This window comes from Antechinus flavipes, chromosome 1 (assembly GCF_016432865.1).
Source record: "Antechinus flavipes isolate AdamAnt ecotype Samford, QLD, Australia chromosome 1, AdamAnt_v2, whole genome shotgun sequence".
NCBI classification, from domain to species: Eukaryota; Metazoa; Chordata; class Mammalia; order Dasyuromorphia; family Dasyuridae; genus Antechinus; species Antechinus flavipes.
This window is the reverse complement of record NC_067398.1, coordinates 158485683-158557771: the sequence shown is the minus strand read 5'-3', so window position 1 is coordinate 158557771 and position 72089 is coordinate 158485683. Positions and strand designations below refer to the sequence as shown.

Below are 72089 nucleotides of genomic sequence, written 5' to 3'. Positions count from 1 at the left end.
TTCTTGTCCTTTCTTTCATTTGAAGGAGTTCATTTTCAAGTAGGCTCTAAAATCCTTTGGTTTCCTCAAAAAAGTCTTCTATTCATTTTCCTTTTTTGAAATATAAATTCAATGGAAGAATCCCCAAATCTCTAGTTACCCTCCAGATGAGCCTCAGAGATGTAGAGATGTCTTTATTATATATATAGATAGATAGATAGATAGATAGATAGATAGATATAGATATATATAGATATATAGATATATCTCTATATCTTTAAAGATATAGAGATATATCTATATCTACATATATAGATATATAAAATGTCAGCAAATATGAATAAGCTGAGGAAGGTATACCATACCCCAGAGATAAGAAGCTCTGATAGAGGATCCTTCAAGAGGCAGATAAAGGAAGATGTCCTGCCTTGTCCAAGAGATACATTCTCTAAACATTATTTTGATGAAACTGTTCAACTAGTCTATTTTTGTGTTATTATCTTATCTTTTCTTCTTTTTTTAGAAACTTTTTCCAGGAAGCATGTAATGTCCCTGAGCCTGAAGATAAGTTTAATATTGATGAATATACAGACATGGTCACAGTCAGCAAACCCATCATATACATATCAATAGAAGAAATCATCAACACTCATTCTGTAAGTAGAAAGGGAGTAAGTTGGCATGAAAAATGAACAGAGCCATCAATGTGTATTTTCAGCTATCGTTAGGGGCTTTTTGCTTTGTTTTGGGGGAGAGTAGATATTAGAGGAAAAGTGAACATTGTAGAGAAGTTTTGTGTTCATGCATACATAAGTTCATGTTTATTTTTATTTCCTGAATTTCTTGAACACAAACCTACCTGTTCTTATGTCTTTATACCATTTCAATTCCTAAATAAGCAACTCACTACTTATTTATTTATCTATTTATTTATTTGTTTGTTTTTTTATTGTTCAATTAATTAATTAAAAGTCAGTGACTAGTTTTTTATACTTCCTGATTAAGAGATCAAATTATGAATCTATATCTTAAAGGAGAAACTCACTCCTTGCTTCATTACTATACTCTTTTCCACCTACTACAAGGAACATGATCCACTTTTTAACCCATCCTGACCTCTCTTCCCTTGGAAATCCTCTCTAGACTTTGACAGATAAGAACTTTCCTTCATTCAGGATGTGGGGAGCTGAGACAACATTTTAACCCTGTTACTAACAGCCTACAGGAGATCTTCTCTTTATCAAGGGAAATACCTTTTGCTTATACATATGACTTCTAGACTACATCTGTCTGCATCATATAAGTCATTATCAACAAATTCTTCTAAAGAATTGTAATGGAAGGCATAACTAGTTTCCCATTTATATACTTTTAAAGACAGAAGAAAATGACCCCTATCATGAGTGGGGTTTTTTTTCCTAATGTTGAGGGATATTAAATTTTTCTAAAAGATAAAATAGAATAATCTTTATTTGCTAAATAGTTTTGGTTCCTAAAGAGAACCTGCACCTAAATTTCTTTCTGGGATTCTTAATGAGATTAACCTTAATATTAAAAATCAAGTATAGCATAGATAACTAAAAATATCATTGTGTTCAATTGTAGTCTCATCTTGCCATCAGTGAGGTTTGAGTGACAGTTATTAGAAAGAAAAACAATTTTTTCTTTGCTTCATAAACTTTTTTTTTTTTATCTTTACTTTATAACCTTTTTTTTTAGTGAATCAAAACTTGTGGGTTAGGAGATAAACCACATTCTGACCCTGGGTTCCTCTATCTTCCAAAGATACATAAGAAAATTAACTGATACTCTCATTGCTCTCTTAAAGTATTGGTCAGTAGCAGACTACCTTCTGCTCCTTACCCCGACAAGCCATATATATTTATATCCAATAAATTGGGAGTCCTCTGGAGGCCCTAATGTTTTTTTAATTGTCCCTTTCATTTTTGTTCATTGCCACAGCTGTTTGTCATCAACAGAAAAAGTGAGCACAAATGAAATAAAGGGGATTTGTTCCTTTTCTAAAAGTTTCACTAAAAACCTAGAAAATACGTATAGTAGTATAAAATTTCTGAAAAGAAAAATTTATAGACAAGCAGTGGACTAATTTATGCAGGGCGGGGTTCTGTCTACTCTTTTGACAATACTTTGTTTATTTTACTGGGACCATTTCAACACAATAGCTACATGATGGTAAGGGAAATAGCTATAAATCCAATTTAACAATAATTTAGAAACACCTGCTATATACCAGGTACTGTCATGCAGGGCAGGATTCTATCTACTCTTTTGACAATACTTTGTTTATTTTACTGGGACCATTTCAACACAATGGCTACATGATGATAAGGGAAATAGCTATAAATCCAATTTAACAATAATTTATAAATACCTGCTATATACCAGGCACTGTGTTTGGTACTGAGAATACAAAAACAAATAAGTACTTGTCCCCAGGGAAATTGCATTCTATCCTAGAAAAATGCCAGAAGGAAAAAAGGAAAGGAAGGGAAGAAAAGAGAAGGGAAAGGTAGGAAGGCAGAAGGAAAGGAAGAAAGAAAAGTAGGAAAAAGGGAGGAGAGAGGAAGTAAGGAAAGAAGAAAGGAGGGAGGGAAGAACTTACTAAGAGCTCACTATGTGCCAGGCACTGTGCTGAGCCCTTTGCAAATATTATCTCATTTGATGCTCATAATAATCCTGTATGGTAGATGCTATTACCTTCATTTCATAGTTAAAGAAAGTAAAACAGACAGTAATTGACTTACCCAGGAGCACCTGGCTAGGTAGAATCTGCATCTTGGGCTCAGGTCTTCCTGACATATACCACTTAATTGCTTAACAAATGATAGCAGGAGGGTGTAGGAGGAGAGGCAGATTAAGTTAAATTTCTAAAAGGAGGTTATCAACTAAGCAAGCTTGGAAAAAAAAGTGAGATTTTTGACTGAGTTGTGGAGAGAAAGTATGTTTCAGGAATGGGAAATGAATTGTGTGAATTCATAAAAGCAGAAGATGGGTATGTTGAGTTATAGGAATAGTTAGTAGTCCAATATAACTGGAAAATAGTATTGCAAAGGGTGGAGAGGGAAAATAAAGGGAAATGAAGATGTAGTGGCTCGAACTCAATTCTAGTAGACTTTGAATGCCAGGCTAAAGGTTTGCATATGCTCCTATAAGTAATAGAAATACTGCAGGTTTTTAAGAAAGAGAGTTAGCACAGATACTACCAGTGCTCCTTCTAATTCTTGAAATTTGGTGATTGTTCAAATAAGAGATACCCTTTCATAATAATGAATTATATAAAATAATATGTATAATATAACAACATGTAATACATGTAATAATTTCATAATAGAATAATACCTTTTCATAATAAAAAAATTGTGAATATTATGCAATTATACAGTAAATATATTATTAAGCATTGTTCCAGGCATTAACACTTCAGCAGAATAGGGATAGAACATAAAATCTTCACTGCATGTGTGTTTAAAAGCATTCTAAAGACAAGTAATTCCTTCCTTCCAGAATGGAACAAGGTGCTATTTTAGGAAAAAATATCCAAGTCTAGTCAAGTTTTAATTCTTAATTTAAGGAGGATTTAAAATGTATGGATGGGTGTAGGTATATATGTGTCGATAGATAAACTGAAAAGAATCTGTAAATTGTTTCTGTGGAATATTATTCACATTATTTCTTAATAAGCCAAATCATGTAAGAAAGCCTACAAATATACATACTTACATTGTGATTCATTGGCTCAATTCATGTTACCATCTGCCCTTTGAGAGGTTAGTTTGTCTTTAAAATAGAATCCTCTGCTTCTGAACAATTGGAAAATGAGTGGATCCCATCAGTTGGGGAATGGTGGAATAAATTATGGTATGTGAAAGTAATGGAATATTGTTGTTCTATAAGAAATGATGAACAGGTTGATTTCAGAAAAGCATGGATGAACTGATGCTGAATGAAGGAAGCAGAACCAGGAAAGCATGGTATATAGCAACAGAAATATTGTGTGATGATCAAGTGTTATAGACTTAGCTCTTCTCTGCAATTCAGTGATCCAAAGCAATTCCAACAAACTTGGCTATCTATATCCAGAGAGAGAACTGTGGAGACTAAATGCAAACTGAAGCATACTATTTTCACTTTTTTTCCTTGTTTTTTTTCTTTCTTTCTTGTGGTTTTTCCTTTTGTTCTTATTTTTTCTCTCCCAACATGACTCATGGAAATATGTAAAAATTTAATGTATATGCATAATTTTTTTTAAATTAAAAACCAAAATAGATACTCCCCAAAAGACTTTCCAAACACTTTCTACCCTGTTTGTCAAACTACATGTTTTAGCTATTACTCTAATATTCTAATACCCTATAGAGTCTATCTTTATGGGATAAAAATTCTGTAGTTTAAGAAATGGTTTTGTTATCCTATCTATCTATCCAACTCTCTATCTATCTATCCATCCATCCATCTATCTATCTATTATCCACTTTAGGGGATAGAATCAATCAATTAGCTAGCATTATTAAGCATCTACTATATGCCAGATATTGTACCAGCCACTGACTCTTGAGCACAGCAGAGATAAAATATAAAATTCTCATGACAAATGTTTACATGCATCCTAAAGGCAAATAGTTCCTCTTAAAATGCAACAGACAACTGTTAAAGAAGCATTCAGTCTAATCAATTCTTAAATCATAGCAGAAACCAAAGCTGCATTGCCAGCAGGAATTGTTTTGGGTCCCTTGCCAGTGTACGACTTCCTTGGTAACTCAGCAGCATATCATTCAATTCTCACCATGTTATGTACCTCTTGTATGCAAAGTACCAGGAGAGTTGGCAGTATTATTTCCTTTTCTTAAATACCATGTTTTTAAAATTGATTTTAGACCCTCTTCTTGATGGAGAAACACTTAATTCATTTACATTTACCTAAATCCATAAAGTTAAAAAAAAAAAGGGTTAGGGGAGGAAATCATCTGTTCTGCAAGACTGGTAGCAAGGCTAGATCAGGAAACTTTGAAGTACTTCAATAAGGTCTGATAGCAACACCATGCATTCCTATACCCTGCTATTATAATTGCTGCACCCATGTGAGCTAAGATAATGAGGAAAAAGAGTCTCTTTCCACTGCCATTTCTTGAATGCCAGTTCCACATTCAAGTTCTCAGATACATTTAACAGAAGCAACATGTCCAAAAAAACAAACAAACAAAAAAAGAAAGAAACAAGGAAAAGGACTAAAAATTGGGTAATAGGTTAAGAAATAAAATCATGTGACTTTTGTTTTTATGTCTTTTTTTAAAATATTAAGCTATTATTAGAACACCAAGATGCAATTGCTCCTGAAAAAGATGACCAACTGAATGAGTTGCTAGAGGGTCTAGGAGAAGTCCCTGATGTGGAATCTTTTCTTGGTAAGATTTTTTTTTTTTTAACTTATCATGAAGAAATGAATGGATGAACCAAAGAAGTATTATGAAGTAATAGATGTTAAGCATTGGGTATACAAATAGAAAATCAAGGTAGTACCTACTCTCAAAGACTTCCCATCCCAATGCAGAGAGAAAGCATATGCAAGGTTTCAATTAAAAATCAGAGGCAAAGGTCCCAAGGTTCTTAAGGCTCAATAGCAAAGTAGATACTAATATCTCTTCCTTAATATCATTTCCACTGATAAAATCATATCAATTTGTGATGTTGAAATATTTGACACTGGGCTGTAAGGTTTTTTTTGTACTTTTTTTTTTTTTTTTTTGCTGAGGTAATTGGGGTTAAGTGCCTGGGGTCACACAGTTAGGAAATGTTAAGTGTCAGAGATCAAATTTGAACTCGGGTCCTCCTGACTTCAGGACTGGTGCTCTATCCACTGCGCTACTTAGCTGTAAATTTTTCTCTTCCAAATGCTTTTAACGTCTTGGACTGCCTTCATCAGGGTGGAAGAGAGGTGGTGCTCAAGGTAGGAGTGATGTTTTGACCTGGTATATGTTATCTCCCTTTTTTTCCCTCAAAGTGCTAACTTTGGCTAGACTGACTTGCACGCCTTATCAGATTATAATAGTCATCTTCTGTTTGTCACCTAGTAATTCTCACACACAAAACACACACACGCACGCAATTTTTTTTTTTAATTTTCAACCATTAAGAACAAAATTTTAAAGATATTTTCAGAGGCATTATAGTGTTGTTTTTTTTAAAGTGATTTTGTTGTTGTTGTTTTATTTTTAAATAATAATCCAAATAGATAAATACCCTAGGAAACTGAACATCATTTTCAGATAGACATATGAGAAAATGGTTTGTTTAAACACTTTCTTAGTAATTGGATAAGAGTTTTATATTTTTGAGAAATCCTTTTTCATATACATTTCAGTAATCGTGCTATTGTAATAAGTAAGTGAGCTAGAAAAATAAATCTTTGTTTTTCCTACAGGGGAAGGAGCAGTTGATCCCAATGACCCTAACAAGGAAAATACACTAAATCAGCTTTTGAAGACTGAAATTTCACTTTCACTGACTAGCAAGTATGATTTAAAAGGAGAAGATATAGATCTCAAAGGTCTCATGATAACGTAAGTATTTTGTATTTGCAATATTTATAATTTCTCTTATGACAAGTAAATTTTAAGTTGTGAAACTCATGACTAAATTTCCAGGGGAAAAAACAAACATATTTCATAAATCTGAGACTTTAAAAATACATTGTCTTCATACATCAGTTGCTTAGTCAAACATAGAGTCCCATAGGACTAACAATTTAAAAAAACTTTTTTTTGTCTTTAATATTTCTCATAACTTTACCTATTTCCTATAAGGAGTAGAATTGATTGCTTTGGCCCATGAGAATCATTTCATGATCACAGGAAAATCCATCTTTGGGAATAAGATTGGTGAGAAAGTTGTTTGAACATAAATTTAATCTTCTATGTAAATTGATACTATTGACAGTCAGATAGATTATAAGATGTCATCATCATCTTTACACCAGTGCAGCTTAAATTGTTTGTACTTTTCTATTTAAATAATCTTGTGGGATACATTTAACTTGAAATATTTAAGTTGAGAAACAGTTCCCCAACCAACAGTGCTTCTATATACATATTAAACATTACTTTAGATCTCTAAATCTTTAATTATATGGTTGTCAAATAAATTATAGTTATGTCTTGCCATTCATCTGCTTCAGATTGGAATCATCCTAGTCGGTTCACTAATTTATATTTTTAAGTTAAATTATTCTTATTGTTTCTAATATGAGCAAGACACCTTCTTTTAATTTTTCACAAAGTTCTTTTGATTCACTAGATAGATATATATCATGGATTGAAACTTCACAAAGAGCTCAGAAAACTTCTTTCAGATACACTTTTTACAGTACTCCTTGAGTGATCTGAGAGTAGGATGACAAAAAAAATTAAAATAAAAACTCTTCTCTCACGATGTTTAGGTGTTTGTATCTTAAGTGGTGAGTGAAGGCCTAACTTTTATTTGGTATTTCATAATTTCAGAGTTTTACTTTATGAGACCCTATTCCTACCATTAATTGTGTAACAGAATTGAGTAGCAAAGTGAGCATGGGACATAAGATTTCCCACTGTATGTATGCTTAAGTTCATTATAAAGGCAAAATTCCTCCTTCTCTCCTCAGAATGCAAAAGGGAACTGTTTTGATATTCACTTAATCACCTTTTTAGGGCATCACATTTTCTCATCTATGAATATTAAATTGTTAGAGTCTCCATGATTACTTTAAACTAAATCCTATGATCCTAAACTCATTTAATGGGAGCTGTTGTTTTCCAAAGAAAGCATGATCTCAAGAGAACAATGGTCACAATAACATGAATGAAAACAATACTAAAATAATAAAAAATGATATCTAGTATTCATATAATACTTTAAGGTTTACAAAACATTTTATAAATTTTATCTCATTTTATCTTCACTACACCCCTAAGAAGTAGGGACTATTATTATCCCCATTTTGCAGATGAGGAAACTTGGGTAAAGAGAGGTTAAAATGATTTAGGGTCATCATCAGCCTGGATTTGAAGCTGAGTTTTCCTGCCTCCATATCTAAGGCTTTATCTACTGTGTCACCTAGATGCCTGGACAACTAAACCACTAATAATTATAATAACCAGTCTTGGTCTTGAAGAAAAGATGGTAAAATTTATTTTCTTCCTCTTGGTAGAGGAGGCAGGAAATTACAGGAGCTGAGTTGCTTATATACATATACACATACATACACGTGTACATGCATACTATCAGATGGGAACTGTCCATCAGTTTTGCTGATCTGTTTTCCATGGTTACCAGGGAAGGTACAATGGAGGGAGGTATGTATATCAACAAATACCTTTTTAAAAGATATCAATGAAATGACAAATACCTCTCTAATAGATCTCTGCTGTGCTTGAGCATTAGAAGTATAAAACCATCACAGGCTTAATGTTACAGTGTTACTTATTTTAACACTGTAACATTAAGCCTGTGATGGTTTTATACTTCTAATTTATACTTCTAAGTTGACTGTTCAACTTGTCAGAGTTTGGTGTGATTGTCATTAGTTTACTCTAATGGATCAGTCATCTTACTGATGTGGATGTTGCTGCCATCTTTGCCAGCCCTGACTGGATAATTCTTGTCCCTTTCCTTCCATAAGTTCTACAAAGGGGTCCATTCTCCATGATATCCTTCATGTCTTTCTCTTGACAACACAAGGATATCTCCAGTATTAGGTCTCACTCTTGTCACATCTTCCTTTTTAGTCATGTTTCATTGATGATATCTTTTTCCTTTATTGTTCCCCGAGTCAAATTTTTTTCTGGGGTGTCTGACCTGTGACATAATAGCACAGGAAAATTCCCTCAACTGATATGGGCCAGGACATGCTCTGTGATTTTACAATCTTACAGAGAGTATATATTTAAACAGAATATATAAAAGATAGGAATCCAGTCCAGTTCTCCCCTTTCTCCACATCTATCCATTATACCACATTGCATCTCATCTCCAAGTTATGGGGCTCATTTTTAATTTTCAGAGACAATGATGTGTTTCATAATTTAGCAGCCATTAAACTGCTGTAGCAAAAAATGAAAATTATTTTCAAATTGTTGTTGTTCAGTCATGTCCAATTCCCACGTGGATTCCTCTTGGCAAAGACATTAAAGTGACTTGTCATTTTCTTCTCTAGCTCATTTTACAGATGAGGAAACTGAAACAAAGAGGGTTAATTGATTTACCCTGGGTCACACGGCTATTAAGTGTCTGAGGATATTGAACTCTCTCTTAAAATATGGTCTTTAAACAATTAAATATATTACTCATCACTGTATTGCTAGACCAGCTCAATCATTTAATACTAAACTTAATGTAAGTTGTGATTTTTAAAAAATATATTCTACTAATGATCTTTACTTCTTTATAAGTTATTTACCTCCCTCCTCCCGATGTATTCTCTCCCAAAACCTTGTTTAAAAATACTTCTCTAATCTAGCAGAAAATTCCATCATCCTGTCTATCCTGATCTCAAAATCACTTCCTCTCTTCCCACTGTCAAGCAATACAACATCCAGGCTGTTGAGCAGTTTAGGTCTGTCCCGCTGCAAAACAGCTGCTCCAAACCTTGTGAGAGCAATACTCATATGAGTGAAAAGAACAAAAGAAGTTTGTGGTTGTGAGTCATCCTTGGTTGTCTGAATGTTCCCAGTAAATCATCCTGTTTTAAGCATTTTTCCCTTGTCCCACTCACAGAACAGATTTATGCAATCTACTCAACTAACACAGTCCCATGTTTTTTTTTTTTTTTTTTTTTTTTTGGTGGGGGGGAGTACTTCTGCTTGGACAGAACACATTAATACAAATTTACCCAGATTAAAGCAATGGCTGAGGGTCCATCTTCATATCTCCATAACTGTAACATCTAGGCTTCTAACTACATCCAAACATTCCCATAGTGACCTTCATTCAACAAATACTGATTGAACACTTACTATGCACAAAGTACTGCTGCTTTCTGCCTTCTTGGAACATGGAGTTCCATAAAAGAGTTTAGTAAAAATGGCAGACATTTATTATGAATCTATTGTTTGCAAAGTGCTTAAAAAAATACTTGATGGCTCAAATAAATAGTAGTATATGAAGTCAAGTGAAGGAGTTTTTTCTACCAAGGGGAGTATGGTCAGAAATGTGTAAAAAAAGAAAGGGAGAGATCAAGAAATTAAGGAGGATGAGGACTGGGGAAAGACACATGATGCATGGAAATTAGAAAGATTTTTGTGGCATTCCTGAGAGCAGTTTCAGTGGAATGGTAAATATTGGAACTGAATCGCAAAGGAATGAGAGGTGATGGAGAAATAAAAGTACTGAAATTATTTAATTGTATTATCATGTAATCCATATGTCCCCTTCTTTTTTGTATAATGTCTAAAGCACCACCCCATCTATATTATTAACTCTCATCAGGACAAGAATGGCATTATCTTTGTACCTACTACAGTGTTATATAAAAAGTTAGCACTCAAAAATCATTTTATAAAATATCATGCCAGACTTAGCTCCAAAGAAGAAATATGAAAATATACTTCCCTCCATACTTTCCCCCCACTTAGTAGTATTTTATTTTTTCTAATTACATGTAAAGATAATTTTTAACAATCTGTTAGAATTCTGTAAGAGATTTTCATTTCTGTGAGATTTTGAGTATGAAATTTTGCTCCCTCCCTCTTTCTCCTGTCTTTTCCCCAAGACAATTAACAATCTGTTATAGATTATACATGTACAGTCATGCTAAACATATTTTCACATTATAATCATTTTGTGGAAGAACCAAAAGAAAAGGGGGAAAGCACAAGAAAGAAAAAATAAAAAAGTGAAAACAGTATGTTTTAATCTGCATTCAAACTCCATAGTTCTTTCTCTGAATATGGATAGCATTTTCCATTGAGTCTATTGGAATTATCTTGGATCATTGTTTTGCTAAGGAAGAGCTAAGTGTATCATAATTGATCATCACATAATCTTGCTGTTATTTGGTACAGCATTTTCTTGGATCGGCTCGCTTCACTCAGCATCAGTTCATGTAAGTCTTTATAGGTTTTTCTGAAATCTGCCTGTTCATTATTTCTTATAGCACAATAGTATACCATTACATTCATACACCACAATTTTTCATCCATTCTGCAGTTGATGGGCATCCCCTCAATTTCTAGTTCTTTGCCACTCCAAAGAGAACTGTTATAAACATTCTGCTATATTTACTTTCCTCCAGTCTTTACTGGGATAAGGGACAGAGTGTAGAACATAGCATATGTTGTTTGATTCAATTGTCTTAGCAAAAAGATTGATTTTCTAGTACCAACATAGCTGACTTATCAGCTAGATGGTCAGCTGGTAATTAATTCTTTAGACACTTGTAACTTCTAAAACAAAAAAATATTAAAATAGTCTTTGATTTCCTTTCCATTCCTGTACTGATGGTGGAAGAGTGTGCTAAAAAAAAAAAAAAAAACCCAAAACAACAACAAAAAACAACTCTTAAACTGATTGTTGATACTTTATAAGATCCTTGTTAATTGAGGGGGGGAAATTGCTATAGGGACCAGATTGTTATAAATCTTGTTGTTCTCACTCTAAATGAAACCAAAAGAAATTGCACCTAAATGGAAAAACAGCTTACAAGTTTTCCTTTGAGCGTTAAATGGGCTGGCAAGCGTTAGTCCTTACATGCTCAAGAAAATGTAATTTAATGGGAGACTTCGACTATCTCTCATTATACTAATCATATTGAACATATGCCAAAAAAGACCATTAAAATATGGTATCTTAGATACCAGCACTTCTTATAGAAGTTAAGGTAGAAGAATTCTATAAAGATTCTAAGATCCTTCAAATCAAATAAGCATTTACTTTAAGACTTCCGTATGCTAATGGATTTAGGCAAGGATAGTGCAAAAAAAAAAAGTTGGAAAATTTAGCTCCAGATAAGAAATCAAAAAAGGCTTATAGCTAATAAAAACTTCAAATCTCTATTATATTGAATAGTAAGAGAGTTAAAGATCCTAAAAATGGGCAGCAGCAAAAATAGCATTAAAAATAAAATTGATTAAATTTGAATATGCAGGAAACAAGTTGCTACTGATGTGGAAATTTTTTCTGAATCGACTGTCTTCATACAGACCAACCAACAAAAAGCAACTGCAATCATTGCTCCAAAAAATTTAAGTTGTAGGTCACTCTAAAGTCATTGTGTGTTAATGAGTAGACTGACACATGTTGCCAGTAAGGAAATTCATGTGACAAGTAGAAAGGAGAGAGTTCACTTTCCTCCTCTTTGCATAATGAAAGGCTATGGGGCAGCAGCCACATGACTTTAGAACATGAAGGACTGGGCCTGGAATCAGGAAATTTTTTTTTATTGGATTTTTCAAATTCATTCTTGCTAGCTGTGTGATTCTGGGTATATCACTTAGCTCTAATTGCCTCAGTTTCTTCATCTGTAAAATAAGCTAGAGAAGGAAGTAGCAAACCATTCTAATGTCTTTGCCAAAAAAAATCTCAAGTGCTATTACAAACAACTGAGCAGCAACAACAAATGTGTTGTGGTGATGTGGACCATTGCTTATACAGTTAGACTCAGTTAGCTATTGGTTAATTTTACTGATCTGTGTCTCTCTTCCCACCTACCTCCTTCCCCATTTATTCATTGTTATAAAAGAGAAGAAGGAATGTATTGAGAAATGATGGCAAATTCTGGAGAGTAATTTGGAACTATGCCCAAAGAGCTATAAAACTGTATGTATCCTTTGACCCAGCGGTGCCATTACTGGGTCTGTATCTCAAAGAAATTATAAAAGAGGGAAAAGAAATGTGCATAGTAGCTCTTTTTGTGGTGACAAAGATTTGGAAAATCATTAGATATGCCCATCTATTGGCAAATGTCTATAAAAATTATGGTATATGAATCTAATGTAATATTGTTCTATTAAAAAATCATGAACAGGCTGATTTCAGAAAAGTCTGGAAAAATTTACATGAACTGATGTTGACTGAAGCAAGCAGCAACAGCAGGATTGTGCAACAATCAACTACAAAAGACTTGGTTCTTCTCAGCAGTTCAGTAATCCAACTTAATCCCAGCAAATTTTGGATGCAAAATACAGAGAGAGAACTGGAAATTAAATGTAGTTCAACACATGCTATTTTTCACCTTTTTTCCTTCTGTTTTTTTTTTTCTCATGGTTTTTCCCTTTTATTCTGATTTTTCTCTTCCAATATGATTCATATGGAAATATGTAAAAAAAATTAATGTACATAACATAAAAAGTTGTTTACATGCAACTGGGAAAAATAAAAATATTTTTTAAAAGGGGGCTGTCACAAAGAGTTGGACACAACTAAAATAAATTAGTTTTAATAAATTTTTTTAAGACGTGAAGGTGAAATAGGTCATTGGGAAGGTGTAAGATTAAAAAAGGAAATGGTTCAGTATTGCAGCAAGGGGTAGAAAAATAGCCACGGGACAACCTTACATGTTCTATTGACATCCAAAGCACTTTAAAGTCTCTGGAAGAGGCCTTTAGCATACTGGATGAACCTCCATAGAAGATTTATTGGGGTGGATAAAATAGACCAGAATAGTACAGGATAAAAAGATATGGATGGGTTATAAAAACAATGGTGTAATATGGCTAATTTGCTAGATAGACTTGAGCCTAGATCTAAATTCAAATCCTCAAATCTCTTAAAATAATTATTAATGTCAGGTCTTTTTCTGGCCATGACTACCATCATTCTCAAGATCTCTATACCATTTGTCTATAATGATGACATTATGGATCTTTTGAAGTACATAATTAATGGGTTTCTTTTACTAGAAGATAGAGACTATATCTAGTATAGTAATCTGAGCACACACGTTTAATAAATGTTTGTTAAATTGGAACTGCCTTTCTTTTTCTCTGCTGGAAAAAAATCATAATCTAAAACAATTCCTTAACTTTAAGGTACAAACTGGATAGTGAAGAAGCATCCTAAATGGCTGTCCAAAAAGCAGTTTCCACAGATATCCAGGCAGCCTCCCACATGGTTGTAATTAGATTGTTGCCTACATTTGTCTCTTAGTGGATTATGTACTAAACATTCCCAGACATTTTCCCAGTCTCTTCTGTATTTCAGGATCTTGGAACCAGATGAAGTTCTTCTCTTCTGGGTGGGGAAAGCACTAAATTTTTCATCTTTCTTGGTATTAAGACTTGATTTATAATCTGAAATTTTAAAAAATCTAATTTGATCTCATATGATTTCTCAGTTCTCAGAAATAAAAGTGGTTGAATTTCTTATATGTTGAGCCTCTGATATATGTAATTACCTCTATTCTTCTAAGTATGATAAACCTTTATGATAAATGGGCATTCTATTTTAAAATCTAAATACTTTAAAAATCTTTTAAAAATTAGGTTTTATATTTGTTTTTATGTCTTGGGCACTCCTGCTATCATTTGTAAAGAAATTCATCATATAGTGATAAAATTGCATGTGTGTCTATATGAATGCATTTGAAGAATTAAAACAACAAAGAGAAACTATAAAAACATAGATATAAGATTAAATCCATTTTTAGATTAAGGAATCAAAAAGAAACTTCTATTAAGGAAACTTTTTTCATATTAGGGAGTCCATTTTCAATAATTATGTTTCCAAATGGTTTAAAGTGAGTCCTGTACATGGAATGTACTGATGACAATCCGTACTTGCTTGTCCTTTATGTTAACAGTTCTTCATTTCTTTGACCACTGCATCTAATCCCTGATTAAGTAGGGATTACCAACTGACAGTGTGCAGAACGCATCAGGCAAGCCTATGAGATAATTTCGAAGAATCTGGGAAGAAGGATTGCTAGAGGAAGTCTCCTGGCTCTTAGCTAGCTGACCAGCTTGTTTTTCTTTTTCTTTTTTCTCCTTTTTATATTGAAAAGGGTAACCCTTTTTTGTTGTTATTGTTGTTAACATTTATTGTTTGAAATTTTGAGTTCCAAATCCTTTCCCTCTCTTCTGTCCTTTCCCCATAAAATGAAGAACCAAGTAATATGATATCAGTTATACATGTGAAGTAATGAAAAACCTATTTCTAGGTCAGCCATGTTAGGATAGGGGAAAGGAAGAAAAAATAAAATCAAAAAAGTATGCTTTTCTGAGTTCATCAGTTTTCTCTCTGGAGATACAGAACATTTTTCATCGTGGTCCTTTGGAATTGTCTTGATCTTAGTCTTAGTCTTTCACAGTGGATCATCGTTATAGTTATTGTGTATAGTGTTCTCCAGGTTCTGCTGACTTCACTTTGCATCAGTTAATATAAGTCTTCTAGGTTTTTCTGAAAGCATCCTGCTCATCATTTCTTATACAATAATATTCAATCATAATCATATACCACAAGTTGTTCATTCATTCTGCAGTTGATGGGCATCCACTTAATTTCCAAATCTTTGTCACCACAAAAAGAACTATTACAAATATTTTTGTCCATGTGGGTCCTTTTCCCTTTTCTTTGATGTCTTTGAAATATATATCTAACAGTGAATCAAAGAGTATTTACAGTCTTATAATCTTTCAGGCATAGTTTCAAACTGTTTCAGAAAAGTTGGATTATTTCATAATTCTACCAACAGTGCATTAATGTCCCTTTTTCCCCCACATTAATGTGGAATCTATATTCCACATTAAGATTTGTGAGGCAACTGGGTGGTTCAGTGGCTAGAGCACCAGCCCTGAAGTCAGGAGAACTTGAGTTCAAATCTAACCTCAGACACTCAATACTTCCTAGCTGTGTGACCTTGGGCAAGTCACTTAACCCCAATTGTCTCAGGGAAAAAAAAGATTACACAGATCATAATTTCACAACTAAGATTTGATCACATTTTCTCTGATGTCAAATATGTGTTTTTCTCCTGCCTTAGAAGATTCCCCTTTCTTTATACATATACATGTATAGCAAATCAGCTATAGCATTAGAAAGACCTGATTTCGAGATCTGCTTCTGCTATGTAGCTGTGTGATCCTGGACAAGTCATTTTACTTTTCAGTAACTAGGGCAACTACATATGAGTTACAGATGAGTTGCCTTTCTGTCTTGATAGAGGAGTTTTCACACTGAAAGTTCTGTCTGCCCCTCTCCCAACCCAGTGTACTTATCCTTGCTAAGCAAGAATTTTTTTAAAAAAAGGTTTTTTTTAAGAAATCTCTCTGCCTGGATATATTGGTCAAATTAATTGTTAATTCATCAGATCAACTAATAATTAATGACTGACAATTATTATCACAATTATGCCCGATCCAGGGCATACCTTGGGATTAAAAAAAATGAACTGGGTATATTTCATTGTATTGTTCTTAACAAAAATATTAATTTTAGTAAGAAAAAAATTGTACCATTTATAAGATTAAAAATGTCTAACTACTGTTTTTATGTTATCCTTTTTTAATTTCTCATGTGCTTTTTATATTGAACACTATATTTGCATAGCAGTACATAATATAATTTATAAATTAACTTATGCTATATATAAAATTTTGTTTGTGTATACATATTTTACTATATATAAATATACTAAATGAATGCCAAAAAAAAAATTTTTTTTACTAGTAGGGTTATGTGAACAAAAGTTTTGAAACCATTTCTGTAGACTCCTTAGCAAATCTTTGGTAACCTTAATTTGAATACTGACTAGAGTTAGGAAGCCAATCACACATCAATACATTGCCTCTAATTTTCTTTTCTTAAAAGCTGAAAAAATGTTGGCATATAGTGGATATTAAATGAATGGTTGTTGATTTGACTTGGTTACAAATTCCCAAGGTCTTGCTTAGCTTGAAGGCACATTGGTTTTTTGACTAGTCTTATTCCTGATACCACCTGTACTTCTCACTGAAGCTTCCATGCTTCAAACAATTCCAATACCTGCTCAGCCTGCATTGGCCCACAAGTCTGAATCCTAAATGTGTGATTTTTCCCATTACAAAGAGTCTTTAAATACTCATACATATACACGCATACAGCGCCAGGTGGTACAGTTAAAGTGCTGGGTCTGGAGTCAAGAAGACTCATCTTCCTGAGCTCAAAACTGGCCTCAGACACTTATGAGTTTTATGATCCTCGCCAAGTCACTTAATTCTGTTTAACTCAGTTTCCCAATCTGCAAAATGAGCTGGAGAAAGAAAAGGCAAACCACTTTAATATCTTTGCCAAGAAAATCCCAGATGGGATCACAAAGAGTCACACAACTGAAACAATTGGGTAACATATACACATTATATAACTATATCTATCTTATCTAAATAGATAGATAGATATAAATGGATATGCAATGTGGATACAATGCAAAAATATACAAATATGTGGACTACCTGCCATCTAGGGGAAATAGTGAGGGGAAGGAGGGGATAATTTGGAGTGGAAGGCTTTGCAAGGGTCAATGCTGAAAAATAATCCATGCATATGTTTTGAAAATAAAAAGCTTTAGTAAAATAAAAAAAGGAAAAAATATACAAATACATGTGCTTATATGTGTAAACATATACATACATAAATGTGTATGTATTTACTCAGGATCTCACACTTTGGTCATCTGTCCATTAAGGTTTTTTCCCAGTTCTGAATCCTATAAACTGAAGGCTGCTATATCCTATGGAAAAAGACACATACATACTCAATCATATATGTGTGTGTCTGGGTATGTGTTTTATGCCTATAATTGATCTCGGTCCTAAAAATAGAGATAGCTTTTTAAATATCATAAAAAAGAAAATCAATGTTCCTCTTATTTGTGTACACAAAACAGATATATGTATGTATAACTGAACTTATTTCTTATGCCCATCCACAGAAAAAGAAATCAAAATAAAAAAGGAAGAAAAAGCATTTTTTAAAATGGCCTTGGACTGGCAAGTTTTCTCAAACTTTAAGGAGCCTTAAAACAGCATTGAATCTGTATTTTTCCTCTGAATCTAACTTTTATTTTGTCTCTCATTTTACAAAGAACCAAAAAGCTGGTCCTTGATGTAATCCGAATACAAAAAGGTACCTCACTGGCAGAAATCCTACAGACTCCAGCAACTCCAGAACAGGTACTTTGTTTTTGGATGTGTGGATAATAGTAGTCAATAAAGTACCTGGAAAGCTACAGTAAGGCATGGAAGGTTTTTTGGAGATTGCACTATCTTGTGCTCTTATCTAGTATGGTGGTGGTGACAATGATAATAATAATATTCATAATAATAGCAACTAGCATTTAATTGTTGTTTTAAAGTTTTCAAGGCGCTTTACATTTGCAGATCTAATTTGAGATTTGCAGCAACCTTCAGAGCTGGGGATCATGATTATCCTCATTTTACAGATGAAGAAACTGAGGGAGTTATATCCATAAAGTCATATTTTGGTCAACCTAACAATAAGGTTCTTTTCAGTTCTGAATCAACTGAAGGCTCCATACATACCATAAAGCAACTAGCACTTTTTGAATAATTTTAACACAATCATGGAAACAAAGCATTAGAATTATACTAAATATATTTGAAATGCCTTAAAATCATCATTTTGAGCTGTGGATTTGATTACACACTGGTTAATATTTTCTGATTGGCAGAATCCCAGATGAAGCAATTTTTTCCTTCTGTTGCATTTTTAATGACTGAAGAATCATTCTATAAAGTCAAAATCTCTTCTGTTGACTTTAGAGTGTTTTTCCAAGCCCATTGAGTCCAGAGTGTATTACTTATTTTAAATGGAAGTACAGTGTCATTTTTTATGGAATTTTTTAAACATCAGCTTGAAATGCTTTTGATAAAATTTGTACTTTATCTAAGTTATAATTTAAAATGTCCACAAATTGTTTTAGCTATAAAGAATAATGCAATAATAATTACTAAAATTAAATGGAAAATGTTTACTTTCTCACATGGAGAATAATTGTTCCCTATTTCCTTAATTGAGCCTTCACTAATCCTTTCCTTCTCACCAAAATAATATTTTTGCAAAGATTTTTGTGGTAAGGGAACCAAAATTTTGAGTTAATTGTTTATTCCTTAAATCATATAAACAAAATATATTATGAGCAGATAGCTGCATTATTTTACTATGAAATTTTTTTTCTTTTATTGTACATTTTTGTAACTTTATTTACTATTTTGTTGCCTTCAACCTAAATGTTTGCTGGTAAACTAGCAAATGGTTTTTCTCATACCTGGTGTCTAGTCAACTGTATACTTAATAATGATCCACAATCAGTTAATTACATATAACCCACCAGTAACATCCACAATTCATTGAAGGGTATAATTCATTGAGGAGGCAGAACAGCTGTTCTTAGCTTTATTAAAGACTTTGCTCATGCAAATAACAGGAAATGTTTGTCATCATCCTTTTGGGAGTTTTTTTGGTTTGTTTTTTATTTTTAGAAATCTCAGACTCTGATTTCTCAGCTTTTGTCCATGGTATTATCAGGGTTGAATAAAGAAATCTCTTCTTCCACTTAGATCACTCATGACTGGCCCACCACTCCTGATCACCCTGACAAAATGCCAACCTGTGCTGGGTTTCAGCCTTTATTTTGGCACTTTCTTTCTAGTGTGCCATAACCATTTTTTATTCAATATCCATAGATTCAAAACTCAGAGGAATCATAGACATTTTTTCCAATCTCTTCATTTTATATATGAAGAAATTGAGATTCAAAGAGGTAATAGGAGGATGCAAGTAATTGGGTACAGAGCTAAGCTCTGAGCCCATTTCTTCCTATTCTAAATCTAGCACATTTTCTATAAAGTCACACCACTTCGAATTTTACTTCAGTTTCAACTTGTCTTTTCTGAAAAGGAAAGCCATGTATTTGAGAGTAAGAAAACATATTCATTGTTAAAAATAGTTTTAGCTTTGGTAGTAGGGGTAGCCATTTAAAACTTTTTCTAAGTGATCTTTGTAAAAAGGGGCTTTCTTGGTATGCATCTATATCTTATATGCAATGTGTAGATATTTAAAGATATAAATTTATTACTTTGTAAATGCCTGTTTCAAATGAATACATTTATTTTCCTAGATTTGGATTGGGGTGGGGGTGGGGGGGATAGGGTTCTGTCCAAAGAAGCACTTTTTGGATTTTTCTTTCATAGTCCTTATTAATTTAAAAGCCTATTGCTCACCTTTCAATCCTTTCTTTTCTCCTTCCCTTGCTCTCTTCCTTCTTTCTCCTTTATCCCTTCTTTCCTTAACTCCTTCTGACTTCTCTCTATATCTCCCTTCCTCTATCTCTGTTTCTCTTTTTGGCTATCTTTTTCTGTATCTGTCTCTTTTGTGCACTCTCTCACTCTCTCTTTCTCCATCTGTGTCTCTTTCTATGTGTCTATCTGTCTTTCTCTTTCCCCTGTCTCATATTTACATTTTTGGGATAGAGACAAGACAAAAAGGAAGATTTAAAAAAAAAACAAAAAACTAAAGTCTTTCTTTATGCTTCCCAGGAACTTGCACATTCCTTAGAGATGGAAAATAGGGCAATTTTGGATTCCAAGACCCCTGAAGAAATGAAAAACAACCAGTCCATGCTTGAGGATGGCCAATTACCCTTAGAACAAAAGAAGAGGAAAATTCAGAGGAATCTTCGGATACTAGAACAGAGTGGACTTGTATCATCAGAAAATAAATACCAAGAAGTTATCAATGAGATTGCTAAGGTTTTTGGCAATGATATTCTTTTCTATTTATTCAACAAAAATTGATTGAGCGCCTACTATATACAAGTTGTTGGACTAATTGACTATGTAGTATACCAAGATGTATAAGACACACTCCATGATTTCCAGAGGAGTTTAAAATTGGTAGCAATTTGATATAGATATTGATAACATCTGACATAGGCAAGACTACAGATGCCCTCCCCAAAATTAGGAAAAAAAGAAATATTGTACAAATTTATAGAAAAGCTAACAGCCACCCCCATTAAAAAGTACTCGTGAGTTTTGGGTAATAAACAAGAAATCAATAGTACTTTATAGAATTTGAAAGTTATCATGACATTTAAGGTACTCTTAAATGTGACATCAAAATGCTAATGTTACATGAACTTCTACGAATATTTCTTTGTCTAATTCTTTGCAGTTGAACTGCAAATTCTCTTGTGAATCTTGCTGACAAAAAGTCTTCAACTGTGGGGTAGGACTAAAGAACAAAGCAATATAGGAAGTGACTATGTGGTCTGCATGTCAGAGATAAGAGAAAGTGTTCATTGTGTAGGAAAGACCATTTATCCTTTCATTCCCCCCTTTATAAATTTACCTGTTTCCAAGAAGGTAAAATGAGTTAGTTGAAAAAGTAGAAATATATTCACATTTTTTCACTTAAAGAAAAAAAATTAATGCTTAGCTTTATCTTGCTTTGAAAATCTCTAGTTTTAAATTTGCTTCCTTTTAGCTTCAGGGATGACTTGTGGTCTTCATTACTGTGGAGAAGTGATAAGGAGTTTTTTTTAGGAAGGTAGGGGGAGTCAATTTTTTCCTTAAAGCTATTAGTATTCGACTTTTCCCCTAAGTGGATCCTGTTATGAAGGAATCTCAGGTAGAAAAAATACCTTCAACCTTAAGTGTTAGAAGGTTTTGTGGGAAGACTTAAAAATTGGTCTAGACACATTGGTGTTAAACTTTAAGCCCAGCTGTAAGCCACCATAACATTCCTGAACCTCCCTAAACTAATTGGGAAATGCTTAACTAAATAAAAATACTATGCAACATAGATGATGTTAACATGTACTTTTCAAAGTCAATATTTGGCCTGGAGGAGTTTGACATCACTGTATCTAGGGGAAATAGACAAGGATAAACCTCTTTCTAAAAGAGAATACATCCAAATCTTGCCCATTCCATTGCAAGGAATGAAGATTGGTTTAATCTTGCCCATTAGATTGCAAGAAATGAAGGTTTCCAAAAATCACAATAGCATTTCAGGTTTGAGATAATAGCTTTTTTCACATTCCAGGACTTGTCCTAATTTAAATCCTGTAATCAGCATTGAGATAAGGATTTTCTTCCTGTGAAATCTCTTAGGAGAAATGAACTTTGTCAGATCAAAATATGAAATTGTTCTTATTTCCTCAAATGAATAAAATGATCATCAGTGGACCCCACCCAGCAGTTCAAATGCATCTATCCAAAATGTAATGAATGTTCAAGAGTATGGAAAAATTACATATCCCCTGCCAAAGAGTCCTTCCTTGCAGCAGTCAAGTTAAAAAAATAATTTTTGATGTAAACCATTTGTGAGATTATTCTATAATTCTTAACACTGGTTGAAATTAATCTTAGAAAGTGTCTTGTAAAGAACAACTTCCTATTCTTATATAAGATAAAAAGACTTCATAATTTTTTTGCAGGGGAGAAATTGATATAATGACTTTTACTAGAAATTTGCAGATTTCTCACACACACATACACATACACTTTAAGTAAGAAAAGTTAGTTATGAAATTATTTCAATCCCAAATTATCAGTACTTTGAAGCAAATTTCAAAATGGCATTTCTACATTAATCCTATATAATGGATTTATATTTATCCTCAGGATATTCGGAATCAAAGACTCTATCGTGAAAATCGGAGAGCTGAGTTGGTGAAACTCCAACAGACCCTGAATGCACTTAATTCTAAGTCAGCATTTTTCGAAGATCAAATTAACTATTATGACACCTACATAAAGACTTGTTTAGACAACTTAACAAGAAAGTAAGTACAAATCATGTCTTTTGCAAATTTTCTTTTATTCATGAGGAGAACCAGAGATGCCTGTGCTTTGAGTCTATTTAAATGGAACATTTTAAAAAATGAACCATCATCATACATTCTGTCACCATTTACAGTATAAGCTAAAAAAGCACAAATGCATTTTGAAATGTTATATTCTGTATCAGCTTTAAAAGTTTGATATTTAAACTTTATAAATTCCTATTCACTTGTATTAATTTGAATATGAATTCATGGAGAGATTATAAGAATATTGGAATTCTACATTCATTGAGTAGAGGATTACTATCAGAATTGTGTACTTAACATTTTTGTTATGAAGATATACAGTTCTACTAGGTGTAATCATATTGCATGTATAGCACATTCATATCTCTATTTTTTGTTGTTGTTCAGTCATTTCAATTATGTTTGACTCATTGTGACTCCTTGGTCACAATAGGGTCAGTATCCTTGGCAAAGAAACTGGAGTGGTTTGCCATTTCCTTCTCTAGGTTCATTTTACAGATGAGGAAAACTGAGGCAAACAGGATTGAATGACTTACTTAGAGTCACACAATTAGTAAGTGTCTGAGGTTGGATTTGAATCCAAGAAGATGAGTTTTCCTAACTCCAGATCTGGCACTGTGCACCTAACTAGCCTATTAAGCTACTTCAAATAAATCATATTTTTAAAAATTCATAAGTTTAGAAATATTTTAACAAAAATTTCACTATTCTGGTAATAGATAAATTATAAGTTTATTGATAATAATATTAATATTAGCATGAACATGTGTTTAATAATCATAATAGCTACTATTTTGTTGGTCTTCATAACAACCTTGTGGGGTAGATGTTCTTATTATCCCTGTTTTACAAGTGAGGTAACTGAGGCAAACACAGATGTTAAATGATTTTCCTAGAATCACATAACTAGTGAATGCAGGTCTTCCTGATTACAAGTCAAACCTATATTCTATCCATAGCACCATTCCTTGTTTCCTATAGACTGTAGTGAGTGTTGGTGGAGACACCAAACATATAAAAGAAAAAAAAAAAAGAACACCAATTAAATTTTATTCATTTATTTGTTTGTTTTTGATGGAGCAATTGGGTATAAGTGACTTGCCCAGGGACACACAGCCAGAAAGTGTTTAGTGTCTGAGGCCAGATTTGAATTTAGGTCCTCCAGATTTCAGGGCTGGTGCTCTATCCACTATACCAACTAGCTGCCCCAATTAAAATATTTTAAAATACACAAAAGAAAACAAAACCATTCAGAATGAGGATGCAAATAAGATAAATTTGTGACTGTTGTATTAACATTATTTCAAAATATTGAATGCATGACAGAATTTCATGGTTTATTCTTTATTGTTCTCAATAAACTGAAATGTTGGTGATGAAATTCATAATTTTTTAAAATGTTATTGAGTTGAAAATTTTTCTATTGTATTGGAGGAAAATATATTTTGAATGTAACAAAGGCAGGGAATGAATGCATTTGATACATTATATATTTCAGGTTAGACTGCCATTAGTAAAATCTATTAGGTAAAATGATAAACGTCTTTCTCTCTTATCAGAAACACAAGGAGGTCATTTAAATTTCGTGGAAAAGAAGAAGCAAGTACATACAAGAAGGCAAAACCAGTGAGATACACAGCATCCCGACTTCATGATAAGGGGGTCTTACTAGAGATTGAAGACCTTCAGACCAATCAGTGAGTCCAGTTAGTCCTTAAGTACTTTCATAAAGACCCGTTAAAAGCATCTTTTGCATTTGCGGAGAAATTTCATGAGTTCATGACTCCTTGTGGCCTACTAGGCTATAATCAAAATTTCTTCGCTTAGCATTCAGTGGCTTTCACAATCTGGCCCAGCCTAATTTCTTTTGCCTTTTTATCTCTACCTGCTTATTTTGTAAAATTATCCACTCCTGCTAAACTGATCTAACAACTAGTATGCCTGGGCTTTTTCTTCTTTATTTCACACTTAGAATTGCTTTTTTTATCTTCCTCTCTGCTGGTCCAAATCCCTCTCAGCCTTCAAGGCTCAGCTCAGATTCCACTTCTCCTAGAGATGTGCCTCTTATAAATCCTGTGTTCCTTGGTTTCAGTGACCTTCAATTGCCACTTCTCATATCCTATGTTTTGAGTGGGTTGGTTAGCAAGTCATTTGTATGTCTTACTCCTCCAACTAGATGAGAAGCTTCTTGAAAACAAGGACTCTTGCTTAAACTTCTTTGGATCTCCCAAAGCCATTTGCATAATTATATATATATATGTTATCTTTATAACTTCTTGTTAGTATTTATTGGTTGACTTCCTTCAACAGAGCTTTCACTTGGGTTCTATCAATATATTCATTGTCCCCTTGAAGAAGTGGAACATTCTGTTGCTTTGACTTTCCTTGTGGCAGTCTACATACTTAATTTATACTGCTCATCTATACCTATTTGTACTTCATCTGTTTCTTTTTTTTTTCATAGCTTTTTATTGGCAGAACATATGCATGGGTAATTTTTTACAACGCTATCCCTTGCACTCACTTCTGTTCCGACTTTTCCCTTCCCTGCCTACTTCATCTGTTTCAAACTCACTTGCCCTGCAAGGGTTGCCACAATTTATTTCCCAGCTATTCCTCTTTTCCTTCCTCATCCCCTTACATTTATTTTATGTGAGGATAAAATTTGTAAAGAAATAAATTAAATATATTATATATGTATATGTACATTTATATATAATTGAGTATAAAATAAGTGATTTATAAATAAATGAATAAATTTTGATTTATGGAATAAAACAAGCATTTCTAAAAAATAGTATAATAAAAAAAAAGATGGTTGCACATGAAACTTCAAATCTAGAAAAGGCTATCATTAGACACAAATATCCACTTATCTCTCTTTAGAACTTTCTCAGTGCTACCTTCATATACTGTACCTATGTGTTAGTTTATAGTTCACCCAAATGGGATTCATGTTGTCTCATGTCATTTAAGGCTTGTGATCTGTAATACTATTTATTATGAATGCTTTTCTCTCAAGGTTTAAGCATGTTATGTTTGACATCATACCCACTGAAGAACTGGGTCACTTTGAAGTTAGAGCAAAATTCCGAGGTGTTGAGATGGAAAAGGTTCACCTTGATATTCAGGTAAGACATTATTTCCTTTGCCTGGCTGGAGCTTAAGTGTGATGTCCTTGAAAGAACATTAGAGTTGAAATCATGGGATAGAGGTCCAAATCTCAGATTTTCTACTTATTATCTACATCATGTCACTTTAGTCAAAACACTGTCAGATTTTGGAGGGAAAAGGAGAGTTGAAGAGTTTTGAGTAAGAAGAACATATAGTTGGACTGGTACCCAGACTATTACTAAATACATAAGAATTTAGATAATAACAAAAATTATAGTGTTCAGGATTAATGCTTAAATACATTCCATTGTACTAGCCTTATCTTATACAATTTTTAGCTTTATTTACTTATAATAATTCATTTGTGAAGCCTCCTATTCTTAATTTGTTTGTAGTCACACCTAGACTAATAACACTTGGATAAAATTCTGGCAAACATGGGGGGAAAAAAAGAAACCTGTATAGTAGAGCCTTTGTGGTTAGTGCCTTGGGGGTAGGGGGAGTGGTGGCTTAATGAAGGATAGATAGTCATGTGATTTCCAAGGATTATGCTCCTAGATACTGAATTCAGCTGCAGGTGAATAACATGTGTCTAGGAAACAGTCTTGTTTTTCTCTCAGTGAGGTCACAGTAACTTTAATGACATTTCCTTTAAAATCACACAGTGTTGCAATATAAACCAAGCTTGCTTTGCCAATTTGTGATAGGATTAACTATTCCCATTGTCCCATTTTGCTAAACCTGGACCCCAGAAGTTCATTGCATACAGATATTTGCATATAAACATGAATGGATCAATATAAAAAAAGCCATCAGTGATAAATCATTTTTTAATTTGTAAATATATGGTAAACTCTACTGAATAGTCGTATTGATAATGAATTGCTGAGAAAAGGGGGGTTGATTTGAAGAATAGAAAGGCATATTAAAGGGAGCTGAACTAGATGTCAGGAAACACCACTTAAGAGTCTCAGTCCTACAACTGACTAGCAATATGATATTGAATGTCCTTGGCAGTAAAATAATGGGATCATATTCAATAATTTCCAAAGTTCCCTCTAGCTGGAGGTAAATATGAGTATGAAAGAGAGAGAGAGAGAGTGATTCTCTTTCTGATCTTGTTTTGAGGCAAAAATAAGAAGATAGAAATGAGAAAATTGCTTAGGTATCAAAGGAAAATTTCTTTCAGCACTTAAATTAAATGGTTCCTTCTTAACTATTCATCTTAGCCCTTTCTAAGCCCCAACTTAAAGTACACAACAGGGCATGTCACTCAGAAAACTGTTGTATTCACATTAGCTAGAAAGCTGCACCTGGATTAAATGCCTCAGTCACCTTAGAGGGCAAATAAGAAAGGTTAACTTTTCCTAAGAATCAGTCAATCAGTGTTTATTAAGCTAGGAACTAGGGATTTAAAATTAAAAATGAAATTCTTCCTCTCTTCAAATTACTTAGACTAAGGGAGAGTAAAGTTTACTTTATTCAGAACAAATATATACCAAACCAAGAGTTTTTTGTTGTTCATTAATTCATGTCCAACTCGTTTTGAACCTATGGAGTCCTTCATCATCTCCCAAAGTCTGTCCAAGCTCATGTTCGTTGTTTCCATAACACTATCTCTCCATTTTATCCTCTGTCATTGCCTTTACTTTTTGCCTTCAATGTTTCCCAACATCAAGGTCTTTTCCAGTGAGTCCCTTCTTTTCATTATTTGGCCTGGTCTTGTTTTAACTGAGCTCTCCGTTTTTGACTGAAAAGTATATAATACACCTGATTTTGATATTGACCTGATTTTGATATTGGCCATCTGGAGATATCCATGTATACACTCACCTTTTGGTTTATTGAAAAATTGTTTGCTATGAACAGCAAATTATCTTGATAAAACTTATCAGTCTCCACCCAGTGTCAGTTTGTGTTCTAGGAACAAACTTCCCTTTTATCCAATTATCTTTTGATTTCCTACTTTAGCATTCCAATCCCCTTTGATGACTGTGATTTTTTTTTTTTTTTGGTTTTATTTCTAAAAGATGTTGTAGGTCTTCTTAGAATTGACCAAATTTGGCCTCTTCAGCATCAGTGATTGGAGCATAGACTTGTAATATTGTGGTGCTGAATGGCTTGCCTTGGTTTCAAACAGATAGCATTCTGGTTTTTTTGAGATTGTACCCTAATACTGTTTTTCTCACCCTTTTATTGACTATGAAGGCTACTTATTTCTTCTAAGGGGCTCTTGCCCACATCAGTATATGTAGTGATCTCATCAATAAATTCCTTCATTCCTGTTCATTTAAATTAGCCGACACTCAATATGTTGATATTTAATTTTCCACTTTCTGTTTGACCATATTCAGCTTACCTTGCTTCACAGACCTCATATTCCAGATTCCAATGCAATATTGATTTTGACAGCATCAAACTTTCCTTTCATCAGCAGACACATCTGCAGCTCAGCTTCCTTTGAGTTTTATCCAGCCTCTTCATAAGTTCCATAACTACTTGTAGCTGTCCTCTGCTTTTAGTATGTTGCACATTTTCCAACCAGAAGTATCCAATTTTTGGTGCCATATCTTTTATCATTTTAATATTACCCATGAGACTTTTCTTGGCAAAGGTACTAGAGAGGTTGCCATTTCCTTCTCCAGTGAAACACCTTTTGTCAGAACTCTGCATCTTGGGTAACCCTCCACATTACAGCTCATAATTTTCTTGAGCTATGGAAGCCCCTTCATTATGATAAGGCAATGATCAAGGAGGAGAAATCAAGAATTTATCAGATCCAAATGAGAATCTCATAAATCAATGTATATGTGTGTGCGTATAGACGTCATACCACCAAAGAATGTTAAAACCTTGCTCTTTCCTTTAACCTGACTAAAATGGCTTATTTCTTTTTTTTTTTTAAAGAATGTATTTTATTAATCTGATTTTTTTTATGAAGGCCTTTTTTTCTTCTTTCATTAACTTGTTGAAATTTTATTTTTTTTTTTGTGAAAAAATCATCACACACAAACATTTTAATGTTAGAGGCTTATATAAGAAAATGAATTTCTGTAATGTACTATTTGTTTTTTTAAGAAGGATAAATATAGAAAGACAGATACCAGGTTTAGCAAAACAGTAACTAAAGTGATTTCTTTTTTTGTTTTCCTAGCCTATATAGCCATTTGAGAAGTGATTATAGAGTTAAATGTAAAAATATATTAGTTGCTTATAGAATTAATATATTTGAAGATTCTGAAATTAGAAGCATATCTAAGTAGTTTAGGATTAGAATTGTACATGCTTGAGAAGTCATTCTCCCTACCTCCATTAGAACAAACTGCAGCTTTTATAAGCAACTTTGAGGACTATAGGAGACAAGGCAGTAGGTTCATGATTAAAAGTCCTTCTGAGGACTAAGAACTAAGATTTCAAAAGTGAGAGAATGGTGAATGAAACATTGTCATCATTCCAAAGTAATTCAAAAATGAGCTTCTCTAAAGAAATTAATAGCAAAAGCCTAGTCAAACAAAAGTTCAATCTCTTAAATATTATTTTATTATTAGCCTTGATTATTAAGCTACATATTAAAAACAAGCTAGAAATATATATACTATCTCAAAATCATGTACATCATCATCATTGTGCATCATCTTGTACATTAATGTACATCATCATCATTGGCAAAAATAATTGAAAATGACACTCATGTCATAATGGCAAACAGTCACAATCAAACAACCAAACAATTGGTTGAATAGCAAACCTGAAGCTTTTTGTGGGTGTTTTTTTGTTTTATTTTGTTTTTTTTTTGGAGGGGGGGAGTTGTTTTTGGCAGTTTGGACTTGTATATAAGGAAAAGTATAAAAGGTAAAAAGTGTTATAATTCCTAATGATTCCATCATTTGGAGTTTGTCCTGAATGTGATATCAGAAGTGAAAAAAGAAAGAGCTATGTGTTTAAAGATTTTCGTAACAATCTTATTTGTAATTGATCCCTGCTTTCCTTTTCTGCCCTTCCCCCCCATAAAACTGGAGTAATCTAAATGTCCAATATTAGGAAAATTGCTAAATAAATTGGGTAGCACAAATGTAAATTGTATTCCATAATCCCATTAACTTTGACAAATGTGGGAGATATAAAGAAATTAAGGAAGTGCTTAATAAAATAATGCAAGGAAAAAAAGCAGGAATATAAAAATAGAATTATTGACTGACTATATCCTGACAACAAATATCTGAAGATACTAATAAACAGGCAAGGAAATCTTAAGATTCTTAAATGGGAGCAGCTGAAAATTTTTGATGAAAATCCATTAAAAATCATTTAAATATAGATAATTGTCAGGGAAGCTTAGTTGCTTATATCTATTAGCATTAAAACATTAATAAAATATTTGACTTGAAAGAAATAAGGTTAAGAAAATTTCTTTCATAAGTCAAGTCTATTAGCATCATAATGGCCAAATGAGTTTAGTTTATCCATACACCCATTTTTTTGTGTTTAGAAAATGTCTAAAATAACAAAATTGTAATTTAATTCTGTTCCTTCTGATTACAGGATTTGCTTCAGATGCAGTATGATGGAGTAGCTGTAATGAAAATGTTTGATAGGGCTAAAGTGAATGTAAACCTTCTTATATTCCTGCTGAACAAGAAATTCTATGTATAATAAAATGCTTCCAGATATAACATGGACTCTACATCAAATGGATTGGGAAATGCATTTGTTCAGAATTTTTGTTTTAAAATATGATTGCAGTCGCTGCTCATGGAAATGTGTTTGATTTTTTCAAAGACCAAAACTGTTCAGAAGAATGTACCCATGTGCCTTTTTGATGATCTGCTATTACAGTAGAATGCTACACAACATGAATCAATGTAAACCCTTCCAGATCATACAGTGGTGTAGGGCTTCTGATTTGAAACCTTCTTGTTTCACAACATTTTCAAGTACTATGTTTCATTTTAAAGTAGTTGAAAAAATGTCAAAAGCTATTTTCCTATGAGGATTTTTTAAATGTTTCATTTGCATACTAGAATTCTTCATAGATTTTTTTTTAATCTATGAAGAAATGAAAACCTAATTATTTGTAAGGAATCACTTAGACAAATAAACTTAGTACTAAATCCTGCCTTCTGGGAGGTGTCAATTATAAAGTGAACTTTTGTGCAATTCAAATAAAGTTTTTATAGGTGATTACAATACAATAACATTTTCTGTATAAAAGTATATATTTTATGTGATTTATTCCTACTAAATAAAGTGCACTACTGCCTCATGGTCAAAAACTTTCTACTCAAGGCCTTTAATTTAAGTGGCAAAGAAGCAATGTGGATAGCAATCAGTAGGGCTTTTCCCTCTAGTTTATTTGAACACTTAAATTGTGCCTCTTGATTTCTTTTTTTTAAATGCAATAAAATCAGTATCTAAATGGTTTAAAATGTATTCCTCAGAGATTGTTTTATGTAAAATAAATGTTACTTAATTACATTATTTGTTTCTGTCATTTTAACAACATTCTGACTATTGCAAGAAAAAGTTTTTTTAGGGAAGCTTACCCGGAAAAGACATCTCTAACAAATCATAGTAGCCCAATTTCATTTATCTGCTTTGTGGTTTATTTGCAGCCAATTTAAATTCTTAGCCTAGGTTCCATTGACAGCTTATGTGCATATAAATAACCTTTCTTCAACTCTTGCTGGTATTATTGTTTTATAGGAACAGAAATTAATTGTTATGTCCACTTATCCAAACCCATGTAAGGTAACTAGGCTGCTGAGGAGAAAATATAACACAGTCCAAGTTGAAGTTCATTTGCATAATTAAGAGATGACTATGTTTAGTTGCATGACTAGGTGGTCAAGTGGAGAGAGTGCTGGTCCTAGATTCAGGAAAAGCCCCACGTTCAAATTTAGCCTAAACACTATCTGTCTCTGTTTCCTCATCTGTAAAATGAGTATAACACTACCTCACAGTGTTGTTGTAAGGATAAAATGAGAGAAAATTAATAAAGAGCTTTTCAAACTTTAGAAGCATTATTAAATACTAGCTATGATAAACTAGTCCATGTATTCAAAGGAGTAATGGAACTTAGTTTTAAGTTTGCTGTTTCATTAAATCTTATGTGGGCTTTAGTTTAATACTAAAAGCACTTAAAGGAATTTCATCACTTTTCAATATAATTACAAAATATTGACTAAATTGTTATTGCTTATCATAGACAGTCACACAAAGCATAAACTCAGAAATCTAGTGGCAAACAATTTAGGAAAAATCAAATTCTAAAACAATTAGGAAGAAAGCTATAGTGAGATATCAGTACTAAATCAAGAAATTTGCCTGTAGGAATACACAGGACCTTTGAATATGACTGTAAAATATAGTGCTTTATCACCCCCACCGCTACCCCCAAGAAAGAGAACCTAAACAATCAAAATGAATGGATAGGTGGCACAGTGGATAAAACATTGGACTTGGAATCTGGAAGTCTACTCTCTCTTGCATTCAGATTTGGCCTCAGACTCTGACTACTTGTGTGAGCTTGGGCGAGTCACTTAACCCTTGTTTGCCTCAGTTTCCTCATCTATAAAATGAGCTAGAGAGAGAAATAGCAAAACACACAGTATTTTTTGCCAAAAAGCAGCAACAAAAAAAAACTACAAATGGGATTAAAAGAATCAAACATGACTGAAACAACTGAACAACAAAAAATTTTTAATGTTCCTAGATGGTTCAATACAGTAAAAATGAATATACTTTCAAGATTAATTTATTTCCTGCAATACCAAAACATAATAAAGTGGTTATCTATACAAGTGATTTCACTGATCTCTTTATTATATTATTTTTCTTTTTCGAGGCAATTGGGGTTAAGTAACTTGCCCAAAGTCACACAGCTAGGAAGTGTTAAGTGTATGAAACTGAATTTGAACTTGGGTCCTCCTGATTCCAGAGCCAGTGCCCCCAACTTTGCTTATCTTTGCTTCAGTTTCCTGATCTTTAACAGCTCTATATCTACAATCCTAAAAAACTATATATATTTGCTCAAAGGGAAAGCTGTGATAGCATTAAGTAGTCCTGTTTTCAATGTCTTATTCACTATTATTCTTTTAAAAAATAAATTTTCATTGATTTATTTTCATGTATCTATATTTTACACTTTATTCCTCCAACTGCCTTTCAGAAAACTGTTCCTCATAATAAAGTAAAAAAGAAAGGAAAAATGGGTTTAAAAATTTGATCATCGTATCAAAAAAGTATATTGTTTTCCATATTCTACACCCATGGTCCCCAACTTCAGTGTGGTTATTCTCTAACAGAGCTCAGTAAGAAAAATGTATATAAGGGGCAGCTGGTTGATATAGTGGACAGAGCACCAGCCTTGAAGTCAGGAGGAGCTGAATTCAAATCTAGCTCAGATACTTAACATTTCCTGGCTGTGTAACCCTGGGCAAGTCACTTAATTCCAAATGCCTTAGCAAAAAGAAAAGAAAAATGCATATAAACAGGCAAGTTTCACCTTGAAAGTGAACACCTGCTTGTTTAGCCAACACTGACATTGGAAATCAGTGGGTTGCCTATTAGCTGAGTATTTGGGGATAAAGCTGAGTGAGTCATAGATCCTCAGACTGCTGTAAGGGGCTCATTGTCTCTAGATTTGCTTAGAAGGTCTCAGGTAAAACCTTCCTAGCCAAGTTTTGCCCTCCAAACATTCTTTCCTAGGTAAGAATAAACTGTAAAGTGTCCTTTGACTTGTTGCTTGTTGAGTCGTTTTAATAAACTGATGTGTAGAGCAAGAAAAGGAATTTTCTTAGGGAGACTTATTCGGAAAAGAAATAATAGAGACCAGTTGATTTTCTACTTGACTATTTATTTGAAGCAAATTTTAGTTCCTATACTGGCCTCTTTTGATAGGTTATATATCTCTGAATGACCTTCCATCTCTTTCTGGAATTATTGTGTTTTACAAGAATAGAAACTAATTTTAATGTTAGGCAAAATCAACCAAATTGGGATAGTAAAAGTACTGGAGAAGGAAAAAATTCTATATTCTAAAGTCAGTTAATATTAAAAGAAAAAAGTACAAATTAGGATTTGAAGAATTTTTATGTATATTTTACCCTCTGTGTGCTATGAAATGGAGTTTCACAGGATTATAATGATTGGATACCCTGTAAATTCTTATTAACAAATAAACAAACCCTCATCTAACAAGGAAATCTTTTTATTACCAGAACTGGGTTTTGCAGTAGATAAAACCAGGCATTTGAAGTCAGGAAAATCTAAATGGGAATCTTGTCTCAGATACTTCCTGTCTATGAATCCCTAGATAATTAATCTCTCAGCCTCAGTTTCCTTACCTGTAAAACAATAATGATAAAGGTACCTACACTGTGAAATTGCAAGGATCAAATAAGATAAAATGAAGCATTCTGCAAACCTTAAAGCACTATATAAATGTTAGCTATTATGGGTTCCTAATTGAATCCCCCTCCCACTCTTTTGAGAAGCTATTTCAAACCTCCATGTCCCATCACACCTGCCCCTCTTCCCACTCTCACTTTATTAAATAAGTTGAAGTCATTATCTATGAGCTCTCTCCTTGCCTCTTCAAAATCCCTTAACATTTCTCACTCCTCTTGAAATTGATAGGTGCTACCAAAAAAAAAAAAAAAAGAGAGAGAGAGAGAGAGAGAGAGAGAGAAATGAGAAAGACTTGATTGAAATCCAGCACCAGCCATTTCTTAACCCTGTGATCTACAAAAAGTCATTTAATTTGTTTCCTTTACAACCAGGACGAAAACAATACTTCTACTTAGAGCTCCATGAGTGCCTGGTATGGGGTAGGCAATATATGTATATTTATTCCCTTAACTCTCACAATAGGTGACTAATAAAAATCACCTTCCTTTCCCTTCCTTTTTCTCTCTCTCAATAATAGTCACTTCCTATCTCCTTACCAAGGTCAATCCTTCTATTGCACTCTTGCTCCCCTAACATCTCTTCAATCATATTCCAATCCAAATCATCTCAAATCTTCATCCTCTACCCATGTACTAGTTCCTTCCCTACTGCCCTCAAATATGTCTCCTCATTCTTAAATATATTAAATCCTATCCTCCCCTCAAGCTATCATTTATTTTCTACAACTTCCTGACATGACAGGATTCTCTTCTGTCCCTTCAGAGCTTTTTCCTTCATTTTTCAAGTCCAGGTCAACATGTCTTCTTTAGTACCTTCTATGTATCAGGCACCAAGCTAAACACTGAGGTTGCAAAAAAGACAAAAATGGTTCCTGACTTCAAGGAGCTCACAACCTAAAGAGGAAGACATCTCATACTAACAGAATATATGCAGAGTAAACGGGGGACAATCTGAGAGAAAGGACTAAAATTAAGAACTTGAAAAAATATCTTGTAGAAGGTGAAATTTTAGCTGACTTGAAAGAAACCATGAGGTCCAGGTGAGGAGAAAGGAGCTCAGATATGGGGGAACAATCAGTGAAAATGAAGACTCCTATTTGAAAAACAGCAAAGGGGTCAATGTTACAAGATCATAAAACATATGGATGGGGGGAGTAAAGTGTAAAAAGAAAGTTAAGACAGAGATAGATTATGAAAAACTTTAAAATGCCCTAAGTTTTTGATTTCTGGGGGCAGCATCAAAGTAATTCAGATGTTTTTGAAGGAATTTGCTCATCAAAAACTTGGCCAGTGGAAAGAATGTCTTGAGCTTCTTTACCCTCTCTTAGAAGGAAGATCATTCTATACTTGAATTCAACCATCAATTTAATTGGGAGGCAGAAATGCTAATATTGCATTACCTTTGCTGGCTATTGCAGAATTCTCCCTACTCTCTCTACTTACTAGAAATGAGTTTTTCAGTCTTTCATCTTTCTTACTAATAATGGAACAGGTATGGGCCTTGTCCTTCCCTTATTAGTATCTTGCCAGCCACACCCACCTTATCTTCTCTTACAAATTTCTTATTTTTTCTTATCAATTATATTTATTTTGTCAAATTAACTACTATCTTCTAGTTTCTCTTCCTCTTCTTCAAGTCTTTCTTCTTCACAATTTAATTTAACCAAAAATTTGTCAAGTGTTTATTACTAGGTAAAAAACAAAAGGCCAAGGTCTCCCATTTGATTTTGGGCCATCACCAGTTGTCCTAATATATATCTGATCACTGGACCCAAATGCTCTGGAAGGGAAAATGAGGCTGATGACTTTGCACAACCATCCCTCCTTCAAATCTAATTTACTTGCATGTTATGGTATTTCCTCCTTATAGAAAGACAGATGACAGTTTGGGATTGGGAATACAAAGACAAAAACTCAACAGTTCCTGGCCTCAAGTAACATATTCTATTAAGAAGATAGAGCATGTATACAACAGAAATCGCAACATTATTTGGGAGTGGGAAAAGGGAAGAACTAACCATTAAGGAGATCACTAATAGACTCCTATAGAAGTCAGCACTTGAGCTTAATAGATGTAGAAATTCCCAGGGAATGAGAGGGAGCATTCTAAACATATGTAAGGCACAGTGGGAAATGAAATGCCATAACAGTAAATGGGCCAGATGTGTGAGGACGTAGTATTTCTAAGCACTGGGAAATATGATATTAAACAGGAAAGAAAGGATGGAATTGATTCCAAAAGGCTTTATACCAAATTGAGGAGTGTGTATTGGGAACTGGTGAAACTTTTTCACCATTAACAATTTGCTTCTATTAGAATGAGGATTCCTTGAGATCAAAGATTACTTTGCTTTTCTACATGTATACCTAGAATTTGGCACAGTACTTTGTACATAATAAGTGTTTATTAAATGTCTTTTTATTCACTTACTCATTCTTCTATTTAATGTTAAGCCATTACGTCCTTATTTACTTCCACTTAATTTCTCCTCTTACTCCCACAACCAAAACCTTTGTGCTTAAACTTGAATCTTTCTCTTTCTTCTTAATTCTTTCTCCTTCTTCTTGATTCTTTCTTTTCCTTCAAATTTTTTTAAAATCCTACTGAATTTCCCAAATTCAGTTTCTGGCTTTTTTAGACCAACTTATTGAATCTGTACTGTGGAAAGGACAGTACAACTTCATTTATTCTCTGCTTTTAAAAAGTTATAAAAATATGAATCAATAAAGTCTATTCTATTCATCTTGAGCCCCTCCCCCCCAGCTGGGAAAGTCGATTAGAATTAGTTAGAAAGAGTTTGGAACCCTCTCTTGTTCTGGTAAATTTGGATCATGACTTTAAAATCTCATGCTTCATCTATTTAAAACCATCAGTAAGCATCATATGTAATGGGGATAAACTGGAACCATTCCCAATAAGATCAGGAGTGAAACAAGGTTGCCCACTATCACCATTGCTATTCAAATATTGTTTTAGAAATGCTAGTTTTGGCAATGAGATGAAAAACGAGATTAAAGAAATTAGAGTAGATAATGAGGAAATCATATCACTCTTTGCAGATGATATGATGATATACTTAGAGAACCCCAGAGGATCAACTAAAAAGCTATTAGAAATGATCCACAACTTTAGCAAAGTTGCAGGATACAAAATAAATACACATAAATCATCAGCATTTTTATACATCACTAACAAAATCCAACAGCAAGAAATACAAAGAGAAATTCCATTTAAAATAACTGTCGATAATATAAAATATTTGGGAATCTATCTGCCAAGAGAAAGTCAGGCACTATATGAGCAAAAGTACAAAACACTTTCCACACAAATAAAGTCAGATCTAAACAACTGGAAAAATATCAAGTGCTCTTGGATAGGTCCATCAAATACAATAAAGATGATAATACTATCTAAACTAATCTCTTTATTTAGTGCTATACAAATCAAACACCCAAGAAATTATTTTACTGACCTAGAAAAAATAACAACAAAATTCATCTGGAAGAACAAAAGGTCAAGAATTCCAAAGGAATTAATGAAGAGAAAAGCCAATGAAGGTGCCCTAGCTGTACCAGATCTAACACTATATTATTTTATTTTTTTAAATAATTATAACTTTTTATTGACAGAACATATGCCTGAGTAATTTTTTTTACAACATTATCCCTTGCACTCATTTCTGTTCCGATTTTTCCCCTCCCTTCCTCACTCCCCTCTCCCAGATGGCAAGCTGTCCTATACATGTTAAATATGACACAGTATTTCCTAGATACAATATATGCTAACATTATATTATAAAGCACCAGTCATCAAAATCATTTGGTATTGGGTAAGAAATAGAGCAGCTGATCAGTAGAATAGGTTAGGCTCACAGAACAAAATAGTCAATAACTATAGCACTCTAGTGTTTGACATACCCAAAGATCCCAGCTTTGGGGACAAGAATTCACTATTTTACAAAAACTGCTGGAAAAATTGGAAACTAGTATGGCAAAAACTAGGCATTGATCCACACTTAATACTGTACACCAAGATAAGGTCACAATGGGTTCATGATCTAGACATAAAGAATGAGATTATAAATAAATTAAAAGCATATAGGATAATTTACCTCTCAGACCTGTGGAGGAAGAAGGAATTTGTAATCAAAGAAGAACTAGAGATTATTATTGATCACAAAATAGATAATTTTGATTATATTCAGTTAAAAAGGTTTTGTACAAATAAAACTAATGTAGATTAGAAGGGGAGCAATAAACTGGGAAAACATTTTTACATTCAAAAGATCTGATAAAGGCCTCATTTCTAAACTATATGGAGAATTGACTCAAATTTATAAGAAATCAAGTTTTTTTTTTTTTCCAATTGATAAATGGTCAAAGCATATGAACAATTTTCAGATGAAAAAATTGAAACTATTTCTAGTCATATGAAAAGGTGCTCCAAATCACTATTGATCAGAGAAATACAAATTAAGACAACTAACATACTACTACATACCTCTCAGATTGGCTAAGATGACAGAAAAAGATAATGACGAATGTTGGAGGGGATGTGGGAAAACTGAGACGCTGATACATTGTTGGTGGAATTGTGAATGAATCCAACCATTCTGGAAAGCAATTTGGAACTATGTTTAAAAAGTTATCAAACTGTGTACCTTTTGATCCAGCAATGTTTCTACAGGACTTACATCCCAAAGAGATCTTAAAGAAGGGAAAGGGACCCACATGTGCAAAAATGTTTGTGGCAGGCCTTTTTGTAGTGGCAAGGACCTGGAAACTGAATGGATGCCCATCAGTTGGAGAATGATTGGGTAAATTGTGGTATATGAATGTTAGGGAATATTATTGTTCTATAAGAAATGACCAGCAGGATGATTTCAGAGAGTCCTGGAAAGACTTACATGAATTGATGCTAAGTGAAATGAGCAGAACCAAGAGATCATTATACATGGCAAAAAGAAGACTATACGAAGATCAATTCTGATATATGTGTTTCTCTTCAACAATGAGATGATTCCAATTGTTCAGTCATGAAGAGAATCAGCTATACCCAGAGAAAGAACTATGGGAAATGAGTGTGGACTACAACATAGCATTTCCACTCTTTCTGTTGTTGTTTGCTTGCATTTTTATTTCCTTCTCAGGTTTTTTTCTTTGTAGATCTGATTTTTCTTGTGCAGCAAGGTAACTGTATAGATATGTATACATGTATTGGATTTGACATCTACTTTACCATATTTAACATGTATTGGACTACCTGCCATCTTGGGGAGTAGGTGGGGTGAAAGAGAGGAAAATTTGGAACAGAAGATTTTGTAGAGGTCAATGTTGAACAATTACCCATGCATACATTTTGTAAATAAAAAGCTATAATAATAATAATAATAATGTCTCGTGCTTCTCTATATAGCAGATATAGTGCTACGTTTGCCCTAAGGAAAAAAAAATACAAATTAGTACTGCAGTAAACAACCAAGGCATTTTAGAGAAATTGTTTACTTTTCAAACCAAAGGGCAAAAGTAAAGCTAAATAAACTTTTAAGAGATAAGTATTGGAGATACTAGCTCTAAGAGATAAGACAGTATGGAGGTCACATCCTGTCCACATCAACAGGAACAACTTCACTTACTCTGTATGTGTTCTGTGTTGTTTCTGAGTTGGTTTCTGAAATCTCAAGACTTATTCACAGAAAGTAAGGGACCATAGTGAGGTGATAAATTAACTATAATAATTAGCTAGGCAATTGGAGGCAGTTGGTGATGCAATGGATAGAACACTAGGTCTGGAATTAGGAAGACAAGTTTAAATCACTTACTAGCTATGTGATTTTAGGCAAGTCATTTAACTTACGTCTGACTCAGTTTGTTTGGTTAAAAAATGGAGATGATAATAGCACTGACCTCATAGAATTGTTATGAGATATTTGTAAAGCACCTGGCACATAGTGGGTACTATATAAATAATAGTCATTATTAGCTACACTTTGCAAGTCCTTTATGAAATGGGAATAAATCCCTGAGTATTAGGAAAGTTGCAAATGACATTGGCCAAGAAGTCATTGGACATGCCTAAAGATGACCCTTAAAAGGCAGTAGGACAATTCCAGAGGAAGCCAGGTCAAGAGCACACAAGCAGACGCCAGACTTAAAGAGGAATCAAGATCTCTAATAAGCTGGGGAGAAGATGCATGTACTTAGATAAGGGTCAGTCAGCTTTAGAAGTCACATGGGATGGGGAAAACAGAAGCACCAAAGAATGCAACAAGGGTGTGTGGGCCAATCAGAATAGATACTATGTTCCTAAAACTGTTAGCCACTGTCAGTATAAGTATTACCAAAGCGGTAATTGTGCAGCTTCTTTCTGTATTTGGCTTTGTTCATACGTGCCTAAAGCCCATTCTCCTGGGGAATAAGGAAAATTTTCTTTGTTTTAAACATCTATTTTGTCTCTATAAATTGAATTAGCCACAGGAATTTGCAGTTAATGGGACTGAATTTGGGAAGAGAAGGAAAAGATGGAGGAACAAGGGAGAGAGGAAAGGGGAAAGAGAGAGAGAGAGAGAGAGAGAGAGAGAGAGAGAGATACAGGTACACATATAGAAAGAGAAACAGAATGATGGAGAAACAGAGACAGAGAGACCTAGACACAGATAGACGAAGATAGACAGAAAAAGATAGAGAGACAGAGACAGAGAGATACAGGTACAGACACACAGAGAGATGGAGAAACACAGAGAAATATAAATAGAATCAGAGAGAGAGAAAGAAAAATAGAGATAGAGAAACAGATGGAGAGGGAGACAGACAGACAGAGGTAGAGAGAGAGATACAGGGAGAGAGAGACAGAGAGACAGAGACAGAGACAGAGAGACAGAAAGAAAGAGAGAGAGAGAGAGAAAGAGAGAGAGAGAAATAGAGGGTCAGAGAGAGACAAAGACAAACTGTCTCTGTCAGACAAAAAGAGATATTGATTTTCATCAAATTTCTGTCTTTGACTAGGGACTTGGAGCTAGTCAAATGGAGAATTAAAGATTTCTTTTCTTATGACTTTAAAAAACAGAAAGTGAATATTGTCATAGAATTGCAAAAATATCAACAAGAGTGGCTGGACAAACTCTATTTATCCCCTCTGATATAAAGGAGGGTTTGAATGCTTGACCACACACAATCCCATTTCTGAAGTTTTGATCTCATTCTGAATGCCCCTGATTCTTCCCAGCTCCATATGGCTTTTCATGGCCTTTTTCCAGTCCTATGTATCTGCTATGCAATATATCAAAATCTGGGTTTCTTCTCAGTTCTGTTACCTGCCTGGACTCACAGGAACTAACTTCCTCTCAAATGGTCCCACTTCTTTTAAGGTCCATCTGGAAAAAAATTAATCATTTCTTGGCCAGATCGTTTTTCCAGTTCAGTTCTAAGCCTCATAAAAGCAACATGCCAGTGTTTTAACTAAACTAAAGGATTCCTAAATACCATAGAAACTGCCTGGAGCAGCTAAGTGGTATAGTGGGTAAAGCACAAGACATGGAATTAGAAGGACCTGAGTTCAAATCCAGCCTCGGGCTCTTACTAACTATGGGACCCTAGGTAAGTCACTTAACCCTGTTTGCCTCAATCTGTCAAATTGATTGACATCTGTCAAATAAGTTAAAACAGGAAATGACAAACCATTCCCAAATGAACTCACAGAGAGACAGACACAACTGAGAATAACTGAAAAGAAACTGTCTGATATTAGTCTTCGTTCTCTCCAAATGGAGTAAAGGAAAAACAGAGCAAGTATTTGAATTCAGATACTGTGGACCCAGATTTTTTCTCATTGCAACACAGAAAATGCATTTTCAACATAATCTTTATAACTTCTGTTTTTCAATCTGGCTGAAAGACTTAAGCAAGACAATATTCATAGGGTCAAATATGTTATAGTCACCTTCAACTAAATGATTCCTAAATACCACAAAAATTCTGCTTGATGACAAACTATGTTAGTCTCAGGTATATTCAAATGGAGGAAATAAAAAACAGAAACCAAGAGCTACCAGAAACTTAGTAATAGTATAAAGTTGTGTTCAGCCTGCTGAAAATGAGTGAAAAACAATGTGTGCCCAAAATAGATCAACAGGCCAGGAGAAAAAACACAAATGAGTCATGCAAGAGAAAATAAAAGGCCTTTGGACTAGGGCATGAGAAGAAAGTTTACTTATATTGCTGTCACTGTGTTCTTCGATTTTAGTTGAAATGGGAAATCTTATAGGATTTGTAAGGGGGTAGAAAAGAGATCATTATATATTATATATTGCATTCAAAGGTAAATTCACATACAAACTTTACTTTTTACCTTAAGTTAAAAAAAATCGTGAGAAAAGGATGAGGCAACACAGACTTTCTAATTCACCAAGGATCCAGCTGTAAATTGTTTCAAACCATCTGAAAAAAACAATTAAAAAAACTAGCTAAATTGTTCATACCCTTTGACCTAGAAATTCTATTTACTGGGATAAGGTCCTAAGGATTTTAATGACAAGAAGAACAGACCCAAATGTACCAAAAAACAATGTTCATTGCAGCAGTATTTGTCAGGATGAAAATCAGGAAATGAAATATGCTCCTAATGACTGGAGAGGGGTTAAAGATATTATAGGATAAGAATGTGAGAACATGTGGTTGTACTATAAGGAATGACAGATATGAAGAATTCAGAGAAATAAGGGAAGACTTACATGAAATGATGATAGACCCAACAAAACAATGTAAACAATGACTTCAACAATATAAATAAAATTTGTGTGGAGAGATAGCAAAACTGGTCAAATGCAGCACTTGTTGTTCTAATTCTTTGCGACCTCACGAACTGTAGTACACTGATACTATCCATGGAGTTTTCTTGGCAAAGATACTGAAATGGTTTGCTATTTTTTTCTCCAGTGGATTAAGGGAAACAGAGATTAAATGACTTGCCCAGGATCACACAGATAGAAAATGTCTAAGTCCAAATTTGAATTCAGATATTCAAGTCCACTGCTCTCTCCACTGAGTCATCTAATTGCCTCTAAAATAATGATTTTTTTTCTTCTCTTGGCTATTATTCAGAATAACTGGATTAAACTAACTCCAATAAGACTATAGGTCTATGTGACTATATCCTCTGATCCAAGAAAGACCCACGATAGAATTGGGGTGAAACTGAGTCAATGAAACAATCTAGTAAAAATATAGCAATAGTTGGTGGAATTTTACTATCAAAGTTAAAGGACATATAGCCTTCATTTGTGTTAACCTTCAATAAACTAATTTACATTCATGAGGGTTTGTTTGTAGGTTCACTGTGTTGAAACAAAATATAGCAATAATTTTTTTAAATTAGCAGACAAATCAATAAATACTGAAAGTAATTATTGGATATTGGTTTTAAATATATTGGATATATTGGAATCAAAAGGTAATGGATATCAATCAATATTTTTTAAAAGGCCATAGACCTGCCAAGAATATACACTTCCTTTTGCTTTAAATTAAAAAGTAGCTCCAGCTTTTGCTTACTAGCCCCTCCTTTAAAAATTAACTAAGGAGAATTGGAGAAAGGAAAGATTTTTTAAAAATACTTCACAAATATTAATTGGGTGATAACTATCCCTCAATAGAACTCAATACATATTTTTCTTAGCAAGTTACAAAAGCAATTCTAAATGGAATTAATTATCTAAACTTTATTACTCATTGTCTTCTGTTACTTATCAACTGCACAGGACCCTGGATGTATATTTTTTTAATGCATTATCAGTGTGTTTGAAAACAGAAACACTAAGAATCCATTTCCTTAGAATAGTATCTGAATCCTTTTCCTGTTCCCGTCTATCATGACCCTTACTCACAAAATATACTCTAAGACAACACTGTGGGAGCTCAGATAAATATTCTCAAAATGGATAAGAATATATGAAAAAACAAAGATAACCAATGGAAACTTGGAGTGATCAAATAATAGTTATCATGTTCTATGTGTAAAACTATTTAAGTATAAATTGTTATTAAACAACTTTAGTTAGTTTATTATCTGATGTTCACTGCAAGCTTTCTGATACTTTTTGTTTTTTAAGAAATATTTCCTCTTCTTGGCAGATATTTGACAATTATACCCAACAGGTTATTTCTTTCTTTCTTTCTCTTTCTTCCTTTCTCTCTTCCTTCCTTTCTCTTTCTTTCTTTCTTCCTTTCTCTCTTTCTTTCTTTCTTCCTTTCTCTCTCTCTCTTTCTTTCTTCCTCTCTTCCTCTCTCCTCCCTTCCTCCTTTCTTTCTTCCTTTCCTCCCTTCCTTCTTTCTTTCTTTCTTTCTTTCTTCTCTTTCTTTCTTTCTTTCTTTCTTTCTTTCTTTCTTTCTTCTTTCTTTCTTTCTTTCTTTCTTTCTTTCTTTCTTTCTTTCTCTTCCTCCTTTCTCCTCTCTTCCTCTCTTTCTCCCTTCCTCCCTTCCTCCTTTCTTTCCTCCTTTCCTCCCTTCCTCCTTTCTTTCTTTCTCTCTCTCCTCCCTTTCTCCTCTCTTCCTCTCTTCCTCCCTTCCTCCCTTCCTCCTTTCTTTCCTCCTTTCCTCCCTTCCTCCTTTCTTTCTTTCTCTCTCTTCCTCCCTTCCTCCCTTCCTCTCTTCCTCCCTTCCTTCCTTCCTCCTTTCTTTCCTCCTTTCCTCCCTTCCTTTTTTCTTTCTTTCTTTCTTTCTTTCTTTCTCCTTTCTTTCTTTTCTTTCTTTCTTTCTTTCTTTCTTTCTTTCTTTCTTTCTTCTTTCTTCTTTCTTTCTTTCTTTCTTTCTTTCTTTCTTTCTTTCTTCTTTCTTTCTTTCTTTCTTTCTTTTTCTGAGGCAATTAGGGATAAGTGACTTGCCCAGGGTCACACAGTTAGGAATGTTAAGTGTCTGAGACCAGATTTGAACTCAGGTCCTCCTGAATTCAGAGCTGGTGTTTTAACCACCTAGCTGTTCCCCTCCCCAACAGATTGTCTTTCTACTACTACCCAAGAAGTAGTCAACTTCAAAGTGGAGAGTAAGAGGAGAAAAAGAAGAGAAAAAAAAGGACAGGAAGGACGTATTACTTTGAGGTCAGAGGATCTTTATTCTGATCCCTTTAATATGTATTATCATGTATGATCTAGGACAGCAAGTTGCTCACTTAGCCCTCCTGGGACCCAGTTTTGTTAATTTGTAAAATAAGAGAGGACTAACTATTCAAGAAAAATTAATGGGAAAATTGGAAAGCAGTTTGGCAGAAAATAGGCTTAGTCCAACAATTCACACACCACATATATCAATAAACCCCAAATGGATTCATGACTTACATACAAATATATATATATAGTTTAGCTAAGTTTTAGTGAAGCACATATTTAGGCAACAATATGTGCAAGACGGAGAGCTATGAATTAGATAATGCATATATTTTCTTTTTTTGTTGTTATAGCTTTTTATTGGCAAAACATATGCCTGAGTAATTTTTCAACATTGACCTTTGCAAAAACTTCTGTTCCCACTTTTCCCCTCTTTCCTCCCACCCCCTCCCCTAGATGGCAGGTAGTCCCATTCATGTTAAACATGTTAAAGCATATATTAAATACAATATGTGTATACATATTTATGTAGTTGTCTTGCTACACAAGAAAAATCGGATTTAGAAAGAAGGTAAAAATAACCTGGGAAGAAAAATAAAAATGCAAGCAAACAATAACAGAAAGAGTGTAAATGCTATGTTGTGTCCACACTCATTTCCCAGAGTTCTTTCCCTGGGTGTAGCTGGTTCTGTTCATTACTAATCAATTGGAACTGATTTGGTTCATGTCATTGCTGGAGATGGCCACTTCCATCAGAATTGATCATTATATAGTATCTTTGTTGAAGTATATAATGATTTCCTGGTTCTGCTCATTTCACTTAGCATCAGTTCATGCAAGTCTCTCCAGGACTCTCTGAAATCATCTTGTTGGTCATTTCTTACAGAACAATAATATTCCATGATATTCATATACCACAATTTACCCAGCCATTCTCCAATTGATGGACATCCACTCATTTTCCAGCTTCTGGCCACTACAAACAGGGCTGCCACAAACATTTTGGCACATACAGGTCCCTTTCCCTTCTTTAGTATCTCTTTGGGGTATAAGCCCATTAGAAACACTGCTGGATCAAAGGGTATGCACAGTTTGATAACTTTTTGGGCATAATTCCAGATTGCTCTCCAGAATGGTTGGATTTGTTCACAACTCCACCAACAATGCATTAGTGTCCCAGTTTTCCTGCATCCCCTCCAACGTTCGTCGTTATCTTTTCCATCATCTTAGCCAATCTGACAGGTATGTAGTGGTATCTCAGAGTTGTTTTAATTTGCATTTCTCTGATCAATAGTCGTTTGGAGCACCTTTTCATATGGGGAGAAATAGTTTCAATTTCTTCATCTGAAAATTGATTGTTCATACCTTTGACCATTTATCCATTGGAGAATGGCTTGATTTTTTATAAATTTGAGTCAATTCTCGATATTTTGGAAATGAGGCCTTTATCAGAACCTTTGACTGTAAAAATGTTTTCCCAGTTTATTGCTTCCCTTCTAATTTTTAGACAATGTATATTTACAGAAACATAATATCTCTGCTGCAACCAACTCTGGTAGACCACATTTAGAATATTATGTTCATTTCTGAATACCGCATTGTAGATGGTTAGATTTAGCCATTCAATGGCTAACCCCACAGAATAATCATTAATGTTTTGATGCCAGTTTAGAAAAAGATCTCCAAAAAGTGTCCCAATAACCTGTATTTGATCCTCTACTGTTTTACATATTTATTAATCAGTCTGTTATGCCATAGTTCTCTTTTATTGTCCTGACTCAGTTTCCCCAATTATCCTGACCCAGTCCTGACTCAGTTTCTCTAAGTATTCTGCCTCAGTTTATAATTGTTCTGCAAAACTTCCCCTCCTTCTTTATCAGAATATTTGATAAGGATAAAAGATCTTATATTTTAGAATATCAAGATGCCTCTCCCATGTCCTGAGTGCCTCCCCCTATTATGTCATCCCCCTCTCCGGAGGCTCACCCCACCCTGATCAGAGTCCTTTTCCCGCTCTCAGCATCCTGACTTCGCCCCTGCCTCAGTCTACCCCTTGAGTCTGAACCATGCGTATATATGTCATTGAGAACTCACATTGTTTCCTGGATTCTTGGAGACAATAGTCTCATTCAGCCCTGGGACCAAACCATGGATCCATTTGGTCCCAGTAAATCTCTCCCTTTTAAATAAATTATTAAATACTCTCTAATCTTTATCCTGCCTCAGTTTCTCTGGCATTAAAAGTCAACAAAAATCGATTAAGCGCTTTGGCAGCAAGATAGCAATGGATTAAGCACTGGACCTGGAGACAAGAAGACTCTCATTCAAACTGGGTTCCAGACATTTCCCACTTGTGAGACCTTGGACAGATTATTTAACTTCTCAATTTCTCTGATTGTAAAATAGGGATAATATAGATAATACAGCTCCTACCTTATACAGTTGTGAGGATAAAATGAGACAATATTTGTAAAGGGTTTAATACATTGCCTGGTAAATGGTAGGTGCTTAATAAATCCTTATTCTTTTGTCTTCCACTACCTCACATTGTCCTAAGTATTGAGAATACAAATACAAGTAAAAAGAAATGCTTTCCCTCAAGGAGCTTACCTTCTAATGAAGGAAGACAACATATAAACTAAAGCTGAAAAAGGGACCAGGAGATACATGGTAGACAAATTCCAGAGTGCAACCTGGGAAGGAATGAAAATATGACAGGTCTGGGCAACTAAACAGAGATTCTAAACAGAGATTCTGAGAAGAGCCCTCCCATCTTGAGAAATGCAACAGATGTGGAAGATAGTGAATTCCAGGCCTGGAATAAACACCCAGGTTTTAAAGTTTATACTTGCTAAACTTTTGAGTAAATTTTTTGTGAATGCTAACCTGAAGTTAAGTGATGAAAATAAAACTAGGTGCTAGTCACTGGCATCTATAAAGCAAAAACACAATCAATGTGGGTACTGGTGATAGAAAGAAAAGAGAGACTCTAAGCTGTATCAGGGTACTAGACAATAGAACCAGGTTTGTAAAATGTAATAGATCTGGCCTTTGGACTGGGGTCAGAGAAATTCTGTTACATAAAGATGAAGAATGACATAGTTCCTGACTTCAACAAACTTTACAATCTAATAAGTATATGAGTTAAGTGCACAATCAAAACACAAATAAGAAAAAATTTAAGTGCATCACCTGTACAGGATGTGGAAAGTTTTGCACCTAAGGGGATGGGATCTGAAGTGGACCTCAAAAGACAGGAAGGACATCAACAGAGGGGGTCAGAAATGCTGGCAGTAGGAATCCAAGGTCACGGAAGAACACAAGATCTAGAAATAGCCAGTAGTCAGTCCAGTGTGACTGAATGGTAGACTATGTGAAGAAGTAGATTTTCAAACAAGACTGAGGAAGTGAGCTGCAGTAAAATTTTCAAATACCTTGAGTTCCAGGCTTAGAAGTTTGTATCTCATCTAGTAAACAACAGGAAATCAATGAAGACTTTTGAGGGGTGGGATGACATCATCAGACTTGTACTTTAAAGCCTTAATTTGTTAGCCATTCAAAGACCAGCTCACAGAGGGAAGTAGAGAGATCAGAGTCAGGAGGACTGGATAGAAATTATGATGCTAGTCAGGTAATAAGGAGTTTGATCGGTTGTGACAATGAAAGGGAAAAAGAATAAATGAAATAAATATTTTTGTGACATAATTAATAGGAATTTCCCTTTGGTTGGCAAAGAGAGAAGTGGAAGTTTAAAAAAAAAAAAAAAGAATGACAGTTTTCCAGACTAGGTAACTGGGGAAATGCTGGTGTTGTCAATAGAAATTGGAATGGTAGGAGATGGGGAGATTTAAGGAAGATGATTTCGGTTTGGATATGTGGAATCTGAAAGAATTAGAGAGGTTTCTATGTGGATGTGTCCAACATCTCAGTAGAGATAGAGAACTGGCATTCAGCTTTAGATCAGGATTAAAAATGTAAATTTTGATTCTTCTGCATAGAAGTGGTCATTGAAATCATTCAATTGCCAGGGGAGAGTGTTGAGAGAGGAGAGAAGGGAACCAATGACAGAGTCTTGAGATAACATTTAGCAAGAACAAAACTCTTAATTGAAGGAGTGTTAAGAGAACTGTCTGGGAAGAACCAAAAGAATAATTACTAAAAAAAAAAAAAATAATGCCATAGAATGCTATGGAAGGAGAAAAATCAAGGAGGTAATCAATTTTGTCAAGAAAGATGAAAATTAAAGGAAAAAAATACCATTGTTATTGGCAATTAGGATATTATTTGAGACCTTAGAAAGAAGTTTCACTTGAGTGAAGGACAGAGGCCAGTTTTCCAGAATAAGTGTTCAGAAAGGAGATGGCAAGTTTACCACTTTTAGAAATGGATGGTGAACAAGAAAATGATAATGTGAGGGGACAACAAGGATAAGGGTTTTCCAATGGACTTTTTTGTTCTGTAAAACTCTATACCATCCCTCCCAAATTGTACTAGAATAGAAGCTCTCTGAGCATGCTTATGAAACAAGGGATAGGGACTGGAAAAGAAGAAGGCACCGAAGTTTGAGAAGAGAAAACTTTGGGGAATATAGAATAGATATATTCAAAGGACTATTGTTTTCAAAAGATTTAGATATATATTGCTTAACCCCAGAGTCAAAAACTAGAACTAATGGGTAGAAATTGCAATGGGTCAGATTTAGGTTCCAATGTTAAGAAAAACTTATTGAGAATTAGCTACTCAAAAGAGGAAGTGGCAGCTTTAGGAAGATTATCATAAAGAAGCACTTTGTAGACTTTAGAGTGTTACATGTGAGTCATTTTTAATTTAAGTTCCATTAAAAATAGAGAGAATAATAACTTCTTGGATCTTCATAATCTGACGTGCATTAATAAAAATACACTAATATCAGTGAGAAAGCTGATATCAATGAATCAGAAAACATTAATTGCCTACTCAAGAGTCCCACACCACAGAAAAATGACTGAACTCAACAATGAAATGTGCTATATGATGTTCCAGTCATACTTTCTTCCCATTTCCCCAACATACTGTATAGGCTCCTTTCTGTTCCTCAATTTTCAGTTCTAAGACATTTCCCTGGATGTATCTCATGCCTGGAATTCTCTTCCTCTTCCTCTGTAACTCCTAGCTTTCCTGGACTTAAATCTCAGCTAATAAAAGTCTTACTTTCTTCTGGGCGTCTTCTTATTCAGTTTTAAATTCCAGCACCTTACTTCAGAGATTCATCAGCTACACTTCTTATGGAAAGTATATAAAGTCAGAGATGAGGTAATAATATTACTGCAGGAGCACTGATCTTTGCATCAGAAAGGAGTTAAAAGCGTTAAAGCCCCACTCTAGCCACTTGGTAGCTATGTAATTTGAGCAATTCACTCTGGTGTCTCATTTTTCTTATCTGTAAAATGAGTCAGTTGGACTAGAAGATCTGGAAGTGTCCTTCCGGGTTTCACATTTTGTGATCTCCTGAAGATAAAAGGAGGAGAAGGAAAATGTGATGGTTAGAGCCTGTTGTTTGATGGGCAGTGTTTGGTTGTCTCTTGGAGCAAAAAGCACTGCCCTTGTAAATAAACAAGAAAATCCCTTAGCACATGATTTACCCAACTTCATGAAATGGTCAACATCTTTCCTATTAAGGAAAATGGGCAATTTCACTAACTGCCTAAACTTATTTTTTTATTTTTTTAAAATATTTTATTTTATTTTATTTAATAATAACTTTATATTGACAGAATCCATGCCAGAGTAATTTTTTTTTACAACATTATCCCTTGCACTCATTTCTGTTCCGATTCTTCCCCTCCCTCCCTCCACCCCGTCCCCTAGATGGCAAGCAGTCCTATATATGTTAGATATGTTACAGTATATCCTAGATACAATATATGTTTGCAGAACTGAACAGTTCTCTTGTTGCACAGGGAGAATTGGATTCAGACTAACTGCCTAAACTATTTACAAAGGGCTCTTTCTAAACCAAACCTTTTCTTTACGTATATTGCTTTTCTGCCTTATCTTCTTGATTTAAAAAAATTTAAAACTTTACAAACTGAGTCTTGCTTCTTTTGCCCCCACAATTTGTCACTAAGGATCATGGGTGGATGTCATGGACATCGTGTCCAGAAATATATGTTTTAAAATGTAATTTTTTTTTTTTTTTACTTCGTTGCCTTACCAAACAGAGCTTCAGGATCACTAGGTACATAGACGCTGGGTCCCTGAAAACAAAGTTCCAAGCAGAGGGCGGGACAGAAAGGTCCTGTGGATTTTTCCTGACAACTGCAGCTGGCTCAATCCTGGAGTCTGGGGCAGAGGGCCTCCTAGGGGCAGGAAGGAGGAGGGCCGATAGGAGATCTGACCTTCCAACAGCGGGGCTCTGACCACCACCAGCAGCAGCAGCAAATGGGGGGCGGGAAAGGGGAACAGAGAGGGGCAGCAAGGACGTAGATTCCTTTCGCATCAGAGCCTGTAGAAACCGCCCAGGGGGAGCCAGTGGGCAGTGAAGGAAGGAAATGAAAATAACGGAGGAGTGTGCAGCAGCCTGGGGTCTCCCGGGACTATGAAAGCCAGACAGCTCCCCGCGTGGTCCCACCACCACCGATCCACGCAGCACCACTGAGGCCAGAGAGCAGCGCTACTCGATCACCCTCTCCCCAGGGTCCGCCCAAGCTGCGTGGAGGTGGGGGGGTGCGTCCTAGAGACAGACCCTCGAGTCTGATCCACAGACCAACATCCTGTCAGAGCACCACAGGGAAAGCGGGAGCTGACACAAAGCAGGCCCGAGGGGTTTGCTGGGCTAAGAAGCCCCCTGAGCTCCCGTCCTCTCCCAGCCTTCTTTCTGAGACTGACCCAGAGTGGATCACCGAGTCCTCCTTCTCTCCTTCCTGAGCTACCAGGAAAGAAAGAGGGTCGCACCACCGGCGGACAAAGCAGCGGCGGCGGCAGCGAGGGAGAGCGGGACAGGAGAGGGGGGTTCCGCTGGGGATAATGGGGCTGCGTCTCCTCCTGCTCGCCTGCTTGGGATTCAGCTTATTTCACTCCCTGTTGTGCGCCCGAACCCCAGCGCATCCTCTAGGTAAGAGCCCCCAAGTCTAGTCCTCTCTCTTGCATCTCAGACTTCAGTGGGCAGGAATGGACAGTCAAAGGGGTTGGAGGAACCCAGGGTGGAGGAGGGCAGTTCACACCTGGGTTTTAATAAAGGGGCAAGACTGGACTCGCGCTGTGCCCGTTCAAGTCCCCTGAACCCCGCCCTTCGCCCAAAAAGTTTCAGGGAGAACTGCATCTGCTCTGAGATTTGCTGCGAATCGGGCCCGGGGGCGATGAATGAGCAGGTGTCCTTTGTATTCGGGAGAGAAGCAGATGGTACTGGAGCTGATGTGGAATTTGGGGCTCAGATCCCGGTTTCTTGGGGTGGGTTAAGATGGCACCTCTCCTTTGTACATTGCTTTGGCATTATGCCTTTAGTCTTCAAATTACACTTCAGGAGTGTCGCAAACTGCTTTACAATTCTGATATTTAGGCTTTAAGGTTTCCAAATCTCTTTGTATGTATGTATGATGTATGTCTGTATGTATGTATGATGATGTAGCTCAGTTTCACAATAATGCCAGGGAATAGTTATTTTACAGTTAAGGAAACTGAGACTCAGTGTAGTTAAATAATTTGCCCATGTACACACAGCTAAGTGTGACCTAGGTAGAATTTGAATTTTGTTCTTTCTGACTCCCAAATCCAGCACTCAATCATCTAAGAAGATCTGCCTACCAAATGAGCTCATTAGTCTGAATTAAGTCTCCTGACTAGTTTTGTTGTTATTTAAAGCTTTCCGTTTACAGATGAGGTAAAGACAGAAAACTCCTTGTCTTAAACACAATTAGGTTGCGAATTTGTCCCTTGATCCACCAAAAAGCTGGCATTGGACATTGTACTATGCGATAGACTATATATTAAGACAAAAATGAGACAGTCGAAGCTCAAAAGGAATGTCAAGCACAGAGTTTGTTTCTATTCTAATCGTTAGAAATGGCTTCCCCTAAATAGGTGCGAAATATTTATTCTACAAAATTGGTTTCTCTCATACTTCCCTATCAATAGTCCCAGAATTTCTTCACCATTCTTTAGTTTCCTATAGGCAGTTGTTTTACTTCCTTCACTTGTTTTACTTATGAGAGAATAGTTCTCTTAGCCACAAATTGTTTTCAGGCAGTTTGCTACTTTGCCAGGTGGGGCAGTTGGAGCCAGTTCTTAATCTTTTCACTTTTACAAATGTTTTTCTGCTTTAGAGGTTGTCCCTAGGAATGTAATTACACAATATTTTACGTTCATAATACTTTAGATTGAAACTATGAAATAAAATTGCTATACTTTTTTTTTCATTCAGAGAGAATGCTTACAGGATCAAAAGACAGTAAGAATGGATGCACTCTGGAATTATTCACGATAGTATAGATATACAGAAGTTAAAACGTAACAGAGGAAGTTTTTCCTCTATATGATTTGTTTGAAGAGAAATTTATAGTCAAGTTAATTTTATCATCTAGAGGCCTAATATTTTCACACCTAAGACAAAAAAGAAATCCTCCCCCACACACAAACCACACTGTCATAAAACAGTATAAAGTAATTTTGTGTTTAGTGTTTAGCATATTAAAGGTTGTTTATGTGTGCCTGGTTTTGTAAGCTCCCTATCACCTGACTACATACATTATTAAGAATCACAGCATGGCTATAGACAAACATTAAGGATATATTGAACAGAATAATTGAACAGAATTGTCTAAGCGATACCAAAAGTTGTGTCCTAATTTTTTTTTAATAATTGTGATAGATGGCAATCCCCAGACTATTCTAAAATTTATAGAATAGGTTTATTAAACAAACTGCAAGCTCTAAGAAAGAAAATGAGGATTATAGAAATCAGCATGAATTCACCAAGACCAAATCATACCAAACCAATTTCCCTTTTTTGATAGGATTACCAAATTGTGTTGAACAGGACAATATCACTAAATACTATATTTTGATTTCAGCAAGTCATTTGACGCAGAATTTAATATCATCCTTATGAGGAAGATTGTATGGTAACATGAGTAAATAAACTTATAGCCAGTGAAATTTCCATGCTGAAAGAATGTTTATTAATGGAATATTAACTTGAGAGGCTGTGAATGGCTGACCATTGGATTTTGTCTTAGCTTGCCACTTTAACTGGTGACTTGAATGAAAATATAGAAGGCATGCTACTGAATTTTGCCAATGAAATAGAGTCTTAAGAGATTTTGATTGGTAGAATCAAGATTCAAAACAATTTTTGATAGACTAGAAGTAAGGGCTGAAAAGAATAAAATGAAGCTTAATAGGAATTCATGCAAAGCCTAGCATTCAAGTTAAAAACATCACTTTCACAATAATAGGATGATGGACACTGGTCAACAGAAATTCAAGTGAAGAGGGTAGGGAATTACTTTAATAAAAGCTTAATATAAACCAAAAAATGTGACCCCAAAAATTAAAGCAACCTTTGATGGAAGAACATGGCAGATGACAAATAGTAGAATGATATTTGTCTCAAAAGAGAGAGAATTCATAGGGTATCAAAATGATTGCTGAATTAAAGTGTTAAGACAGAAAAAGAACTGAATACATTTTGCTAGCTTCCAGAAACTAGAACAAAACTACTTCCTACAATTTATAAGGAGGCATTTTTTCACCCAATGCAAGGTAACAATTAGAGTTGTAGTTCATGACCCTGAGGATAGAATCTCCTTAAGGGGAAATGTCAAATCTGTATGTATAACTTTAGTCAGTTATGTTGTTGGGGGAAGAAAGGAAAGTCATAAAATTGGGTGAAAAGCTGAGGTAGATGATATTTAGTTGTTTTTCAGTCATGTCTGCCTTTTTGTGACCCCATTTGGAATTTTCGTAGACAAAGATTGATTTGCCATTTCCTTCTCCAACTCATTTTATAGATGAGAAAATGGAGGCAAAAGGGTGAAGTGATTTGCTCAGGATAATACAACTAGGAAATATCTGAGGTCAGATTTGAACTCAGGAAAATGCGTTCTCCTGACTTCAGGCCTGATATTCTATCCACTGTACCATCTAGCTACCCAAGATGATATTTGACATCTGATCTTCAAATTCTCAAGTTTTGGTTTGATAGTTTGATTACAAATCTTACTTTTTACAACAGAATTCTGATCAAGAAAATGCTAATTGTTTGGGACTACCGAAAATCAACTAATAAACATTTATGAAGCACCTATTCCTTTTGTCTAATAAATGAAATCTTAAGTTTCTTCATATGCATTCAGTGACCTTCATTATCTGAATTAATTTACCTTTCTAGTTTCATCTCATTCTATTCCCTTTATCTTACATTATTCTATAAAGGTACTGTTTTCTATTTCCTACATGCTTTTACCCACATTAATGTCTACATTTCAAATGGCCTCACCATCCAGCTTTTAAATTTAACTCACCTTTCAAGGCCTACCTGACATGCCAACTTATCAATGAAATCTTCCCTAACAGTGCTCACTATCATTAATAGCTCCCCATACCTTTTGGTATGCTCTTCCCCTCCTAAGTTCTTACAGAAAGCCTTGTTTGTAGTTCTCTAGAATTTATAATAATCCATATTTATTATATCTATTTTTACATTTATTGTTTCCTTGTGCTTGTGATCTTATTTTTAATCTCTCCTACAACTTAGCATAAAGTCCTAGAGATAGATGATATTTAATAAATGTTTATTGAATTAAATTACTGTGACTATATATAGCATAAAAGATAGAGTTCTGGGCCTGGAGTCAATGAGACTGTTTTTCCTGAGTTCAAATCTGTCCTCAGACACTTATAAGCTGTGTGACCCTGGGCAAGACACTTAACCCTGTTTGCCTCAGTTTCCTCATCTGTAAAATGAGCTGGAGAAAGAAATGACAAAGTTCTCCAGTATCTTTACCAAGAAAATCCCATGGACAGCATTGATATGCTTTGCATAGTTCATGAAATCACCAAGAGTTGGATATGACTGAACAACAAAAACAACTGATTCTAAGAGGTTGAGGTGAGAAGAGAGTGACTGTCAGATATGGGGGTGTGTCTGTGAAAAACAATGAATTATGTACAAGGAACAGCAAGAAGCCATTTTGACTGTATTATAGAGTACATGAAGAGAAGCAATAGAGAATAAACACAGAAAGGTAGTCTTTTCCCTCTCTGATGATGAAAAGTAGATAAATTCTAGTCTGAATTCCTAAACCTTGATGAAGAAGCAAAGCCAAGAGCAGTACATTTTTATAGACAAGAGAGTTATTTCCATCCCCTTAATCACTCCTCTATGCAATGGACTCCAGTAAATTTAAAATTTTAGAAATCTGTCAGATATGAAAATGCTTAGGACTCTTTGCCTGTGCTCAGTTAGTATTGATCTGTTAACAATACTACAAAGTTAGCATTTTCTATTTGTTCCTTCCATTTTTATTTTGCCTTTTTTCCCTCTTTTTTACTAAACTATTTTCATTAATGGACAAAGATAGCAAAACATACACTTATCTAAGTGATGCAGTTTTCCTAGGAATATCAAAATCTTCCTCTGTCCTAAAATATTCCTCCCTTCCCCTATTTGCCTTGTCTTTTATTTGAATACTCAAAGGACCCATGATTTTGTAAATGAAGTGCAGATCGTAGTCATCCTTTTTCTTAGTACAATGGCTTCCAACCTGTGGACAGCCATTGCAAGGACATATGTCCACTCATTAGATGTGTATAGCTATTTTTCAAAAATAGATTATAATTTGTGAAATATGAATTCATCCAAGAGTCAAGTCAACAAATATTTATTAAGTGCTTACTGTGTATTAGACAGTATGCTAAGTATTGGGGAAACAAATAGAAATAAAAAACAAAGTTCTTGTCAGGAAGCTAGCATTCTAATGAGGGAAAATACATTAAAAATGCTAGAAAATGGAGGAGGGTACTTTTTAAAATTACTGAATTCATAACTTTTTTGTCAATATATATTTTCTCAAGCAACAGAGACTATAGTACAATTTCTATTGAAAAAAAGTCTCCATTTTCAAAAAAAAAAAGTTGATATACTAATTATTGAAGCTTAAGAAAAAAAAAAAATCAAGTGGTGACCAGCCCTCTTCAAAGGCATTTCAGTTGGTCCTTGGACAACAAAAATGGATCTGTGTTTGAAGCCTTTCCAGTTTGGTAGGATCTGACAAGGTTTGTATTCTATAGAACTCTAGAATGACTCCTTAAGATGATGAGGAAATGGAACAGGACCATTTAGTGGAAGAGTCTTGCCATTTCTGAAATTCATTCAATATCATTTCCTGGATATCTGAAATCATTTCAAAAAGACCGCTTTTAAAATGTGAGTTCAAATTCCTTTTGTATTCAAAAAAAATGTATAGCTCAGACTATAGGAATTATGGTAATAACTTATAAATAACATTTGAAAATGTCTAATATAATTTCTGACAAGCATAAGATACAATTATATAAAATATTTTCTCATATCAGATTCTATGACAAATGAAAAATGGTCATCATAGGTAAGAAGGTAAACTGTGTCTTCTGGGATATAGAATGGAAGAATATATTAATTGTAAGAAGAATGGATACTTTGTATTTAAAGACTGTTTTAAAATATTTCAAATTAGATTTTAGTTTTTATAATCAATATTTTTCTTTCCTTTTCAACTTCCATTTAAAAAATAAATACAAAACCCTTAAAAATATGTATTGTCAGGCAAAAACAAATTAATTTGCCATATCCAAAAAATTTTGTCTCATTCTGCACCCTGAATCTATCGCCTCTCTTTCAGGCTATAGGTAACATATTTCATTATTTGTCCACTAGAATCATAGTTGATCATTGCATGGACCAGAGTTTTCAGGATTTTCCCAGTTGTTTTATATTGTATGAATTCTCTTGGGAATTTTTCTACTTTTGCTCAATTTACTCTCCATTAGTTGTTACAAGTCTTCTGAAGTTTCATTGGAATTGTCCATTTTATCACTTCTTATGGCACAATAAATATTCCAGTATATTCATATATCATTATTTGTTCAACCATCCTCCAATGGATAGGCACCATCTTTTAGTTTTTCAGTTCTTTGTTGCTATAAACTTTTATTTACTATAAATTTTACTATAAAAACTTTTTTTTACATATTGGTCATTTTCTTCTTTCTTTGACATCTTTGGGGGTATGGGCTTAGTAAAATATTACTGGGTCAAAGGATAAATAGAGTTTACTAACTTTTTAGACATAGTTTCAAATTGCTTTCCACAATAACTACACCCATTCACAGCTCCACTAACTTTAATACTAAGCTCCACTAGTATTATGCCTATTTCCCACAGCCATTCACTTTCATTTGACACTCCTTTTTTTTTTTTTGTCAACTTTGTCAGCCTTCTTCCACCTATGTGTGAGATATTTAGTTGCTTTAATTTGTATTTCCCTAATTATTAGTGATTTGGAACATTTCTTTTTGCATATAGCATAAAGCACTCTGGAGGGAGGTGAGTGATGTGTTTTAGTTTTAGTCTCCTGAACTTCTTGTTTATCATTGTGTTGCTTAGAATCCTAAAATCTCTCAAAGTTTTTCCTCTGTAACGTTCTGATTGTATCAATTTTTTTAGTTCTGCTCACTTTACTCATTATGAGTCCATGGAGTTCTAGTTTCTTCTACAACTGTCCATTTTGTCATTTCTTATGTTGCAGTAATATTCAATTACATTCATGTATCATAATTTGTTTAGCTACTTCCCAATAGGACCTGGACATTTCCTTATTTTCCATTTTTGGACCAAAAAAACTGCTATAAATATTTTTATGCATCTGTGTCCTTTCCTTCTTTCTTTGATCTTTGAGAGATAGGTATAGCAATAATATCATTTTTTATTTCTTCATCTTTTTTTCTTTCTTTTCTAAAGTTGGATAAAAGTTTTAACCATAGAAAAATGTGAAGCAAAAATTAACTAGTTCTCCTTCATTGAAAAGTGATTAGAAACTGAAGTTTCTGCTTGGATATTTGTCCCTAGAGAATAATTCCAAAGAGAATCATATTGTACCAGAATTGAGAATGATGCATTGTGGGAAGTCAATGAATCATAAATTTAAAAATGGGACCTCAAAAGATTGTCCTGCCCACCCTTCTGCTTGTAGGCAAGATATTATTTATATTAGAAAAATTGTTGCCTTCTCCACTATTAAAAAAACAAATCCTAGAGAAACAGATTTCATAATTTCTCACAGAAGACATCAAGCAATACCTTGATTCAGTAGACATCTATTGCCTTTCAGAGATACTTCTGCAGATGAGGTTCTAGTCAGAATTTTAAGAATTTGTTTTAGGATCTAGAATTCTTTGTCATTAAGTAATAGCTTGACAACAAAAGAGTAGTTGATAAAACTTTAAGCAACTCAACAGGCTATTTCTATTTGACTTAGAACAATCCTTTTATTAGGAATATACCTACTGTAGTGTGATTTAATTTTGACCTAAAGTTCTTGGGCTGGTTTATGGGGCCTTGTATAAGCTTGTATAGACATGTTCTCTCCTGGCTGTCAGTAGACACTAAAAATATGGCTCCTGATTTTTATAGGCGTTGGCTATAAGGGAAGGCAACACCTTAGGCAAGTATTTAATCAAAAGATTTTGAATTCTTCCTGGAAACTAGAGAATGACTTAGTGTAATAGCAAATTGTTTTAATGGTATTATGTTTGTGTTGTACATATTCCAATTTCAATGAAATCTGGCCCAAGGAAAATGTTTTTAAGAATAAATTTTTGCAAAAGATGTTATTGAAAATAAAATGTTTGTGCATGCTAATGACAGAACAGTAAATATAGAATAACGTTTTATGACAGAACCTTTTCTTTCCTATATTTGTTGGTGGTTTATAGGAGGCTTAATTATGGTTATTTTACAGTTTTGAAATTGTTTTGTTCTTAAACAGTGTACTGATTATTCTATATGAATATATAGTATATGGATGCATGGTCTCACATGCACTTTCTATTCTTTGTCTTTCAAAAGCTGGCCAAGCTCTCCGGCCTAATAGGAAGACAAATTATTTGTCTTGTGTCTTATACCTCAGTGTCCACTCAAGTCAGACATTTTTATTTTATTATGTCATCATGGAATGCAAGCTTCGGTTTTCATTCACCCTTCTCTTTCAACATAGAGACTCACAATACTCCTAAGTAACCTTAGACCTTTGGCTGACAGAATGTAATACTAATCCTCATGAACTATAAACGTGACCAGAGTAAAAAGGAAGTAGATAAGGTATAAGACAAAATGGAGTGAATAACTTTTTTTTAAGCCATGGAAGTTTAATTTTAATTTTATTCCTAAGAAACTTAAAGTTAACTCACACTTTTCAGCATATTTAATAAATAGTTAATAAATCAATGTATAAATAAAATCAAATTAATAAATACTTTCTGATTTTCTCTGGCAGTAAGATAAACCTCAGCTTCCTGAAAAATTATTAAAATAAATTATTAAGAAAAATTAAAAGAGAAATATTCAATTTGAATGAATGAATGAAAAAGCATTTATTGAGTGTTTATTTTGTGCCAGACACTTTGCTAAACACTGGGGATAAAAATACAAAAAATAAAGATAGTTCCTGCCCTCAAAAAGCTTACAATCTAATGAAGAAAGGGAATAAAATATCTAAGAGAATAGTGGTTAAGATTGTGGTTTGCAAAGTTAGAGGGATAAAGAGCAGAGCTATACAGGAGTAGATTGCTTCTTCCCAGGAGCAGTGACAGGGTTGATTTAATCCAGGTGTCAGAGGTATAAAGGAGAGAAATGAAAGGGAATAGTGAAAGGCATGGTGGTTGTCAAGGAGATATAAAAAAATTGTAGTGTGTAGCTGGAGCTCAGATCTAGATATAATGGGTGCTTAGAGCAATGACCAGCCAGGAGAGTGGGGTCCCAAAGAGAGAGTACAGTAATAAAAGATTAAATCCTATAGGGTTGAGTCTCTGATTTGGGTACATGGTGACTAAAGAATAGATATCGGGATATAAAGTGAAGATATAATTTCACCTGATAACGTGCAAAATATTGAGTCAACAGTATGAAAATAGGTAAAAAGTGAAAGATGAGTAATGTTATATCTCTTACAGCAGCCCCAATACATGTAACAAATCAGAGAGACAGTTTTCTTTCCACCAAGACAAACTTATTACAGACTACTCACACTCACTTCTGAACAGTTAGTTAGACTTAAGGATAAAATAAATTAAATGCATTTATTTAAAATGTATACAAATTTAAACAAATAAAATAAAATAAACATAATCTAAGCAAATTTAACCTTCTTAGCCTAGTCAATCAGAGTTGCATCTTACCTATCATATTATCTTTATATAGAAGACTCCTAGACATATAAACAACCTTGGTTGTTTCTCCTGAGCTCCAACTGGAAGTCAAATAAGCATCACAAGTTTAACATGTCCAAACCAGAACTTATTATCTCTCCTCCCAAATAGTTTTATTCAAACTGCTTTGTTTTGTTGAGAACACCATCATCTTTCCAGCTACCCAGGTTTACAACCTCAAAATCATTCCATATCCCTCTCCTTTCATTGTAGATCTTCAACCAGTTGTCAATTCTTGTCTATTCTATCTTGACAACGTCTCTTATATCTATCTACTCTCCCACAGCCACTGCTCAAATTCTCATCATCTCTTGTATGAAATGATAGCCTCTGAATTTCTCTCCCTTCTTTAAGCCTTTCATTGATTCAATTCAGACCATACATAGCTGCCAGAGTTCTAAAACAGAGAGTTGACCCTGTCACTGCCCCAAGTTCCACTGGCTTTCTCTTGACTTTAGGATCAAATACAAATCTTTTATTTGACCTTTAAAACCCTTTAGGCTGCAGTGTACTTTTCAGACTTATTTCATATTATTGCATTTTATCCAATGTACAGTCTAGCCAAAATGGTCTCTTGGCTCTTCTTTAAACACAGCATTGGATCTCCTCCTGCCTCTGTACTTTGAAAGTTATAGAATATTCCCAAATCATGAGACTATTTTGGGAGAAAAACAAAAACAACAATCACAAAAAAACTTTTGACAGAATCTCTTCTGGAGATTTCTTATAAGAAAGACTGATTTTAAGGGATAAGTACTTAATCATCTGTTTTTTTCCTCTACTATTTCCATCTGTCACTGTGTGATTTTTTATTGTCTTCCAAGGATTGTCAGACTGTTAAAGATTTACCTCCCTAATGGCAGAATTATATTAAAGAACTCATCTGAATAATATCATCATTAGAAATAATGTGACCACTTCATGACTTAGCAAGATGAAAAATCTTAAAATCTCTTGTTTTAAATGGGTATTTTGTTATAGTATGAAAGAGTTTGTTGTTTAATCATTTTTCAGTTGTGTCTGATACTTCATAAACCCATTTGGGGTTTTCCTGGCAAAGATACTGAGTAGTTTGCCATTTCCTTCTCCTGTTTATTTTACAGATGAGGAAACTGAGGCAAACAAGGTGAAGTGACTTACTCAACTACTAAATATAGGGGACTAGATTTGAATTTGGGTCTTCCTAATTTTGGGCATGGCATTCTAGCCACTGGACCACCTAGATAGCCCTTGTAGCATGAAGGAATTGTGCAGTAAAAGACTTATTTTCCATCAGTGAACCTGAAATAGTCTGCTGATCTTAAGTCCAGCTCCTGTCTGTGTCAAGTATACAAAACAAATCATTGAGGAATGGTAGTTATATAATATGGTATATATTAATAGTTTATTTTTCTGAGGCAGTTGGAATACTATTATAAGAATCTGTTCTGTGCTGATTTTCATAGTAATCCTACAGTTTGGTGTATTAAAATCAGAAAAACAGAGCTTGAATTCCAGCATTTCACTCAACAGGGCTATGCAGTCTTGAGAATAATAGTTATATGGCCTTGGAAAATTTGCCTTCCCTCCCATATTCTCAGTCTTCCTGTCTGTAAAGGAAAGGGGTTGCACTTAATCAAGAGTAATTCTTAATTGGAGTAAATGGAAAGAATATATAGATTAATTTTAAAGGCCATCTGACCTTGGATGAGAAAAAAAATCACAGCTTCATTTTTACTGATCTCCAGCTGAAATATTTTATTTCTTTCAGTTAGGAATATAGGGAACAACCTTTAGGCTTCATGAAACTTCCAAAGGGGTCGATGGCACCAAAAGAGATAAGGATCTCAGTCTTACATGACCTCTAAGGTCCATACCCTTCTATGATCCTGCAGCTACTCATGACAGCCAGGACTACTGGGAAAGGAGACTGGGGATGCCTTTGGGGTGATCCTGGAGGAGACTGTGATTGAACTCATCCCTTAATTCAATAAGAGGGTCATCTCATATTATAAGGCAAAAGAAGGGATTTATTTAGGTAATGGAAAGGATATTAGGCTGGCATTTGGGATATCTGACTTGTACTTCTGACTCTTCATAACTAGATGTAAAATTTTAGGGAGATAATAGCCTTCCAGTGTTGGTTTTTTCACCTCAAAAATTATATAAATCAATCATTGAGTGTTTATTAAGCTTCTGCTATGTGCTAAGTAATATGCTAAATGTTGTACATATAAATAAGGGTAAAAGACAGTCCCTACTCTCAAGAAACTCACAGTCTAATGGAGGAGACAACATGCAATCAACTTTGTAGAAACAAAATATATACAGGATGAATTGCGGATAATCAAGAGAGGGAAGATACGGACATTAAGAGGTATCAAGAAAGACTTCATTTAGAAGGTGAGATTTTTAGTTGAGCCTTGAAAGAAACCTAGGAGGGCAGAAGATAGAGATGAAGAAGGGGATTAATCCTCTAAGAAGAGGGGAAGTAAATGAAAATGGTCAGAATCAGAAGATAGAGTGTCTTGTGTGACATAAGAAACAGCAAAGAGACCAGTTTTGTTGGACTAAAAAATGGATAAGGGCATAAGGATGTAAAGGTATAAGGGTATAAGGTATAAAGAAAAGTTGTAATTAAGATGTAAAGAAAGTTAAAAAGGCAGGACAGAATCAAGTTATCAAGGGATTTGAATGTCAGAGGATTGTTTATTTGAAACTGTGGGTAAAGGAAGCTGCTGGAGTTGATGGAATAAGGGCTTTAGGAATAGCAAACTGAAATCTTAGTGGAAGATGAACTAGAGTGTGACAGGAAGACCAACTACCCAACTATTGTAATAGTCCAGGGGTGAGGTGAATGGACCAATGTAGTGGCTGTGTCCAACAAGAGAAGGGAGTATGTGTTGTGAAGACAGAAACAGGACCTGGCAACTGATTTTGTTATGGGAGGAGGAGGTAAGCGAGAGTAGGAATCAGTGATTATACCTAGGTTATCATCCTTCATGACTAGGAGAGTAGTGATGGCTTCAAATATATCAGGAAAATTAAGAAGAAGGTGGAGTTTGCAGAAGAGAGGAAGATCATGAGTTCAGTTTCAGACATGTTGAGTTTAAGAAGTCTATGGGACATCCAGTTTGAAATATCCAGTAACCAGTTGGAAATGTGAAATTGGAAGTCAGGACTAGATGAGTAGATCTGGAAATCATAAATATGAAGATGATAATTGAATCCATGAAGGCAATGAAATCAGTTTCACCTATTTGACAAGGTAGTTTTGAGGACAGCAGAATCATAGAATATTGCTATTGTCACAGATCTTGGGCTTAATTACCATTCACCTATTTTTATAGATGAGAAACTAAGGATGAGAAAATTTTTAATGAGATCATGTGTGAAAACCTTTGAAGAAAGGAGAAAACAATTTTAAAGAGAACTTTATAACCATAATATGGTATTATTATCTATGTCAATAGAACTTTGGTGGCCATTTAAAAGAAAGTATTCTGTGGACAGCCTTAGTTGTTAACTTTTTCTTTCATATTATCTGGCCTACTTTCCCAGGTCTTTGCAACTCAGGGCTCCAAAAGGACAGATTCTGCTGAATTGTTTCTTTCACAGAGATAATTTTAAGGGTGTGTTCACATCTGACTTTCAGGAAAAGGAGCTTTTTGCTCACTTTTGTTGTGTGTGGTTTTTAGAACTAGTTCATTATCTGATGTATACTTTTGATTCCTCTACTACCAAATCACATTTCATTATCATACTGAAGTTACTTTTTTGTATTATTATTCATTCATTTAAGTTATGAACAACTCTTCATGACTTCATTTGGGGTTATTTTGGCAAAAAAAAAATACTGGAGTAGTTCGCCATTTCCTTTTCTAGCTCATTTTACAGATGAAGAAACTGAGACATAGTTAAATGACTTGACCAGGGTCACACAACTAGCAAGTGTTTGAGGCTGGATTTTAACTCAAGGGGATGAATCTTCCTGATTCAAGGACTGGCACACTATAAACTAAATTATCTACTGCCATAGGATCATAGTATTTAGCTTTGGTAAAAGCCCAAACAATCATCTGTTCAAGCTCACATGGGTTGTGAGAAACAGAGCAAGGATTCCAAATCCTGAACTTTTTACATTATACCATATTTTCTCTTAAGCAATTAAAACTTCTACTCCATGAGCTATCAGAAATAAACAACAGTGAATTTTTCATACTTTCTCCTCTAATTTCTAATATTTATCTTTTCTTCCCTTCTCCATTTTTTTTTCAGACTCTAAGGAAAATAATGGTACTGTGGGCCCAAGGACATTTCTATTCAAGAATATTCCTAATGATTATGAACCATTTATATACGAGGAAGATGATCCAGAAACCATTCCTGAAAACACATCAGTCTCCATCAATAAGACAAATCGTATTCAAAAGCAACAACCCAAACCTCTGTCTGAAGATGCTTCTGGATATCTCACTGGTCCCTGGTTGACCCTTTTTGTTCCTTCAGTTTATTCTGTGGTCTTTGTGATAAGTCTGCCTTTAAATATCATTGCAATCATTGTGTTCCTTGTGAAAATGAAGATCAAGAAACCCGCCGTAGTATACATGCTACATCTGGCTACTGCAGACATTCTGTTTGCGAGTGTGCTGCCCTTTAAAATAGCATACTACTTTTCTGGAAGTGACTGGGCATTTGGGTCTGGAATGTGTCGCTTTGTCACTGCTGCTTTCTACTGTAACATGTATGCTTCAATAATGCTGATGACAGCCATAAGTGTGGACCGTTTCCTGGCTGTGGTCTATCCAATCGAGTCTCTTTCCTGGCGCACATTGGGGCGGGCTTCATTCATTTGTCTGGCCATATGGAGTATTGCCATTGGTGGTATTATACCCCTTGTTATCAAAGAACAAACCAAAGAGATCCCTGGGCTAAATATAACCACCTGCCATGATGTCTTAAATCAAGATCTGCTTGAAGGGTATTTTGTTCATTATTTCCTAGCTTTCTCTTCAGTTTTCTTTTGTGTACCATTGGTCATTTCCACAGTCTGTTACGTGTCCATTATCCGGTGTCTTAGCTCTTCTTCTATTGCCAATCAGAGCAAAAAGACTCGAGCCTTACTCTTGTCTGCAGCTGTGTTCTGTATCTTCATCATTTGCTTTGGACCCACAAATGTCTTTCTGATCATCCATTATTCATCACTTATTTATAGCAGTACAACTGAGAAAATTTACTTTATCTACCTTCTCTGTGTATGTGTCAGCAGCATAAGTTGTTGCATCGATCCCTTGGTTTATTATTATGCTTCTTCTGATTGCCAGAGATATCTCCAAAGTCTCTTATGCTGTACAGAAAGTTCTGATCCAAGCAGTTTCAACAGCAGTGGCCAATTGATGACTAGAGCTAGTAAAATGGATACTTGTTCTACTAACATGAGCAACAGCATATACAAAAAATTATTAACTTAGCAAGTGATTAATTTTACAGTTGTGTTTAGAAAATAATCAACTAATAAGTTTGAGATTCTATTTAGTACCTGTCAAAAAGTATTAATCTCACTAGCTAAAAGATAATTTATGATGCAGTATTCTTAACTACAGACATTGAGCATAGATGTTTGAGAACAGCAATTTTCTACAGATAACATAAGTATTAACGATAGTGTTATTGAAGGAGTGCATTTGTGAGCATTATTATGAAGGTGAATGTTACAAAGAGGCTAACTCTGACACATTTGCAGTACATTATATGATAGGCACTTTGAAAATTGTTTCCCCTCTTTTTTTTTTTTTTAATTTGGACCAAATGACAGCTGAGGTCCCTTTTAGCTCTGTGATCATATTATGGAAAAATATCTTCTATGACTGAAAAGTATGTATGTAAACTGGTTTTTATGAGTCTTTTTGGATAAGGTAATCTTGACCAATTCATACTGTCCAATAGCAAATCAGCCATTTCTTTAATTGCAGCAACTTTAGAGGGATGACATAACTTGTGAAGTTTTCATGGATGAGTATAATTTGAGAATCTTTTTGATTAAAGCTTTTCAAATGATGGTAGACAACCTTTGAATCATTATGGGACTAATAGGTATTTAAAGTATAATAACAGAATCTGGACCTTAAATTTTTAAGAGAAAATTTAAATGTGAAGTCTTAAAATGACTGAAATAATGAAAAGACTACCTTTTTAGCAGTCCTAAAAACTGTTTTTTGTTGTTTTTTTTTTTTTTTTTGTCATCAACAGATCAAAAACTGTGTTTGTAAGCAAAGCTGATAGCAGAATAAAGAAGTCACACAGATCCAGGATGAAAGCATGTATAGTGTTCATGGGGCAGTTAAGAAGTGTTTGTACAATTATGAATTTAAAATTGTAAATTTGCACTTAGAAGTAGGCTGTTGTAATGAATAAAGGGTCTGTCTTGGGCCAAATAGCAAGTCTAGAGATAGAGTCCTGTCTTTAATATATTCTAACTGGATGACTTTGGAGTAAGTTATTTAATTTTTCAGTTTCCCCGAGTCTCTCTGGATTCTCTATCACTCATGTGAACCCCCCAAAAAGATTTGCACTGGGTTTATAAGGAGTGATTAAATGTTTCTGAGAATGGTCCTTATCACCCCAGATCAGCATTGGAAAACTGGAGGTAGTGAACAAAGTTTCTGAGATTTGTCAGATGTGGAAGATCAGGAACCCTCATGGTGTAAGATGCCAGATACAGCAGCCATCACCACTGAAACAACAGGCAGGACTTTTATTACTCTGTAATCCATCTGATTTATTAGGACCAGATGTGTAAACAAGAATACAGGGTACTAGAAGACTTCTTTCTGAATGATGTATCTCCATTTGCAGACCATATGCCCTAGGAGCATGAAAAGGACAGCTCCTTTACAATGCTTATCACATAAGTTTCATTTTCCTACAACACGTTATCACATTTAGAAATGTATTTAGCAAGATGTGACTCACATATGGTTTTGTAAGATGTATGTAAAGGCAGTCTTGGAAAACATCTTGACGATTCATGTTATTTCTGATGGTGTTAAGATGAAAAGAGAGTAAAACCCAAAGATGTATACTTTTGGAAATAGCTCCTTCAACCTGAATTAATTTGGACAGTATCTACTTGTGAATGTTTTATTGAAAGAATTATCTTAAATCAGCTCCTTCGGAATAATAAGTTGAGAACCTTGGAATGGTTACATAAGAAAAGTTCATGGAATTTAATGTCTGTGAAACTGGAGTACTTCTTTGTGTTTTCCATATATTAATTCTGTATATAATGCTTTCTTTTCCACTTATATCTTTATAGTATTTATGAACTCCTACTTTTGATATCACTGATGTGGTTTTTCTTTTTAAAAAACTATTTGGATAACCTAAGCAGATAGTGATTTTTAAAGAATTTCATAAAAACAATTTTTTAAAAAAAATCACTATAATCATTATAAAATACAGAATATGTTCAATTGTTTAGATCTTGCTAATTTGGAAACCAAGTTGAAGTTTATCTTATGTCTATGGGAGGGAGGAGGTGGACTATGACCTAATAATCAAATAAACTCTCTCATCAAGGCTAGCAGGAGAATTTTGACCTCTTTAAAAGAACAAACTATGTCAAATACTACATAAGTAACCATTAATGTACCAATAAAAGAATTACAATAAAAGCAAAGACTTGCTACTGAGGGAATTGATATGTTCAAAACAAATCATTCTGATAAACTCATTTAAGCAGGGATGAAATTAAGTAATATCTCAGACCACATTTTAAAATAGCAAAGATATATTTTTACAAATTCTTACAATATTTTCTGAGCGCCAAGTTAGAGTGACTTTACTCCATGCTCTTCCAAATTAATGAAGTTTTACTGTGTGTATCGTGTTCTATTCATTCTATAAATAATATTAAGCTGACCTGGATTAACAAAAGTATTTGTGTATTATCTGTGTTTGGAATGTAATGTGTCACTGTGTTCTTTTTTATTGTTTGGAATTTCATTTAACTTACACTAATAAACTTGTAAAATGTGTTTGGGATCTGTTTGGAAGAAATGACAATCTAGCTAAACTTATAGTGAATTTTCCCCCTTCTTTTGAATTATCATTAGAAATTATATTTAAAAAAACTGATGTTAAGAATGAAACCCAAGAGTTAAGAATCTGGCCTATTAAGAAAAAGAAGAAAGAGCACAATGGCTCTAGAATCAGAAAAAAAAATGTTGAAATTTCACGTTGGTACAAATATTTATTTATTTCGTATGTACTGAAAGAAAAAAGTGATTAACTTTTTGCTAATCTGAATAGCTGTGTATGTGAAATAAATAATTAGATCCTTTAAAATAAATGATCATTTGAAATAAATGATTAAATGAACAAAGAGCAAAGTCTTTGGGCATATTAAAGTGTTTCCTTAAAGAGTCTTGATTTTTGAGACCATGGAGAGTGTTGGCAGCCTCTGACCATTGAAGAATAATGGGAAATTAAGATATCATATTTGAAATTACAGGTCAGTGAAAAATTTAACTCTATTTACAGAAAATTTCACATATTGTTGCAAGCATATAACTATTGAATGTAGAAAGGCTTATCTCTAATCACACAGCCCCAAGTTTTCAGGTCACAACCAGCAGAAAAAAAAAAACAAAAAAACTAACAAAGGCTTCCTTTCTTGGTTTACATATCAATTTCTTAGTTGAATACAGTGATTGTTTTTAAAAGAAAACTTTTTGGGGCACCTAGATGGTATAGTAGATGGAACACCAGCCCTGAAATCAGGACAACCTGAGTTCAAATCTGGTCTCAGACACTTAACTCTTCCTAGTTGTGTGATCCTGGGCAAGTCACTTAATTCCAATTTTCTCGGGGGGGGGGGGGGGGGGGGGCGGGGAGGGGAACCTTTTCTGTGTGTGTGTGTGTGTTTGTTTTTTTTTTTTTTTCAAATGCACATTTTCATTGGTCATTTGATCGTAGTCTAATAGGATCCATATCACGGAGTACACATTGGAAGTTATCCTTCTGTCCTGGTCAATGGCCTGTACTAGTCCAGCCATTTGGCTGCTTCTAGATAGTTAAAAACTTAGCACTGAAAGCAAGCCCCTCATTGGCTGCTAAGCCAGAGGAACTAATATCTAACTTGACATTTTAAAAAAGGGCAGCTTCCAACTCACTCTCTTGCTTCAACTTTCTCATTTGGCAAGTCATTTACTCTTTCTCTGCCCTTATGAGAGATGGGGGAGAATGGATGTGCACTTCCCCCCATGCCCTGCTATCATGTTGAGCATTTTCTTCCGTGGTGGGATTTGTACCTGGGCCCTTGCATTCCTTTCCTCTTCATTTTTCCTTTTCTAACAATAGAATATTTTTCTCAAAATGGACATGTCCAGGCTTGGAAGTAATGTTGTAAATTTTAAATGACCAGAGATTATAGGCCCAAGGAGTGGAGCTGGCTGGTAGACGTGGAAACTTCATGGAAGAAATCAGACAAGGAGTTCAAGCTCTTGGCCTGGCTTGCTGGAAGACATGGACTTTGTGGGAGACAGTTTTTTTATACCCAATCAGCAGTCCTGTAAACTGCTTCACATTTAGACATATCAACCTTTTAGTATCTTGTTACAGCAGTTATCAATTAAGTTAATGAATCGTGTTTCATCAAAAGGTAATATGCATTTTTTTGGGTATACCATACCTGATCCAGAGCAATCAGTTAATGAAGAGAATATTTGCAATATTTCAGTCCCCTTGGACCCAGTTATGGTTCCCCAATTTTCTCATTAGAATTAAACTTTCTTATAGCTTAATTAAACTTAAGGTGCATAATAAAGTATTTTCAGATATGACCAGTGTGGACACTTAATATTATCTATATTTAATAAAAAGATTAAATCTTTTTTTCTTTTAAAGTAGAGTTAGTTGGAAGGATTTGAGAGACAGTTTGGGAGAATAGTATTAGGCTTGCCAAAATGGAAAAAAAAATTAAGAAAGGAGAGTCATTGAAAGTATTCTTTTAAGTGCACAGAAAAGAAAAGAAGGAAGTTCAGGAGGACCCACAGCCAAACAAAATAGTTCTGAGAATATAACAAGTTGAATGGCTTATATAGGTGGAGAGTGAAGCAAATTGTACGTGCTACAGATTCATGGCTACATAATTCAGCCTTCTTTTTCTGTCCTAACACATGTAGAATGTTTATTCTACTTAGTACTATTTATTAAGTTCAAGATAAAATAATTTTTATTAAAAAGTTAAATTATCTGCTAGAAGAAAATATTTCCTAG

The 72089-nt window shown here is 34.4% G+C and overlaps 2 protein-coding genes across 3 annotated transcripts in view; both read left to right on the top strand.

Annotated features, from left to right (window-relative positions):
• The window catches only part of IQGAP2 (IQ motif containing GTPase activating protein 2), a 318878-nt gene extending 287515 nt beyond the window's left edge, over positions 1–31363 (top strand). The window contains exons 28-37 of the mRNA XM_051992014.1: positions 503–635; positions 5300–5402; positions 5921–5944; positions 6419–6557; positions 18023–18110; positions 20496–20708; positions 22587–22747; positions 24334–24471; positions 25797–25905; positions 30431–31363. Coding sequence (XP_051847974.1) covers positions 503–635; positions 5300–5402; positions 5921–5944; positions 6419–6557; positions 18023–18110; positions 20496–20708; positions 22587–22747; positions 24334–24471; positions 25797–25905; positions 30431–30541 — 1219 coding nt within the window. The 3' untranslated portion in view covers positions 30542–31363. The remainder of the gene's footprint in view (positions 1–502; positions 636–5299; positions 5403–5920; positions 5945–6418; positions 6558–18022; positions 18111–20495; positions 20709–22586; positions 22748–24333; positions 24472–25796; positions 25906–30430) is intronic.
• Positions 31364–51287: 19924 nt separating this feature from the next.
• F2R (coagulation factor II thrombin receptor) lies at positions 51288–69847 on the top strand. Of its 2 annotated transcripts, XM_051992003.1 has the most exons (3): positions 51292–52485; positions 66090–66792; positions 68061–69847. In XM_051992003.1, the coding sequence occupies exons 1-3, from the start codon at positions 52398–52400 to the stop codon at positions 68188–68190; spliced, it is 921 nt and encodes a 306-aa protein (XP_051847963.1). In that variant the 5' UTR covers positions 51292–52397; the 3' UTR covers positions 68191–69847. The 2 variants fall into 2 exon arrangements, with proteins under 2 accessions (XP_051847956.1, XP_051847963.1); XM_051991996.1 differs by having other exon boundaries at positions 51288–52485; positions 66090–69847.
• Positions 69848–72089: the final 2242 nt, after the last annotated feature.

Coding starts and splice junctions, on each gene's coding strand:
- F2R (XM_051991996.1), top strand. CDS start 52,398: ATGGGGCTGCGTCTCCTCCTGCTCGCCTGCTTGGGATTCAGCTTATTT. Junction 52,486..66,089: donor AACCCCAGCGCATCCTCTAG/GTAAGAGCCCCC, acceptor TTTTTTTTTCAG/ACTCTAAGGAAAATAATGGT.